General features: G+C 38.7%; 1 protein-coding gene and 2 pseudogenes across 1 annotated transcript; 2 read left to right on the plus strand and 1 right to left on the minus strand.

Moving 5' to 3' along the window:
* Positions 1-29,741: 29,741 nt before the first annotated feature.
* On the minus strand, positions 29,742-34,911 carry LOC142161834 (uncharacterized). The gene is made up of 2 exons (XM_075217545.1): positions 34,639-34,911; positions 29,742-31,867 (listed from the first exon to the last, which is right to left on the minus strand). Exon 2 carries the CDS (start codon positions 30,958-30,960, stop codon positions 29,818-29,820), a length of 1,143 nt encoding a protein of 380 aa, XP_075073646.1. The 5' UTR covers positions 30,961-31,867; positions 34,639-34,911; the 3' UTR covers positions 29,742-29,817.
* Positions 34,912-47,874: 12,963 nt separating this feature from the next.
* Positions 47,875-48,705, plus strand: LOC107759871 (germin-like protein subfamily 1 member 20; annotated as a pseudogene).
* Positions 48,706-66,415: 17,710 nt separating this feature from the next.
* The window catches only part of LOC142162254 (uncharacterized), a 16,138-nt pseudogene continuing 10,464 nt past the window's right edge, over positions 66,416-72,089 (plus strand).

The following is a 72,089-nucleotide window of genomic DNA, read 5'->3' on the forward strand; positions in this document are numbered from 1 at the left end:
CACAACAATATCTAGAGTGTACCTCCAAATCACCGGTCGCACTAACGCTGAAGAGAGATCAAGAATCATTAACCAGGATGCAAAACCCTTTTTACAGAACACCAATCTTAGGTGACGCTGAAGACAATAGCAACTTACCGTAAACATCGAAACTTATCTCGTGCTCATCCGAGCTCATGACATCTTGTCAAAATATTTCCTTCACTCGTGCCATTCTCAGCCCAATTTCCACAACCAGAACTGATTCACCAGCATGCATCAAATCGGAACTAACATAGTACATAAACGCACAATCCGCTAACCAATAGCAAGCTCCCCAACTTGACTCGAAGCCATAGATCACAACACACTATACTCATAACGCATATACTCTATTGTTGCCTCAATACCATAGTGAGGTTAAACTCAAATCCTTTGTAAGCTTGTGTAAACACATTTCATCTAGTACTTCAACTCTTTGGGAATCTCGCAATAGTTAAACTCACTCTCTTAAGTGAACCAAAAATTTCGAACTTCAACACTTACAATTCATTTGCACATGAGATCTGTCATTCACATGAGGATCACACTGCATCAGCACACTTCATGGGAGATAACCCACCTGCTTCGCCTCAATATAACATTTTCGTATACCTTCCACCGCCATAAGCATTACGCAATCAGTTGATCTTCCTTAGTCTGTACTCATACCGCAACATGAAATTTACTTCACTCCCAACTAGGAGTCATGAAAAGATTCTTCAAATGCCCATAACTCGAACTATAACTTGAATCAAGATAGACTTCAAACATCTACTAATTCTTCCATCATTCAACAGACCCCCTTCTCGTAGCTTCCAATTCATATGGATACGCCTCGTACCACTAACATACTCCTCACATAGCCACTAACCGTCATTTCCACTAACGGGGACACTACCGAACATATAAGTTTAAAATACTTACTCACACAATCAGCACCTCGGCGCTCCAGCCATAGGCAAAGATCCAACCTCAAGTCCTTCAGACTGGCCCACCATAAACTCACAGAGATTACACCTTGCCCCTCGATCGGGGAATCACAAGCAATCGAGGCACATCCGATACTGAGCGCCCATGCGCGCATACGAACGCGTGGAAGGAATTTCAAAAGTTTCTTTTCAAGATGAATCAAGGACGCACAATAAGAATTCAAGAATGTGAAGTTTTCCTAAAGGTTGTGCAGCCTCTCGAGGATAAATACAGACGTCTCTGTACCGATCCACGAGACTCTACTAAACCGTCTCATAACTCGCAAGACCAAGTAACCTAGGCTCTGATACCAACTTGTCACGACCCCAACCCCAGTCATGATGGCACCCAACACACTGCTAGGCAAGCCCGACCATTCAACAACATTATCCCAAATTTCTTATTCAGATTATAGATAAATATCACAGTGAATTTACTAAGTCATTACATTCAAGTGTATAATTAATAATAAAATCTGCGGAAGTTCAATTAAAATACCACACCATAGCCTAATAGAATCTGGTGTCACGAATATGAGCCTCTAATATACAATATCCACCTATTACAAGTCTGTCTTGGAAAAATGCGGAATAAAAGATAGAGATAGAGGGGAGAGATCAAGGTTGTGAACGCCATGCAGCTACCTCAATACTCTCAGATACTGCTGCTCAGCTAAACAAATCCTCACTCAGCATGTGGTGTATCTAGATCTGCACGCAAGGTGCAGGGAGTAATGTGAGTACTCCGACCCAGTGAGTAAAAACATAAATAAAGGCTGAGAATAAGAAATCGTGGAAAATACAAAGTAAACTATGACTGGCAGTTTAGAACAACAATTAGTGAAGCAACAAGTCAATGAAATCAAAGTACCAATTACTGAGACAGGTATAACAGATATAAACAAATGCATGAGTGCAATGCAATGCATACAAATCTAGGCCCTTGGCCTAGATTTATCGTACAACTCAACACAAGAAAATAACTCTAGAGATTGGGCTAAAGGTCCCGGTCTCCAATTTTATAATTAACATCACTTAATTCATCATTTCTCTCAATAGATTTCTTAAATACAAGCTTCTTGAACCAATAATTTAATTTACAAGTCTAAATTAGGTAAAAATCTTTTTCTTCTAGTAAATAGTGATATGCAGTTGATATCGGGCGACATCTGGTTAATGGTGGATATTTTTGCCACTCGTTTGTCCTATCTAACCGTCTTTCCCTTAACCTTGGTCCTTTACTTTGCTCGAGCTCAATTTTTCTCATGCTTGGCCGTGTCTGATTCTTGGCGCACCATTCGCCCTCCTCGAACTCTAATCTATGGGAACCTTCGGCTTTACCCGAGGCCATATCGAGTCGCGATGTCCTCTTATTTCTTTATAAAAAAATCGAGGGTAACTTCCCGATTTTACCCACACACAAATAGTCCCCTCGCTTTTCGGATAGCAGATTTATAGAAACGATGAGAAGTGATTAACTGACCCTGGTTCCTTCCTCTATACGCCACAAGCAGGTTGGCAAGTCAGCGAAACGTCCCATTAGTCGTGTCGTGCTGACTTCAAACACATGCCAGCATAAGTTGACAATCGTTGGTAATCATCGAATGAGAAATGTCACACATTAATTATTTCCCTCCTATAAAAGCCCCAGTTTCCTTTTTTTCACTTTTTTACTTTCCAATTTCGAATCTTCTTGAGTTACCCTCAAATTTTTAACTTATTCATCATTCCCTCAATGCTCCACAAATTGTTCTTCACATCTTCATTTCTTCATCTTCAATTTTCAAATCTGCATACTTTGCCTTCAAACTTTCATATCAGCAAAGATGGCCAAAACCTCAAAATGGTGCCTCAAGACACTGCTTCTACAACATCTGCCCTGGTTGCAGATACCGAGGCTACCCTTCTAGTAGTAGCCCCAGAACCTCCTCTCAAATAGTTTATCCCTGGAAGATGCTCCATAGATAACGACTTTAAGGTAAAAAAACCTCCAAACAAGGATATCGGGGTGATGAGGCCTCTATCACCAAAGAAATGCTCCAAGCGGTCCGGGACAACTGCAAGTGGAAAGGCAAGGACCTAGTCTTTCCCGTTCCTGACAAGGACATCACAACGCACATGGAGGGATACTTAAGCATTTATATGTATCCCTTCACGGTTGGTTCGATGGACACGGTGGTCCTCGACTGTAAGAGGCATATCTATCCGTCCTTTTTTAGGATCATGACCCTCTTCTGTCACATTACCAATAACACGGAGGAGCTCCTGTTCACGATTGACCATCTGCTCCGTGTTTACAACTACCGAATCTTCCGAGGGGGTTTAATCAAGCTTGCCCGATGGGCAAAGAAGACTCCCGTCTTGAGCATCGACAAGGATAGGGACCGAGGCTGACAGGGGAGATTTGTTTAGATCAAGACCAAATATCCCATTCCCTTTGAGTTCCTAATGTTTCACGAGAAGTGGAACTCAACACGAAAGTCTGTATCCTCTTATGTTGTAAAAATAACCCTTTGAATTTACTCATTACCCATCTTTCCTGATATGTAGTGGTCGCCCGAGTCTCCAATGTAGTCTCTTGTTTCAAGGAGTGGGTCAAGGGCATCTGCAAACAGTTGACATACTTCGAGTGCGAGTGGCACAAACCCATTAAAGGAAAATGGGAGGCCACTTCCCATGGTAGGTGTCCTTTTTCTCCTGATTGAATTTCCTTTTTATTTTATCGTTATTTCGACTAATTCCCTTTTTCTTTCCACAGGTTTTCCCAAGACCAGATCTTTGGGAAATTACCGAGGTTGTGGCTTCGTCCCATCTGAAAAACCCTCTGCCTCAGTACAACCTACTACCGAGGATGCTGCGAAGAAGGAGGTGAAAACGGGAGAGAAAAGAAGATCCTCTAACTCCTCGGATGCTCTCGCCGAGGCTAAGAAGAAGAGATCTCGTTTAGGGTCAGAAGGATTACCAAGAAAAGTACTTGTGCCAGGGTCCCGAACCCTGATTCTCTCTACCGGCTCAGGGACTACCCTGAGAATGATGACATGGAGTTTTTTGCCCACGAGCCAGCCGACACTGCACAAGAGCTGGCAGTATCGGAGGGGGATGATCATAAGGCTAAAGCCTACTCAACTCGGGAGCCCGAGGAAGAACCTGCGGCCACTTCCCCTCGAGAAGCTACTCCGATTCCGAGAGAGGCCACCGACGTCATTGACGTCCCGGAGTCTCCGTTTCACATGAAGCTTCTTTTTTATGAGGCTCATGCTATTACAAAAAAGTTGACTGAGGCATCACAAGCCGTAGATGAAGCCCTCAATTTGTTTTTCGAAGGCGTGGACATTGGCGTGCTAGAAGACTACTCCAATTTTATCCACCCAGATCCCGAAAAGGGATATGCTGCTGGGGCCAGGTGGCCCGAGTTTGAGCCCAAAGCTTGTGAAGAAGTTCCTCGCCCCGAGTGCGGACCCTGGCCGGAAGAATATGGTCATGTTTACAGTAATAGTGGATACCAGGATGTTATCCGGGTCGATCAGTATGGCCAGATACCTTCATTCCTTGGTAACCGAAGAGGACCAAGTGAAGATGAGCGAGGTGGAAGCACCAAGCCTCTTCAACGAGGTACAATAGGCGCTGAACATGATATATTTTCTTCCCCCATATCTTTAAAGCGTCTATTTTGCCTTAGCGGATTTTAGTGATTTTGCGTTATTTTATGCTTCTGACCTCGGTGCTTCATCATGATATCTTCTACCGATCTTGGATGGAGGTGAGTCACCTTGAGTTCGAGATCAAGGAGCAGGTCCGGCAAAAGGAATCTACAAAGCTCTTTGTGAGAAAAAAGATGAGGTTCTCAAGAACCACTTTGTCCTCCAAGCCAAGTTGGAAAAAGCACAAAAGGAGGCCTCGAATGTGAAACGGGAACATGCCCTTCTCGTTAAAACGGTAAGAGTGTTTGAGATTAATAACAAGAGGTTAATGTTTGGGATAAATAACGAGAGGTTAAGCGCAAATGCTAACGCTGCAACCTCGTAGTTCTAAGAGAAGATAGACCTGATCGACCAGCTTAGGGCCGAGATGGACAAGGTCAAAGCCTTAGTTGAGGAGTTGAGGAGCAAAATGGATCTCCTGGCCTCGGATCGGGATGCCACCAAAGAGGATTTGGTATCAACCAAAGATCAGCTCCGGTGAGGAAAAAAGCCGACAAATGATCTTGGCTATATGAGGAGCTCCGGGTGCAACTCGACTCGGCCATTACAGAATGGGATACTCTCGACCAAGAATACATCGTGTTGGGGTCTAGGTTGGAGGGGGTTTCGAACAAAGCCTTCAAAGTTTAGGACATATTGGCCCAGTACAAGAACGATGAGGAGTTAGTTGAGGTCCGTGTAATAACGAAAGCCAAGTATGTGAAGTGGATGCCTTGGAGAGAGACCCTTGAGGAGATTCATGCTCGGGGTATTGACCTAGAGGCCGAAATCGAAGAGGCAAAAAAGCTTGAAGCCGAGGCCATAGCGAGACACTAGCCGGATGGTTCAGGTAGTGAGTCGGGCTCCGATGAAGACTAGGCGGGAAATGCCTTAGTTTATTTTTTCTGTGTTTTCACGTAGCTATTTTGCATTTCGGGGCCGTTTCACAGTGCCTTTGTAAATACCTTTTGGTACATATGTTTAAAATGAATATTTCTCCGGCTATGCATTGTGTTCTTTACTTTTCTGTATTTGCTTATGTCAAAGACTTATAATATGCCATCAATGCCTTACCGTAGAATTTGACATCACTTAAATCGTTCGTTCCCCCAAAGCCTGGGTGAGGTTTGTATTAAGTAATAAATCTAAACTTCTTTGATTTTGGAGGACCCGATAAAAATAAAGTCTTTGTTCAAAATATTTTATCTGGACACAATTATTCTTTGCCAAAGATAGCTCTTTTCATGGCCGTAATTCGAGACCGAGTAACTTGACTGGGTTTGACGTAATCTTTTTAGTGTATCAAAAAATATGTAAGGACTTTACTTCTTAAGTACGTACTCAGACGTCGTTTAAATTGGTTGTGGCCTTTCGTGTTTGGGCCCTACCTAGTAGGCTCGGTGCCTCCAAAATTTAGTAGCCTAAATTTTTCAGCGTTATCGTCGGGCAGTAGTCCCTAGTTTGGGGAGGCCCGAAGGCTTAAGGGTTTTGAACCCAACATTCGTTCTAAGTAGCTTTATCGATAATATTTATTATGCAAAAGTGAACCAATGAAACATAAAAGGAAATTTTTTTTATTACTTTGAATGTCATGCAAATGATCGACGGTTCAAAAGCTATCTGTTGTGGCGAGAATGAGCTATGTGGGCACTGTTCATTTGACTTTTGGCCCTTACACTTAATCCTAATATTCAAGCCTTGGCATTAAGTATCGAATAAGAATGCCTTTTAAATTTTCAAACTTAGAACTTCGGTTCTTAACTTAGGGTGTGATGTCCCACTAGTATTTGAGATTGAATTTTGAGGGCTCAAATACTATCAATCTGATACGGACGATCTACAGTCCTCGATCTTAGACCGATCTTCAAAATTAGGGTAGCACGCTTAGTGTTGTCTCGTTAAAAACCTTGTCGTAAAATTCACTTCGGGAAAAAATCGGTCCAAGAAAAAAAGAGTGCAACACCTGCTTCCAGACTTAATCCTTAGATTTCACTCTAACTGAGTACATGTACGGGTTAGTTCAAAGCATAATAAATCACAAAGAAGATTGTGTTCATACCTTAGCAGTTTTAAGCGTGCCATAATCCAATTGTTGGATAGTCGCACACCATTTTCGGACTCGAGCTGGTATGAGCCTTTCTCAGTTATACTGGTGACTCTATATAGTCCTTCCTAGTTCGGACCTAATTTCTCGTCATTTGGGTTTTTTGTGTGCATTGTGAATTTCATTAATACTAAGTCCCCCACTTGGAAGTGTCGAAGGTTTTCCCTTCGGTTGTAGAATCTCCCGATTTGTTATTTTTGGGCCGCTAATCGGACTAGGGAGGCTTCTCGCCTTCCATCTGCTAAATTTAAGCTTGTAGACATGGCCTCATTGTTTGACGCCACCATAGCATATTGGAAGCGTAGGCTCGATTCTCCAATCTCAATCGGTATCAAAGCTTCTACGTTGAAGACTACAGAGAATGGTGTTTCACTGGTACTCGACTTTGAAGTTGTTCGATATGCCTATAGGACCTCGGGCAAATTTCTTCCCATTTTCGTTTTGAGTCGGTCAATCTCTTCTTCAGGTTCTGTAGTATAGTTTTGTTTGTTAACTCTACTTGACCGTTTGCACTTGGGTGGTAGGGTGTCGATAAAATCTTTTTGATTTTGTGATATTTAAAAAACTTATTAATCTTGCCACCGATGAACTGTCTCTCGTTGTCATATGTGATCCCACCAGTACCCCGAACCGGTATATAGTATGATCCCAGATGAAATCGATAACCTCCTTTCCCCTAACTTTCTCAAACGCATGTGCTTTGACCCACTTGGAGAAGTAATCGGTCATAAGTAAGATGTAATAGCTTTGCCAGGTGCCCACGGCAAGGGACTGGCAATGTTCATTTCTCATTTCATGAACGGCCAATGAGAAAGGACCGGGTGGAGCATCTCCCCTGGTTGGTAGATCATCGGGGTGTGCCTCTAACATTCGTTACACTTTTAAACGAAGTCTTTCGCATTCTTTTCCATCTCCTTCTAGTAATAACTGGCTCTAATCAATTTTCAGACTAAGGATTCTGCTCCCCAATGGTTTCCAAAAGTTCCTTCGTGTACTTCCCTCATCACGTAGTAGGTCTCCCCGGTACCCAAGAACCTTGCTAACGGTCCAAAAAGGTATAACTTTCCTCTAACCAAACTAAACCTGTCAGTCTTAGTTCGTAGGGCCCTCGATTCTTTTGGATCTGGCGGCAATTTTCCTTCTAAAGGTAGCCTATGTATTTGTTTCTACAATCCTAAGTCAAGCTTGTTGAGTTTACCTCGGCGTGACCTTTCTCTATCACCGAATTCATTAACTACACCACCGCTCCGGAATTGAATTCATCGGAGTTGACTGACAACCCTAGATTAGCCAATGCATCGGCATCGTTATTTTGATCTTGGGGTACATGTTGTAGTCTTCATTCTTTGAATTGATGCAATGTCACTTGCAACTTATCCAAGTATCTATGCTTCCGGTCTTTTTATTACTTTGAATGTCCCGTTCGCACTTGGCTTCGATCACCTCAGCCCCCAGGCTCCTAGCCAATTCTAGACATGCAATCATAGCCTCAAAGGGCAGGTGTAAAATAGGGTGTGTTTTGGAGATTCGTATTAATCACCACTATTATCCTTAGCCCCAAGGTGGCCGCAAAACTGTTTATCCTTAAAATGAATAACAATTAAATTTATATGCAGTTTAAAGGATATACGGTTTAATTTAGCACGAATGATCTAAGAACATCAAATAATTGAATTGAAGGAAAACAAAATGATCAAACTAAATGCGACGGATGATTAGGCTTGGCTTTATGATGAACATCGAAAGTTGGTTCAGATAAAGACCTCGCATCGGGCTCGGTTGAAGCCAAATAAATAAGCAGCTGAGAACACTTTGAACAATAATTAGAGAACAAAAATTGACTTTATAGCTTTTGTTACACCCCATGTTTTCATACGTAAGAGTACGTCGTAAGTCAATTGATATAAGATCAGAAATGAAATCATCTTTGAAAAGTTAATAAATTAATTTAATCATTAACTTGTAGGTTACAAATATTTAAGATTATGAATACCAAGTACCAAGAGGGTTTGAAGTCTTAGAAGCTAAACGAATTGAAGAAAATAAGTTTCGTCGAAAGTCGATAAGTTTCTTATGTTATAACATGCACTTTGGGGTAAGACTAGCATTATTAACATGAAAAGGAGGTTATATTATGAGTTATTTTAGGCTTATGATAGTCGTGTGTTACGTTTTGAAGTCATGCGAGTTGTGGAACAAAAGTTGGCAAAGGTCATCACAAGTTATATTGATAAATATGCTGAAAATATGGTCAAATATAGCGGAGCTTCGCTCCCAGTATACTTGGAATTACGGGATTATACACATATCAAATTTAATATCTACGAGTCTATTTTCTAACGCATTAAACAGCTCATCAATACGACTTCGGAGTAGGGAGATATTTGCAGTTTTCCGAGACTGCACAGACTGCATAGGTGACAAGTAGGTGTGTCATTGAAGCTTTTTGAGCATTACATTTTGTGTATTATATAAGATCTTATTGGGACATATTATATAAAAACTTTAAGGTCTTGAAATTTAGTTTCTAATGCTCTTAACCGTCCATTCATACGACATCCAGATAAAAAGATATAAGCGTCGGAAGATGGGCCAATGCTAGGGTGCTCAGCTAGCACCTCTTTGAATTTTCAAAAGTTGATATATATAGGTCTTAGGTTGTCTTTATCTTGATTTTTCCATACAACAGGACCAGAGAACACCCATAATTATATCCTTAAGCTCTCTTCTATGGTTTCAAAGAAGATTAACATCTCGGGTACGAAATCAAAAGGCGATAACATTAGAACGATCCCTATGACATAAGTATCGCTATATTGCCTCTCTTTTTCTTCATAGTTTGAGTTTTGGAAGGTTCTTCATAGTTAAGAAAACGTCTACTTTCTGTATTTAAGCTTTTAAATATCAAGTAAGGATGATAAATTCGTTTTCTAATAGTTAGAACTCATGGGACGGTGATCGAAAGCCGTGAGTTCGATTTATTTGACTTTTAGTGGAATGTTTTATAGTCCACTCGTGTTGGCCTATTGTGCTGCTGATTTATGGAGTATGGAAGGATGAAAGGCGTGGAGAATCACCACATATGGTAGGGTAGTAGGTCGGTCACTCGTCGTTGTAATTTCAGGCTAATTGACAATTTGTTGATCAGGTGTGTAATGATATATTTGGGTTTTTTGTTGTATTGAGAGTCCCGAATTGTAGTTGGGTTATTTTTGAGTTGCTAATTGTATTGTGTTTATATATTGCCTATAGTAAGCTTGAGGGATTAGTAAAATCAGGGGAAATGCTACCCGTTTTATTTTAGAATCGAGTTATCGTTTGAGATACGTGACATATTAGCACCATCTAAGTTGAACATGTATTTCTTTATTATAGGGTTGACGCTTAGTTATCATAAGCTTGTTATTGAGTTGCATTGACGACTTGAGGTATGTTAAGGCTATACCTTCTTTCCTTTTTGGCATGATCAATATGATACAAACGAAACGAGCAAACGCACAACTTTCACAAGTGACTCTATTCTTAGAAGTACTAGGGGTGCATATGTTCTTGATTCCCCATGTGTCCTATTGTTATATCATGTGTTCATGGGTCTCAGAAAATACATAAGTTTATAAAGTTTATCCGAAGGCATATTGATCTTATGACACTCCGAGAGATCTTATTGGCTTACTTTATTATGCATTGAATTCATTTATACATGTACATGACCTATGACCAGATGGCATTATATACGCGTATATTATATGTATATGGGGTATGGGGGAAGGTTATAGCATTATATACGCACCACCACCTGATCAGCTGGTATATGATGATGATTTCGCCCATAAAGGCCGAGATGATATGATGGGATATCCTTAGAGGCTTGATGATGTTATGTATGTATATACCTATGCATGATATGACATTTATACGCATATTCATGACATTCTAAACGTTTCATGATTCACAAAGCTATTTAGACTTATAGGTTGAGTTCTTACTACATGTTTCTTTCATGTCTTTTATATACTCTTTTCATGCCTTACATATTCGGTATTTTATTTATACTGATGTCCCTTTTACCTAGGGATGTTGTATTTCATGCCCGTAGGTCCCGATAGACAGGTTGACAATCCTCTTAGTAGGCTATCATTCATCGGAAGGTGTTGATGCACTCCACTTGCTCTGTAGTTGCCTGTTTGGTTAGTATGATTTGGACATATGTCGACTGGTATGGCGAGGCCTTGTCCTGACCTTTATGATATTTATGCACTCTTAGAGGCTTGTAGACAGATGTCAGGTATATGGATACTTGTTTGGACTTGTCGGCCTATGTTTTGAGTTTACAAATGATTGTGTCAACCTTATAGACCTGTATGTCACATGTATACATTTCTATATCATGTTGGGTCGTCCTATGTCTAATATTCCCTTATGTTTTATTTTGATTATCTCATGAGGTCCCTTTTGACTCATTTACCCATGATAATATGATAAGAAAGATATGCTACGTTGGTACTCGGTTGAGTAAGGTATCGGGTGCCCGTTGTGGCCTTTCGATTTGGGTCGTGACAGCTTTGGTATGCATGTCAATGGTGGCCTTAAAAATAAAAGGTTCTCCCCTTTATATAATATAGGAGTTTCAATCATATTACAAGTCTAAATAAGGTAAAAATATTTCTCTTCTAGTAAATAGTGATACGCAGTTGATATGAACGATATTTGCGTCATAATATTCGGCTAATGGCGGATATTTTGGCCCCTTGTTTGTCCTGTCTAACCGTCTTTCCCTTAACCTTGGTCTTTTAATTTGCTCGAGCTCAATACTTCTCATGCTTGGCCGTGTCCGATTCTTGGCGCACCATTCGTCCTCCTCGGGTTCCGATCTGTGAGAGCCCTTGGTTTTACCCGAGGCCATATCGGGTTGCGCTGTCCTCTCGTTTCTTTATTGAGAAATTGGGGATAACTTTACCCCCGATTTTACCCGTACACAATTTAAATAGGAATAACATAACTAATAAGTGAAAATAAATATTCACAGAAGACAGAATAATACAAAAGTTGTTTCTTTGTATGGTGTAGAACAAAATTACCCTTGTCAGAGCATGCAGTTTTTGAGTCCTATATAACGCAAAAAAAAAAAAAAAAAAAAAAAGGGTAGAAGAAGAAAGATACAGTAGTAATTAAACCAACAGAGAAGTCTTCCTCCTTTTTCTTCACCTGCTAATGTTTTAGTATTCAAAATATAACATCTACTTTGATGACTTTGAGGTGGAGGCTTCTAATAACACACACGGCAACACGCAAATGTGTGTGTATATGTACATCTAAATTATTAAATCCAAAGGTCTTCTATTGTTTGGTTGTGATTGCGTGTACAATCACAAGTGTTTCAGAAAATAATGATATACAACAAAGAACAAAAAAGGTTAGTTTCTGTCATCTCGGTGTACCGGAAAATTTTATTTTGTGTCTCAAACAACTGACACAAGTTGTATGAAACAACTTTTTTGTCTCACATTTTTGTGGACCCAAATTTCTGTGGACCCAGAAGTGTAAGATTGGGGTCTACAAATTTGTGAGACAAAAAGGAGCTTCATACAACTAATGTAAGTTGTATGAGACATAAAATAAAATTTTTTAGTAATGAGAGGTGATGTTCGGCCAAAAAATGAGTATATTTAATCATTGTTATCTCATATTATAGTATTTTTAATCATTTTTTAGTATCAATTATATTACTTTATACTTAATATTATATTTTAACTATGCATAAAGCAGTGTGAAAATCAAGAGATTTGGAGCAAAATTAATAAAACGCGGAATAAAAAAGAAAAGGAAAATAAAACAATTAAATAAGAAGGAGAAAAAGGGGGACATCCTTTGGTGTTTGTTCCACCGAGTGCAAAACCAAAAAAAAAAAAACAGGAAATACAATTCTTGAATTGAAATTGAAAAATGCTATTGCCTCCAGCGTACTCCCTTTCTTCGCTCGGAACAAGATTATTTCGGCCCTACACGGTCTCAACTTGTATAAAAGGAGTCATAAACCTAATCTGGAGGGGATATAATATATTATTGGGAGGAGAACACGCCACTTTGAAGGGGAGAATATAAACCACGTTTGGAGGAGGCTTTCAACTAGTTTTTCTTCTCTTTTCTTCTCTTCTTTTAATCTCATAGTTTATTAGTTCTAGAGTTGTAGGTGTTACATGAACGTTGTAGTTTGAAGTTTGAATTGTTCTTATTATTTTATCGTATAGATTATCACCAATTAAATACTATCTACGAATCTAGGTTTGAACTCGGGAGAAGAAATTCTAGATTGCATATAAGATTGAGTAGAGCGAGATCTTGAACCTGAATTACGGGGAACGAATTTGCGGTTAGACTAGGAATATACCTGTCACACCTCCTTTTTCCGGCACCGCGAGGTGGGTAGGGAGTTTTTTCCAATTAAAGGACAGTCGAAACGGGATTGGTTTAATTATTTCAGAGTCGCCACTTGGGAGATTTAGGGTGTCCCAAGTCACCAATTTTAATCCCGAATCGAGGAAAAGAATGACTCTATATTACAGTCTGCGTACCAGAAATCCGGATAAGGAATTCTGTTAACCCGGGAGAAGGTGTTAGGCATTCCCGAGTTCCGTGGTTCTAGCACGGTCGCTCAACTGTTATATTCGGCTTATTTATCTGATTTTTAATACAATTATGAACCATGTGCAAATTTTATCTTTTTACCGCTTTATTATTATAATTATTATTTTTTAGGAATGTGAACATCGCTTAAAACATATCTTTGGATTGTGTCACATGAAATGCACCCACAATACGAAACATATTTTATTTGATGTTTTAGGATTTAGATTTGGGTCGCATGAAATGCGCATCCGAGTTTAAGAAGGTAAAATTAATTAAATCGCGCCTAAAGAGTCTAACGCGTCATCATCTTTGGGGAAGGAAGTGAAATTCACTAAACAATCCATCCCTAATTCTAAGTAATTTTTTTTAATAATTAAATAAATAAATGAGAATGGAGAATCCTATACATTTGTATTATTTACATCTATTTATTTTTAGCGAACTCCTTTAATAGTATCCCTAAATGACTACCTTTTTATTATTACTAAGTTTTTTTTATAAATATAAAATCAATATCTACATTCTTGAAAATGACATATTAAATAGAAGGGAAAAACAAATATTAGCAGAAAATAATAAAATTATAATCATAGATACAACATGGAATTATCGGAAAGTAAAAAAATAAAAAAAAAAAAACTAATTATCCCATAGTTGGATTAAAATTCAAATTATTAGTAAGACTTAAGCTTATTGAAACTAATTATTTGCAAATACTGAAAATTGAAAGAAATAAAAATAAAAACTTGAGTACTAAATCATATTTCTAAAAATTTAAACAATTTAACATTAACTAACTTTGTTTTAATTCATCATGTCCTAATACTTGTTTGCAAACTAATTCATGTTATAACTGAAATTAACTACATGATTCGGATTAACTTATCGTTGATGAAAAACCTTCTGAATAAGGAACTTAGTTAATTTTTGCCAAACTGATTCAATAACGCCATTTTTACGTTATTTCTTCTATTTTTTTTATTAAACAGTTTTAATTAATAATCAGGCTTAAATATATTTCCTAATAATCTGGTAAAGGCGTTATTTAATATGTCGCTATAATATGCCTAGTTATGCCGATGACAGTGATTTACAGAATAATAATACATGAATAACCTAAATACAATACAAAAATTAAATTAAACTAAATTAAAAATTTAACACTCCATTCTTCATTTCAGCTTACAAAATGCCAAAATTACAGTTGTGTACCTGATATTGTCAATATAAGAAGAAGAAAGTCAGCAACGTAATACGTAACACAGCAACAGCAACAATCACCAGCAATAACCAGTCAACGAAAATCCCAGTGACAGCTTTGAAAAATTCAAAATAAAATCCAGGAATGCCGAAAATAATGGACAGAAACCAAAGGAAATTTTCAGATTTTTGAAAGGCTAGTTAATCTTCAACCCTTAATTTCTACACCTGTATACCAGAATATTTCTCAGGTGTGTACTACTTTCTCTTCTAATTTTCAAAATTTTTTTTTCTTTGTATGTTTTTTCTTTTCTTGAGAGTTTCAATGTTTTTTTTTCGGAATAAATGTTCAGCTTTTTTTTTCAATCTCTTTTTTTCTGTCTGTATTTTTTTTTTCTTATGTTCAAGACTTCACATATATATATCACATCCCATAAATCAATTCAAATCAATCCCTTTCTCTACCAAACCCATTATCTTCCCACTCATCCCCATTACATTAAATAAATATATCACACCACCCCATTATATTTTGTCCCCCATGCTTTATTTAAAATAATGCAAGATTCCCCTTTAATTTAAATCTTGTCCCCCCTTTATATTAAATAATCATATCACAACCCACCCCATTTCATTTTGTCCCCCATGCTTCAAATAAACAATTTCAAAATGTACAATTCCTAAACTACCCCTTCCAACCTTACTGAAATTACCAAACTACCCCTGATCGTATTACAAATTTACCAAACTACCCATCAGCTATAACACATCATTTAATCAAACATAACCAAAATATAGTCAATATGATCAATTTCTAACAATGTTCAAACAACAATATGAACATGGATGAACATCATAACAACAATATCACATGAACATGATTTTAACAACATTTCAACAACAAATCATATGAACATAAATTGAACAACCAAGAACAACCAAAATTTGATTGAACAATATTTTTGGCAACAACAAACCTATTTTCGGATTTAAACAACAACAACAATCAAACAAGTATATTCAGATTCTTAAATTCAATAATATTGAACTTAACATCAACTCTAACAACATTACAACAAACAATTCTTATATTAAACTTTAAACAAGATTATGAGAACAATTCAAGCAATAATCATAAATGGTAAACAAGAAATCAAACTATATAAAATTCGGATTCAAGATCATCCAAACAAAGTAGGAACATGAATGAATCTACTTTAACAACAATAACAAACAAGCTTTATTCAACTTCGAATTAAACTTAAACAAAACAAATAAACATATTCAAATTACAAATCTTCAAATAATCAATTAATCTTTTTTTAAATTAAATCCAACAAAATTATAACAAATATGCATGATCCAAAAATTAAAACCAAAACATAATTTCACATTAAATCACTGAATTAAAAACGAACTTCAAACAAGATGAAACACGAATTAAATCTATATTAACAACAATCAACGGATTTAAACGATTTAAGCTAACACTTTTCTATATTAAAACTAAATCTTCTCAAACTGAAAAAATAATTTAATTGAATCTTCAATTCAAATCTATCAACAATATAATTAAACTAACCATTTTTATCTAAAAATAAATATGAAAAATGAAACAAACTTATACTAATTTCAAATCTGAAAATATCAAACAAATTATGGATGAAAATAAACTTAGAACAACTAACCGTAAATGACCAATGACGAACATCGAACGAACTCTAAACGAAACCAACGAAACTTGGACATAAACGGACTTGAAGACGACGAAGCAACAAGCATCAGTGAAAGATGAAGAAAACGCAGCAGCGACGAGCAAGCTCGTCCATGGTCAGCCGCGATGGAGCAGCTGCGAAGAAGAAAACGGGCAGCAGTGGCAGCAGCAGCGGCAACACGGCATCGGCAGCAGCAATCCGGCAGCGAAGGCAGCAACACGTCGCGGACAGCCATGGACGACGACATGGTCGACGTCGAAGCTCGTCCATGGCTGTGTTCGTTTGGTCATTTGATTGAAACAGAAGCAGCAGCATCGGCAGCAGCACGATGGAGGGAGTAGCTGCGACAACCGGCGACGAAGAGAAGACGCAGTCGCGACAGCAGCCATGGCAACGAGCGGAGCTGTAGCGGCGACAAGGCATCGACTGCGTAGTTGTCCAGGAACTAAAGCACGGCCATGGCAATCACTGAAGCAGCAGATGTGTCGAGAAAAGGGTGCAGCAACAGTAAAAAAACGACGCGACACGGCGAGAAGGATGAAGTCGCGTTGGTGGTTTTTGAGGTCGTTCATGGTTTCTGAGGTTGTTCATGGGAGGGCAGCTTGGAGACGACATGTGTGTGTGTGCAGTGAGGAGGATGGAAGGGAAGCCATTGATGCTAGGGAGAAACTTGGAGAAGAAGAAGCAAAGGTGGGGGGGGGGCGGATGACTTAGGTCTTTTAGGGTTTTTTCTTTCTTTTTTTTTTGTTTTGTTTTTGTTTTGTAAAAATGAAAGACAAATGGGGTTTGAGTCTTTTGGGTTATGGACTGGGTCGACCCAGTTCGAAATGGACTGGGTCGTAGGGAAGATTGGGCCATTTTTTGGGCTTGTGGCTTGAAATTGAAGAAGAGGCCTAATTCCGACTTTCTTTATATTTTTGCTTTCTTTTCTTCTTTTATTTCTCTAAAACTAAATTATAAAAATACTTAAACTATTATTAAGAATTAAATTAAGTTATAAAAGCGCAAATTAACTCCCAATAACAATTAACGCACAATTAAGTATTAATTAAGCATAAAATTGTATATTTGGACATTAAATGCTAAAAATGCAAACGATGCTTATTTTTGTAATTTTTAAATTTTTGTAAAACAAATTTAATTACTAACAACTATAGAATTAAATCCTACATGCAAAATGCGACATATTTTTGTATTTTTTATTAATTTATCAAATAAACACGCACAGACAAATACAAATAATTATTCAAAATGTCACAAAATATCACAAAATGGCACACCAAGAAAAATCATTTTATTTTTGAATTTTTTGGGAGTAATTCTCATATAGGGCAAAAATCACGTGCTTACAGCTGCCCCTCTTTGCCCGGATACACGAAGGGTTTTCGTGCAAAGATAAAGCGAGCGATTTTTGCCCATTCGCGTACTCCGTTGAAGCATTTTTTTTGAAAAAGATTTGACCGAACCTTTGCTTCAAAGGTTTCCTACATATCCTGGGCTAAACAGGAATCAGGTCAATGTAGTTCGGGAAATTTTGGTAGCTGGGACTACCGTTGGACTGCAATGTTACTGTTGTTGCATGCTATTATTATTGCTTACCGATCTCCTTGTTACACCGTGCTTAAAAAAACAAGAAGCTAGGCTAGAGTACAATTTATTTTTGTTGCCTTTCTTCCTTGTCTGCTTGCATTTCTTTCGGTGCTTTTCTTCCGATGCTTTTCTTCCTTTTGACACATGGACTTGAGTTTATGCTGGGACCCCTTGTTGCAACCTTCTGCTTCCCGGTGCTGGGGAATTTTATTGTTTATTGCTGGGGATTCCTGTTGTAACCTTCCGCCTTCTGGTGGGGTTACTGATTCCAAATTCTGTAATACAAGACTAAAAAGTTGCTTCAATGCAAAATTATGAAATGTATGCCCGCATTATACTGGTGGACGACCTAGAACTGAAATGTATTCCCGCATTTTACTGGTGGGCGACCTAGAACAGAAAAGTATTCCCGCATTATACTGGTGGGTGACCTAGAACTTAAAAGTATTCCCGCATTATACTGGTGGGCGACCTAGAACCTAAATGTATTCCCGCATTATACTTGTGGGCGACCTAGAACATGAAATGAAAACATAAATGTATACCCGCATTATACTGGTGGGTGACCTAGAAATGGAAAACTGAAATGTATGCCCGCATTATACTGGTGGGCGACCTAGAATATGGAATGAAAACATAAATGTATACCCGCATTATACTGGTGGGTGACCTAGAACAGAAAAGTATTCCCGCATTATACTGGTGGGTGACCTAGAACTTAAAAGTATTCCCGCATTATACTGGTGGGCGACCTAGAACCTAAATGTATTCCCGCATTATACTTGTGGGCGACCTAGAACATGAAATGAAAACATAAATGTATACCCGCATTATACTGGTGGGTGACCTAGAAATGGAAAACTGAAATGTATGCCCGCATTATACTGGTGGGCGACCTAGAACATGAAATGAAAACATAAATGTATACCCGCATTATACTGGTGGGTGACCTAGAAATGGAAAACTGAAATGTATGCCCGCATTATACTGGTGGGCGACCTAGAATATGGAATGAAAACATAAATGTATACCCGCATTATACTGGTGGGTGACCTAGAACAGAAAAGTATTCCCGCATTATACTGGTGGGTGACCTAGAACTTAAAAGTATTCCCGCATTATACTGGTGGGCGACCTAGAACCTAAATGTATTCCCGCATTATACTTGTGGGCGACCTAGAACATGAAATGAAAACATAAATGTATACCCGCATTATACTGGTGGGTGACCTAGAAATGGAAAACTGAAATGTATGCCCGCATTATACTGGTGGGCGACCTAGAATATGGAATGAAAACATAAATGTATACCCGCATTATACTGGTGGGTGACCTAGAACCTTAAATGTATTCCCGCATTTTACTGGTGGGCGACCTAGAACTTAAATGTATTCCCGCATTTTACTGGTGGGCGACCTAGAACTTAAATGTATTCCCGCATTTTACTGGTGGGCGACCTAGAACTGAAATGTATTCCCGCATTTTACTGGTGGGCGACCTAGAACTGAAATATATTCCCGCATTTTACTGGTGGGCGACCTAGAACTTAAATGTATTCCCGCATTTTACTGGTGGGCGACCTAGAACTTAAATGTATTCCCGCATTTTACTGGTGGGCGACCTAGAACTTAAATGTATTCCCGCATTTTACTGGTGGGCGACCTAGAACTTAAATGTATTCCCGCATTTTACTGGTGGGCGACCTAGAACTTAAATGTATTCCCGCATTTTACTGGTGGGCGACCTAGAACTTAAATGTATTCCCGCATTATACTGGTGGGCAACCTAGAACTGAAATGTATTCCCACATTATACTGGTGGGCGACCTAGAACATGAAATGAAAACATAAATGTATACCCGCATTATACTGGTGGGTGACCTAGAAATGGAAAACTGAAATGTATGCCCGCATTATACTGGTGGGCGACCTAGAATATGGAATGAAAACATAAATGTATACCCGCATTATACTGGTGGGTGACCTAGAAATGGAAAACTGAAATGTATGCCCGCATTATACTGGTGGGCGACCTAGAACTGAAATGTATTCCCGCATTATACTGGTGGGCGACCTAGAACTGAAATGTATTCCCGCATTTTACTGGTGGGCGACCTAGAACTTAAATGTATTCCCGCATTTTACTGGTGGGCGACCTAGAACTTAAATGTATTCCCGCATTTTACTGGTGGGCGACCTAGAACTTAAATGTATTCCCGCATTTTACTGGTGGGCGACCTAGAACTGAAATGTATTCCCGCATTTTACTGGTGGGCGACCTAGAACTGAAATATATTCCCGCATTCTACTGGTGGGCGACCTAGAACTTAAATGTATTCCCGCATTTTACTGGTGGGTGACCTAGAACATGAAATGAAAAGACAGAAATGTATTCCCGCATTATACTGGTGGGTGCCTAATTGGTAAAGAATAATTTGAATTTGTTTCCTCTATTCTCCGAGAAAATTTCCACTTGTGGCAGAAAATTTTATGCCCCAATTCTGGCGATCTCTCTTATGGCGTATTTTTAGGCCATCATCAACACTTTATTTTCCTGTTCAAATCAAAGAAAATTTAGTTAGTTTTTTTTTTTTTTTTTTTTTTTTGAAATATGGCGAATGGTCATGTCACTCCTGATGGGGATGATTGTTCCCTTTCCCTTATTCTTGTTCGGCGTTCTCAAAACTTGTTGGGGATGATGTTATTTGCTGGGGATAACATTCTGCTGGGGATGGTTTTTCCATTTATCCCTTCACCATTTTGTATCTCAAAAATTTCTGGAGGTTATTTTGCCGAAGATGAATTTTCCCTTCTTCCCTTCCCCTTCTGTGTTGTCCGACCACCTCGTAGCTTGGTCGATATTCGGTCGGAGTACTCTGGGGATCGTCTTGGAACTAGGCTTACAATTTCCTCAACATTTTTTTTTCCGGCTCTTCCCCGTACTTTCCTTGCCATTTTAGGACAGTATTATTCGGCCTAGCAACCCACGTCTTTTGCCTTATTGCCTTGTCTCTTGCCTGACCTTTTCACTTTTTATGTTGTACCATTTTGGCAACTGGTAGTAAGCTCTGAAAGACCTTCCTTAAAACATAAATTTCTAGAAAAATTCTTTTAAACAACGAAATGAAAAGATAGAAAAATGAGAAAATCTTTCTGAACAAAAAAATGAACTTATCTGGGTGATACAACCGATTCCAATGATCATGTTGTGCATTCCGGATTAATCAACCCAGTCTATTTGTGTCGATCAAACTTTCTGATGTCTTCACTTGCTGGGGATAAATAGGTGCCCAATTCTTCGCAAAATACGGATCTTTTCCGTCAATCTATCTTGTCGCCTTATAGTGCCATTCGCGGGGTTTTCACTAACAAGGCTCTCTCATTTCTCACAACTCCCGTCGCCTTATGGTGCCTGTGAAGGTTTTCACCGATAAGACTCTCTCATTTTGTATTTCTCAGCTTACGTCGCCTTATGGCGCCTGTGAAGGTTTTCGCCGATAAGACTCTCTCATCTTATTTTCTCAGCTTGGGATTGGAGTGTTGCCGATAAGATTTATCTCTACCGGGAATTCTTTTGGCTATAAATTCTTTCAATTCATGATCCTCATTCAGTCAGGGACCGATGTTTTATTCTTGGTTTTCATTTGCCTATCTTAACACCTCTCGGATACTGATCGGGAGGTCTTTTTTTTTTTTGGATATCAATATAGGTTTTAGAAGAAAAGGATATAAAATTCAAAATAACTTTGATGGGTAAAGTATTACAACTCTTGGAATCAAACTTTTTTTTTTTCAAAATTTAGAAACATAATTTCTGCCCCAGTTTTCTTACTTGGGGATTTTTCTTTTGATTTTTTTTTTTTTTTTTTTATTTTATTACCTTATGACCGAGCCGTGAGGCGCCTACGTATCCTCTTTGAGGAATCAGGTCGAACGTAGTTCACTGACTCCTTTGTTTTCTTGCGACCTTCAAAAAGTTTTTTTTTCATACATTTTTTCATTAATGATTCCAAGAGAGGGGTATAAAAAGATAAGTATGGCTCAAAGGGGTAAAGCAAAGGTTAAAAGTGTTTGGATAGAAGAAAGAATTGCCTCCGTCATTTCATTATCCGATAAGCACTAAGTACAAACAAACAAATAAACAACAAAAGAAATTACACATAATATCTTTTGACTGCATCAGAATTGATAGCCATGTCGACGCATCTTCCTTCAACATCCATCAGACGTAAAGCGCCATTGGATAATACTCTGGTCACAATATACGGCCCTTGCCAATTCGGGGCGAACTTGCCTTTTGCCTCAATCTGATGTGGGAGGATCCGTTTCAATACTTGTTGCCCTACTTCAAATTTTCTGGGGCGCACCTTCTTATTGTATGCTCTTGCCATTCTCTTTTGATACAACTGGCCATGACATACTGCTGCCAATCTTTTTTCATCCATTAAACTCAGCTGCTCTAGTCGGGTTTTGACCCATTCATCATCGTCAATCCCGGCCTCAGCGATAATTCGAAGGGAAGGAATTTCAACTTCTGCTGGTATTACTGCTTCGGTTCCGTATACCAACAAATAAGGAGTCGCACCTATTGAAGTACGAACAGTAGTGCGGTATCCTAACAACGCAAATGGTAGCTTTTCATGCCATTGTCTGGATCCTTCAATCATTTTCCTCAATATCTTTTTTATATTTTTGTTGGCTGCCTCAACTGCTCCATTCGCCTTGGGCCGATACGGAGTGGAATTACGGTGTGTAATCTTAAACTGTTCACATACTTCTCTCATCAAGTTGCTGTTAAGATTAGCACCATTGTCCGTGATTATTATATTTGGGATCCCAAATCTACAAATGATATGGGAATGGACGAAATCCACCACTGCCTTCTTGGTTACAGACTTAAAAGTTTTGGCTTCAACCCACTTAGTGAAATAATCGATGGCTACCAGAATGAACCTGTGACCGTTCGAAGCTGCCGGCTCGATAGGCCCAATGACATCCATGCCCCATGCTACAAATGGCCATGGTGCGGACATTGTATGCAATTCCGTTGGTGGAGAATGAATCAGATCTCCGTGTATCTGACACTGATGGCATTTTCGTACGAAACTGATACAATCATGCTCCATAGTGAGCCAATAATATCCCGCTCGCAGAATCTTCTTTGCCAACACATATCCGCTTATATGGGGCCCACAGACTCCAGCATGTACCTCTGTCATCACTATCGTGGCTTGACCTGCATCAATACATCTCAGCAATCCCAGATCTGGGGTTCTTTTGTACAACATTCCTCCACTGAGGAAAAATCCATTTGCCAGTCGTCGAATGGCTCTCTTTTGATCTCCGGTTGCCTGCTCCGGGTATATTCCTATCCTGAGGTATTCCTTGATATCATAAAACCATGGCTCGCCATCCATTTCTTCTTCTATTATGTTGCAGTAGGCATGCTGATCACGAACCTGAATATACAATGGGTCAACATGGATTTTGTCTGGATGGTGCAACATCGATGCTAAAGTGGCCAAAGCATCGGCAACCTCATTGTGAACTCTCGGGATGTGTCTGAACTCCACTGATCGAAATCGCTTGCTTAAATCGTGCAAACATTGTCGGTATGGTATAAGCTTCAAATCCCGTGTTTCCCATTCACCCTGGATCTGATGTACTAGGAGGTCCGAGTCTCCCAAGACCAAGACGTCCTGAACATCCATGTCTGCAGCCAATCGTAGGCCCAAAATACATGCCTCATATTCAGCCATGTTGTTAGTACAATAGAAACGTAGCTGAGCTGTAACAGGATAGTGATGTCCTGTTTCTGAAATAAGTACTGCTCCTACTCCAACTCCTTTCGCATTAGCAGCCCCATCAAAGAAAAGCTTCCACCCTGGCTCCTCATTCAGTTCTAACTCCTCTATATGTATCACTTCTTCATCAGGAAAATACGTCCTCAAAGGCTCGTATTCTTCATCAATAGGATTCTCAGCTAAGTGATCGGCCAATGCTTGAGCTTTCATGGCCGTCCTCGTCACATAGACAATGTCGAACTCTGTGAGTAATATCTGCCATTTTGCCAATCTTCCTGTGGGCATAGGCTTCTGGAAAATATACTTTAATGGATCCAGACGTGAAATAAGGTATGTAGTATGTGACGACAGATAATGCTTAAACTTCTGTGCTACCCAAGTTAGAGCACAACATGTTTTCTCAAGTTGAGTGTACTTATTCTCATAGACTGTAAACTTCTTGCTGAGATAATAGATGGCTTGCTCTTTTCTTCCTGTGATGTCGTGTTGACCCAACACGCAACCAAACGAATGATCCAGGACCGTTAGATAAAGGATTAATGGCCTCCCCGACTCAGGTGGAACCAATACAGGTGGATTAGATAAATAACCTTTGATCTGGTCAAATGCCTTCTGACATTCTGCCGTCCATTCTATCGCGGCATCTTTCCTCAACAATCGAAAGATGGGTTCACAAGTTGTTGTGAGCTGAGCGATGAATCTGCTGATATAGTTCAACCTTCCCAACAGACTCATTACTTCTGTTTTGTTCCTCGGTGGCGGCAATTCCTGGATGGATTTGATCTTTGACGGATCCAACTCAATGCCTCGCCGACTGACGATAAATCCTAACAGCTTTCCAGATGGAACACCAAATGCACATTTGGCTGGGTTGAGCTTAATGTCGTACCTTCGAAGTCTTTGGAAAAACTTCCTAAGGTCTGCTACGTGGTCTTCCTGACGCTTGGATTTGATGATCACATCATCTACGTACACTTCGATCTCTTTATGTATCATATCATGGAACACAGTAGTCATTGCTCTCATGTACGTTGCCCCAACGTTCTTCAAACCGAATGGCATTACCCGATAACAATAAGTCCCCCATGGCGTAATGAAAGCTGTTTTCTCTGCATCTTCTTCATCCATCAAAATCTGATGATACCCAGCGTAGCAATCCACAAAGGAGCCGATTTCTTTCCCGGCGCAATTGTCGATCAAGATATGGATATTGGGCAATGGAAAGTTATCCTTTGGGCTTGCCCTGTTCAGATTACGGTAGTCGACGCATACCCTGATCTTCCCATCTTTCTTTGGTACTGGCACTACATTAGCCAACCAATCAGGATATCGAGAGACCCGAATAACCTTTGCTTGCAGCTGCTTGGTTACTTCTTCTTTAATCTTCACACTCATATCTGTTTTGAACTTCCTCAGTTTCTGCTTGACAGGAAGACAGGCCGGGTCAATGGGCAATTTGTGAACCACTAGCTTGGTGCTTAAACCCGGCATGTCGTCATATGACCATGCAAAAATATCTTTAAACTCAATGAGTGCTTTGATTAATTCTTCCCTGATGCCAGGCTCAATGTGGATGCTGATTTTGGTTTCTCGGACATTATCCGCATCCCCTAGATTTACAGCCTCGGTGTCATTCAGATTAGGCTTGGGTTTCTCTTCAAATTGGCATAGTTCTCGGTTTATTTCCTCGAAGGCTTTATCCTCATCATATTCAGACTCATAATCGATCTCTTGTATCATTAAATCAGAGTCAGATTGATTTATTAGACTAGGTCGAAGATCCGTCGTGCATGCCATGTCATTAGAACCAGTAAAAAGAGAACTGTTCAGAAAGAGAAAAGAATAAAACAAAATTAAAATGAGACAAGAAAAGAGTTTTATTAAAATGCGGGATAACAGGGTTCACACTTTTACAAGATAAAATGAGATTTGGATTACACCCTAAATAATCCGAAAAATAAAAAAGCAAAAATCAAAGCCTACTACCAGGACTCTCCCCGAGTAGGAAGAGGAGTAACCGTCCAATTGTTGGTTTTGGCTTCAGGCCCCATAAACTGTATGTCTGTTCCACTGGAACCCTCTCCGACTTCTACCATATTGACATTAGTGAACAATCTTTCGAAACTCTGATTCAGATCCCCGTCAATCCCAATCAATCGCCCGAGAACTTTCGGGACTGGTGACCCCTTGGCGCTTGCTCTAACAAAAGATCTTGAGAGACGTGGCACAGGTTTGGGAAGAAACCAAACTTTCTTCTTCATTTTCCGAGCTCGTTTTACATCTGCCGCAGTCGGTTTGAACCCCAACCCAAAGGTCTCCAAATTCTTGGGCAAGGAAACAGGTTGAACAATTCCCTGAAGTTCAGCTCCCAAGCCTTTTCCTGGCATAAACCCATTACCTAGCATTTCTGAAACCATCATAACCGTTGCGGAAGCTATCCTAGGATGCTGAATGATTTCACCCTCGGGGATCTTGTTTGCCGACACTGCATCAAAAATCTGGTAGACCCAGGGACCTTTGTCATCATTAGTCTCTATGAAGGGTACAATGGCGCCTCCTACGGTGCACGCAGTGTCCTCGCCATGCAATACGACCTCTTGTCTATCCCACTCGAACTTGACCATCTGATGCAAGGTGGATGGCACTGCTTTGGCTGCATGGATCCACGGACGTCCCAACAGAAAGTTATAAGATACCGTAGCATCTAATACCTGGAATTCCATGGTAAACTGGACTGGACCGATGGTCAACTCAAGTATAATATCCCCCACGGTGGCTGTTCCATTTCCGTCAAATCCTCGGACGCAAATGCTATTCTTTTGGATTCTTCCGTGGTCGATCTTCAATTGGTTCAGGGTGGATAATGGACAAATATTGGCACTTGAGCCGTTATCCACTAATGCCCGAGTAACTGCCGAATCTTCACATTTGACAGTTAGGTAGAGAGCTTTATTATGCTCCGTGCCCTCCACTGGCAGATCATCATCTGAAAATGTTACCCTGTTCACCTCGAAAATTTTGTTGGCAATCGTTTCCAGGTGATTTACAGAAATTTCATTGGGCACATGAGCTTCATTCAGTATCTTCATCAGGGCCCGACGATGTTCATCCGAATGGATTAATAATGATAGCAGTGAGATCTGGGCTGGTGTTTTCTTCAACTGTTCGACCACGGAGTAATCCTGCACTTTCATCTTCTTTAAGAAATCCTCAGCTTCTTCTTCTGACACAGGTTTCTTTATTGCAGCTGGATTGGGTCTTCTCAACTCCGCCGGAGCAAAACACCGTCCTGATCGAGTCAGTCCCTGCGCCTCACAACTATTCTCCTCCACTTGTTGTCCCTTGTACATCACCACTGCCTTCTCATACTTCCAAGGCACAGCCTTGCTATCAATCATTGGTGTTTGGACTACTGGTTTTATGATGACCAGTTCCCTGCAGACCCCTTTCACAACAACCACGGGTGTAGATGATGCTCCCGTTATTACCAACTTGGCTGGTTCTGGTTTCCTTGTAGCGGCAGATGGATTCTTCCCCAATATCACCACTGGCTTGACATCTTCCCCCTTCAACTGTACCCCTGCTTCCTCATTGATCGATTTTTCTTTTGGAGTGGCACGGATCATCATCACTGTCTGTGGGGGTTTCTTCGGCTCCCCTACTTCGTGCACAAGCTCGATCATGTGGGCTTCAGGGTGCTTTGGCAATGGGTTCTGGTTAATGTTAGGTGCCTCCGGTGCCTGTACCTCGATCTTGTTGGTATCAATAAGATCTTGTATTGCATGTTTCAGCCTCCAACATTTCTCGGTATCATGTCCGGGAGCTCCCGAACAATATTCACATCTTACCGAGTGATCCATATTTTGGGGTAAGGGATTTGGTAATCTAGGCTCAACAGGATTTAATAAACCCAACTGCCTCAATTTGTGGAACAAGGCAATATAAGTTTCCCCCAACTCAGTAAAAGTTCTTTGCCTCTGCAATCTTTCATTTCTGGCGGCCGGATTTCCCCTGAAACCCATCCCTGGAGGGTTCCTGTAGGCTCTTGGTGGTGGATAGGTGTTTTGTGGTGGTGGGTATGTGTTATGTGGAGGTGGGTATGTGTTATGTGGAGGTGGGTATGTATTGTGGGGAACCGGCGTGCGCCATTGTGGGCGAACCGGAGGTTGGGTGTATGTCTGGGCTTGATGGACGGTGAAATGTTGTTCTTGTGGTTGGTAGTAGGGTTGTGGAGGGTAATTTGGAATGTGTGGGTAGTTTAGACGATGGGGTCTGGGTTGGTAATGAGGGGAAGGACCTCTAGATCTGGACCAATTGTCGGCCTCTAATGTCGTGACCTCCTCTCTCCTTTTCTTCCCTAGCGCACCTCCCGTGCCGCTCTGAATGGCCTGAGTTGTTGCCTTAATTGCCGAATAACTCAGGATTTTATTAGACTTAAGTCCCTCTTCTATCATACCTCCCATTTTCACAACTTCATTAAATGATTTGCCAACTGACGTCACCAAGTGACCAAAGTAAGTTGGCTCGAGAGTTTGTAAGAAGTAATCCACCATTTCTCCTTCTCTCATTGGGGGATCAACTCTGGCTGCCTGTTCTTTCCATCGGAACCCAAATTCTCGGAAGCTCTCTCCGGGTTTCTTCTCGAGCTTTAGCAATGTGAGACGGTCTGGGACTATCTCAAGGTTGTATTGGAAATGTCCTGCGAAAGCCTGTGCCAAGTCATCCCAGGTGTACCACCTGCTCGGATCTTGTCTTGTATACCACTCTAACGCCGACCCGCTCAAACTCTGGCCAAAGTAAGCTATTAATAGCTCATCTTTGCCCCCTGCTCCCCTCATTTTGCTACAAAAACCTCGTAGATGTGCCATAGGATCACCATGCCCTTCGTATAAATCGAACTTGGGCATTTTGAACCCTGCTGGTAATTGAACGTCAGGGAAAGGGCATAGATCCTTGTAAGCCACGCTGACTTGGTTACCTAACCCGTGTATGTTCCTGAAGGATTGCTCCAGGCTTTTAAATTTCCGCATCACCTCGTCCTGCTCTGGGCTCTTAGCCGGCTTTTCAATCTCCGCCGGGACCTCAAAGTGGGGATTATAGGTATGTGGCTCGGGTGCTTTGAATGTGAGTTCAGGGGGTAGTATTGTGTATCGTGAGCCTGAAACAATGGCTCACTAGATGATCTGTGCAATGGGGCTGGGGGAGGTGCCACAAAGACGGGAACATTTGGTGGAGGAGGGTTTTGAGTGGGTGGTGGAGCTTGGGAATCATAAGCCTCTCTTCCCTGATAATAATGATGGCTTGGGAAACTTGTTGAAGGACCGGGAGAAGGGTATTCCGGCGTGTGTGTTGGTTGGAGGGTAGGAGTAACGGGTAATTCTTGCCCCTTCTGGGCTCTAGCTAAGGCTATCTGCATTTCATTCATTTCTAGCCTCATTTTTTCCATTTTCTCCAGGGCTTCTTTCAGCATCTGATTGGCCGTTTTTTCTGACTCAACGCTGTTGTCTGACCCAGTCATACTTTCTGGTATAGGACCTTTTGATCTTGTCTGATAATGGTACGGTGCCAGTACGCTCTAACAACTAACTGATATTGGTATGAAAAAACAACAAACTTGTCAGTGGTAGAGTCTTAACAGATATTGTAATTGCACGTTAGGGGGATGCAATGCTCCTAGGCAGTTAATCATTTCTAACATGCTTTTGCTCCGATCCGCATGCATCATCCCGGCTTATTTTTGCTCTGACAAATATATATTCTTCCTCTTTTTTTTTTTTTTCTTCTTTTTTTTCTTTTTAATTACGGTCGAATCCTATAGAGATTGCCTACGTATCGTGACCCCGCACGAATCAGACCAAGCGTAGTTCGTGCCATAAGACCAAATATATTTTTTTTTTATATTACTCAAAAATAATGCTATTACAAGCCATCACAGAAAAAACAAAAAATACAGACTTTATATATATATATATATATATATATATATATATATATATATATATATATATATATATTTTTTTTTTTTTTTTTTTTTTGAGAATGTTTGAAGAAAAGGAAAAAACATATGGGTAGACAACAGACTCGAAAAACAAACAAGTGCAAGATTGAACTAGGGATACATTAAAGCTTTGAATTTTGGTGCCCGCGAGGCATCATTCGGCCTTTCCGCGGGCTTGGGGGCCAGGCTTCTTTGCAAGCTTTTTAGTTCCTCCATGATCTGATGGACATAACCCATGATTGAGGCAAATAGGACATCACGAGGCATCTCTTCACATGTTAGGCACTTTGTGGTGATATAGCGCCCTATATCATTGATCCTACCCCTGATTCTATCCCTCTCTATGCACAGCTGTTCTATCCGTTGATTCTTTAGTCCCAATATTCGAGTATTGTCAATGAGCTGCTCTTGGAACCTCTCCATTTGTTCTTCCATCCGGGCTATCGACTCATGGTAGTGTTCTCTATATGTTCTAGCATCCTGGGCTTGTTTGAGGACCCGATTATTGAGAATGGAGTTTATCTCTCTCAATGTCGCGACACTCATTTCATAGTCCCTTTTTACTTTCCATAGGTGCTCTCTCCGTGATGTTGTAACTGTAGCCCACCTGACCCGCATTCTTGTTATACAAGCCTGGGATCTCTCCAAGTCTTCTCGGCTTTGGCTGACTTGATTTCTCAATTCCGCTATCAACCTTTCATCAGATCGACGTTTCTGTCGGTCGCTATCACTCTTACTGACTTGGCGAATTCGGGCTTTCAGTGCCTGGTTTTCTTTGGCTAATTTGTTCTTCTCACCCTGCTCTGAGGCTACCTGAACGTTGTTTTCAAACATAAGTCTTTCAATTTGTCGCTTCAGCTTCCCGATTTCAACCCGGTAGCCTTCCTCTCTCTCTAACCAGCCCCACTGTTCCTGCGAATCATCCGTAAATTGTTGGACGTGAGCTCTTTTGGCAGGCCTCTGACGAATCTGGAACCTTTTCCCGAACCAAACATCGTATTTTGGGTCTACCTCACCCTTAGCCAGCTCTCGAACCATAGTCTTGGGTTCAAGGAATCTACATTCGTGCCACAACTTTCTAATTTTTCCTTCGGGGAACACGACTCCTGGACTCAACTCAATGGCGTGCTTGCTTAGATCCTCATCAGTGGGAATTACCTGAAATCTTCCTAGTTGGCGCAGTACCCGATGAGGAGCATATGGTTGGATGCTACGAAGTCCCATCAAAAGAACATGACATTCCTCGGCCGCCATGTATATTACCTCAGTATCATTCAACTACCCAAATGCCCATTCAACTTGGTCGGCTGTTGTTGACCTCAATTGTGCAAGCCATGCTTCGACGCCTTCGGGAAATATGACGCCTGTCATTCGTTTCTCAAAGCCGCTAATGCAGTTTTTCTCAGTCAACCCGTGGTTCATGTATCCCACTCGGTGATGGAGGTGTTCTTGCATCCACAACTGGAGTAACAGATTGCATCCCTGAAAGAACTTGCCTCCTTCTCGGCATATAGTTAAAGCTCGGTAGATTTCAGACAAAATCAAAGGAACCACAGTACTGTCGGTTCTTTTGATTGCAACATCGGCCATCCCTACAAGGCCTATCTCTATTTTTTTATCTTTGCGGGGACAGACCACAATTCCCAGAAATGCTGTGATAAATGCCAAAGTACGTCTTGCTTCCCACCTGATTCTGTTCCCAGTGTGAATTAATCCGAGGTTTGGTTCTTCCAAACCCTGAGGAATTCCGTACCGTTGATACAAGAATTGGAGAGTACAACATCCCTTCGACAAATCATCATTCTGTACCTTCCGACTAATGCTTAGTAAATCCAAGAACGCGTGCGGAGATACTGGTCTTGGTGAAAGTAAATACTGCCCTCTTAGTTTCCCATTCAACCCCGCATATCCGGCGACTTCCTCTAGTGTAGGTGAAAGTTCAAAGTCAGCAAAACGAAACACGTTGCGTGTTGGGTCCCAGAACGGTATTAGAGCCTCGATGATATCTGTCCTTGGCTTGATATTCAACAGATCGACAAAACCTCCCAAAACTCTTTCCACTATCTTTATACTATCCTTTCCCATATCATTCCACCACATGTGGAGTTGCGAAGGGACCTCGCTACACACTGAGAATGGTTCATTTTGACTTGTGCTCATCCTGCACATTTATTATAGTGATTAAAGAAGGAAAAACTTTTATTTGACTTAAAAACTATCTATATTCTAAAGAAATATTTTTTTGGATTTTAATAATTTTTTTTTTTTGAAAAAAAACTTTTAAGGAGAAAGGAAATATTTTTGAACCAATATTCTGAATTTATGAAAGAAATACTACAGAAAAAATATTTTTGAATTTTATTTTGAATATCTTTTAAACAAATAATTGGGATTTTGAGATTAAAAGGAAATATATATTTTTTTTAAAAAAAAAATTGAGGTCTAAAAGAAAAACTTTCTAAAGAAGTGAGTAATGTTAAATATTTTTGGATTTTTTTTTTTGAATATGGTGAGCCGAAACCAAAGAGGTTTGCCTCTGATCTCACATCCGGTGAGAATCATACCCGCGTAGTTCAGGCTATAAACTAACTAATTTTTTTTTTTTTTTTTTTTTGAAAACAAACAAATTTTTCCACTTCCTTTTATAAAAAAAAACTATTTTCATTTTTCATTTTTTTTTTAAATAAAGCAAATTAAAATAGAAGACTTATTCCTACACACTTTCTGCTTTCTAGGCAAACCAACAATTCTAAAAGTAAAAATATATATATGTTTTTTTTTTTTTTAAAAAAAAATTCGGCAGTACTTCGACAGTACTTGGACACTGATTTTTTCTAAATTAATCAAATAACTTTTACTTGCTATTTTTATTTTATTTTACTTTTTACACTCCCGAGACTCAGAAGCCGGTCAACATGCAAGACCGAGCAAATAAATGCACATAAAACAAATAATATGCATCAGGATGGTCATTTTCATTTTTGGTGCACCTGTCCTAGACAGACTCAACCCCTGTGTTGAGCCTCCAAAGTCAGATGCACGTGATGCAAACAAACGTTCCTACTAGGGATCCGACATGTGGCTTTGTTATACTAGGTTCAGAACCTGGGTGTTTGTTCTAGACCTGGCTTACCCGAGCGGACAGCTCGAGCCGAGGGGGTAGCGTACCGGGAATACAGAAGCTTCACCGGCTTAGCAACTTGTCCGAACCTCGTTCTAAATTGGGATTTGACACTATACAGAAAAGAAGTCGTACGAAGTACACCCTTCTTCATGATTTAGAAGACTCAGAGAGGAGATGGGTTTCGGCACAGTTTATACACAGTTCACGTAATATCAAAGCGGTAAAAGCAGCATTTAGCACATTAGGCTCAATCATGTAAAAATCAGATAAAACCAAATATAACAATTTATATGAGCTCGAATTTCTAACCCTGAACCACTGGTTCTGGGTTAAGTCCCCAGCAGAGTCGCCAGAGCTGTCACACCTCCTTTTTCCGGCACCGCGAGGTGGGTAGGGAGTTTTTTCCAATTAAAGGACAGTCGAAACGGGATTGGTTTAATTATTTCAGAGTCGCCACTTGGGAGATTTAGGGTGTCCCAAGTCACCAATTTTAATCCCGAATCGAGGAAAAGAATGACTCTATATTACAGTCTGCGTACCAGAAATCCGGATAAGGAATTCTGTTAACCCGGGAGAAGGTGTTAGGCATTCCCGAGTTCCGTGGTTCTAGCACGGTCGCTCAACTGTTATATTCGGCTTATTTATCTGATTTTTAATACAATTATGAACCATGTGCAAATTTTATCTTTTTACCGCTTTATTATTATAATTATTATTTTTTAGGAATGTGAACATCGCTTAAAACATATCTTTGGATTGTGTCACATGAAATGCACCCACAATACGAAACATATTTTATTTGATGTTTTAGGATTTAGATTTGGGTCGCATGAAATGCGCATCCGAGTTTAAGAAGGTAAAATTAATTAAATCGCGCCTAAAGAGTCTAACGCGTCATCATCTTTGGGGAAGGAAGTGAAATTCACTAAACAATCCATCCCTAATTCTAAGTAATTTTTTTTTAATAATTAAATAAATAAATGAGAATGGAGAATCCTATACATTTGTATTATTTACATCTATTTATTTTTAGCGAACTCCTTTAATAGTATCCCTAATGACTACCTTTTTATTATTACTAAGTTTTTTTATAAATATAAAATCAATATCTACATTCTTGAAAATGACATATTAAATAGAAGGGAAAAACAAATATTAGCAGAAAATAATAAAATTATAATCATAGATACAACATGGAATTATCGGAAAGTAAAAAAATAAAAAAAAATAAAAAACTAATTATCCCATAGTTGGATTAAAATTCAAATTATTAGTAAGACTTAAGCTTATTGAAACTAATTATTTGCAAATACTGAAAATTGAAAGAAATAAAAATAAAAACTTGAGTACTAAATCATATTTCTAAAAATTTAAACAATTTAACATTAACTAACTTTGTTTTAATTCATCATGTCCTAATACTTGTTTGCAAACTAATTCATGTTATAACTGAAATTAACTACATGATTCGGATTAACTTATCGTTGATGAAAAACCTTCTGAATAAGGAACTTAGTTAATTTTTGCCAAACTGATTCAATAACGCCATTTTTACGTTATTTCTTCTATTTTTTTTATTAAACAGTTTTAATTAATAATCAGGCTTAAATATATTTCCTAATAATCTGGTAAAGGCGTTATTTAATATGTCGCTATAATATGCCTAGTTATGCCGATGACAGTGATTTACAGAATAATAATACATGAATAACCTAAATACAATACAAAAATTAAATTAAACTAAATTAAAAATTTAACACTCCATTCTTCATTTCAGCTTACAAAATGCCAAAATTACAGTTGTGTACCTGATATTGTCAATATAAGAAGAAGAAAGTCAGCAACGTAATACGTAACACAGCAACAGCAACAATCACCAGCAATAACCAGTCAACGAAAATCCCAGTGACAGCTTTGAAAAATTCAAAATAAAATCCAGGAATGCCGAAAATAATGGACAGAAACCAAAGGAAATTTTCAGATTTTTGAAAGGCTAGTTAATCTTCAACCCTTAATTTCTACACCTGTATACCAGAATATTTCTCAGGTGTGTACTACTTTCTCTTCTAATTTTCAAAATTTTTTTTCTTTGTATGTTTTTTCTTTTCTTGAGAGTTTCAATGTTTTTTTTCGGAATAAATGTTCAGCTTTTTTTTTCAATCTCTTTTTTTCTGTCTGTATTTTTTTTTCTTATGTTCAAGACTTCACATATATATATCCCATCCCATAAATCAATTCAAATCAATCCCTTTCTCTACCAAACCCATTATCTTCCCACTCATCCCCATTACATTAAATAAATATATCACACCACCCCATTATATTTTGTCCCCCATGCTTTATTTAAAATAATGCAAGATTCCCCTTTAATTTAAATCTTGTCCCCCCTTTATATTAAATAATCATATCACAACCCACCCCATTTCATTTTGTCCCCCATGCTTCAAATAAACAATTTCAAAATGTACAATTCCTAAACTACCCCTTCCAACCTTACTGAAATTACCAAACTACCCCTGATCGTATTACAAATTTACCAAACTACCCATCAGCTATAACACATCATTTAATCAAACATAACCAAAATATAGTCAATATGATCAATTTCTAACAATGTTCAAACAACAATATGAACATGGATGAACATCATAACAACAATATCACATGAACATGATTTTAACAACATTTCAACAACAAATCATATGAACATAAATTGAACAACCAAGAACAACCAAAATTTGATTGAACAATATTTTTGGCAACAACAAACCTATTTTCGGATTTAAACAACAACAACAATCAAACAAGTATATTCAGATTCTTAAATTCAATAATATTGAACTTAACATCAACTCTAACAACATTACAACAAACAATTCTTATATTAAACTTTAAACAAGATTATGAGAACAATTCAAGCAATAATCATAAATGGTAAACAAGAAATCAAACTATATAAAATTCGGATTCAAGATCATCCAAACAAAGTAGGAACATGAATGAATCTACTTTAACAACAATAACAAACAAGCTTTATTCAACTTCGAATTAAACTTAAACAAAACAAATAAACATATTCAAATTATTAATCTTCAAATAATCAATTAATCTTTTTTTAAATTAAATCCAACAAAATTATAACAAATATGCATGATCCAAAAATTAAAACCAAAACATAACTTCACATTAAATCACTGAATTAAAAACGAACTTCAAACAAGATGAAACACGAATTAAATCTATATTAACAACAATCAACGGATTTAAACGATTTAAGCTAACACTTTTCTATATTAAAACTAAATCTTCTCAAACTGAAAAAATAATTTAATTGAATCTTCAATTCAAATCTATCAACAATATAATTAAACTAACCATTTTTATCTAAAAATAAATATGAAAAATGAAACAAACTTATACTAATTTCAAATCTGAAAATATCAAACAAATTATGGATGAAAATAAACTTAGAACAACTAACCGTAAATGACCAATGACGAACATCGAACGAACTCTAAACGAAACCAACGAAACTTGGACATAAACGGACTTGAAGACGACGAAGCAACAAGCATCAGTGAAAGATGAAGAAAACGCAGCAGCGACGAGCAAGCTCGTCCATGGTCAGCCGCGATGGAGCAGCTGCGAAGAAGAAAACGGGCAGCAGTGGCAGCAGTAGCGGCAACACGGCATCGGCAGCAGCAATCCGGCAGCGAAGGCAGCAACACGTCGCGGACAGCCATGGACGACGACATGGTCGACGTCGAAGCTCGTCCATGGCTGTGTTCGTTTGGTCATTTGATTGAAACAGAAGCAGCAGCATCGGCAGCAGCACGATGGAGGGAGTAGCTGCGACAACCGGCGACGAAGAGAAGACGCAGTCGCGACAGCAGCCATGGCAACGAGCGGAGCTGTAGCGGCGACAAGGCATCGACTGCGTAGTTGTCCAGGAACTAAAGCACGGCCATGGAAATCACTGAAGCAGCAGATGTGTCGAGAAAAGGGTGCAGCAACAGTAAAAAAAACGACGCGACACGGCGAGAAGGATGAAGTCGCGTTGGTGGTTTTTGAGGTCGTTCATGGTTTCTGAGGTTGTTCATGGGAGGGCAGCTTGGAGACGACATGTGTGTGTGTGCAGTGAGGAGGATGGAAGGGAAGCCATTGATGCTAGGGAGAAACTTGGAGAAGAAGAAGCAAAGGTGGGGGGGGGGGCGGATGACTTAGGTCTTTTAGGGTTTTTTCTTTCTTTTTTTTTTTGTTTTGTTTTTGTTTTGTAAAAATGAAAGACAAATGGGGTTTGAGTCTTTTGGGTTATGGACTGGGTCGACCCAGTTCGAAATGGACTGGGTCGTAGGGAAGATTGGGCCATTTTTTGGGCTTGTGGCTTGAAATTGAAGAAGAGGCCTAATTCCGACTTTCTTTATATTTTTGCTTTCTTTTCTTCTTTTATTTCTCTAAAACTAAATTATAAAAATACTTAAACTATTATTAAGAATTAAATTAAGTTATAAAAGCGCAAATTAACTCCCAATAACAATTAACGCACAATTAAGTATTAATTAAGCATAAAATTGTATATTTGGACATTAAATGCTAAAAATGCAAACGATGCTTATTTTTGTAATTTTTAAATTTTTGTAAAACAAATTTAATTACTAACAACTATAGAATTAAATCCTACATGCAAAATGCGACATATTTTTGTATTTTTTATTAATTTATCAAATAAACACGCACAGACAAATACAAATAATTATTCAAAATGTCACAAAATATCACAAAATGGCACACCAAGAAAAATCATTTTATTTTTTGAATTTTTTGGGAGTAATTCTCATATAGGGCAAAAATCACGTGCTTACAATACCTAATCGCCTTGCTTGGTTATTATACATGAATTATTAATGTGTTCTTGTTAATCCTAATTTCATAGGAGTATAGGCATTAGGTTAGCTTGAATATGCGAGTAGTACTTCGGAAGAATACAACGAGTAATATTAACCTTATCAATCAATAAATCAGATAAATTAATTCGACAATCTAAGTGAAAAACTCAACGGAATTGTTAGCTAACCCATAGCTCTGGAATATTTTTTCCATTGAATTCGTCTCTAAGATTGCCGATGTATTTTCTTTAATTTCTTAGTTTTCGACTATAGACTAGTTGTACTGAATAATCTTTAGAAAATCGTTTGAATTGATTAATTGTCTTAATTTAATTTAGTAAATAGTTAATCACAAGTCACTAATAGTATAATTTCTGGACATATAATCCTATATTACTTGTACGACCACGTATACTTGCGTGTGCATTTGGGAGCAACAAATTTTTGGCGCCGTTGCCGGAGACTTTGAAATTGACTGTTTTGCTAGATTAGACTTTTATTTTTATCTATTCAAGTTTTTAAATTTTAGTTTAGCGTAGTACTTTTTTAATTGTTTTTTTACATGGCATCTTAGAATGAGAATTTGTCGAATATTGGTTATTTTTATTATGGTGATCCATTCCATATTGTGGAGGAAAATTGTGAATTTTAATTTTATGAGTGAAATTTCTGTAATGTGTGTGTGTTTCAAGGTGGCCATTGGGATGGTTGTCCTAATTGTTTTTACCCTTCTCTGATCCCTTATTATGATTTTTCTAATAATATTTATGAGTTTGATTGGAGTAATAAAGTGGAGGATATGGAATGTGATGCCCGTATTATGGACATGGTGAGGCAAATAATTGAGCAAAATGAAAAGATTGCCTTAGAAAACAAAGTACTGTATGTTAGAATGGAAGAATTAATGGTCAATTTTCAAGAAGAACCTCAACTAGACGAAGAGACTGAGTTCTTAGAAGAAGATAACTTTGAAGAAGCAGATATAGTAAGCCAATCTTGGTTAGAGGAACAAGCTCAACTAATAAAATTTTAAGGATTTCTCCGTGATGGTCTTTTAAATATGGCAGAACAGCTGATAGAAAGAAGAATTGAGATCAAGCAAGAGATAGACCAATTTGGCTCAAATATTCATGACTTGCAGGCTCAATTGAATAAAAAGGTTGAGGCGTCTGATACGCACTACTAGAATTCCAGAAAAAAGCGACCAAACTTTAGCGACCAAAGTTGGTCTGTCAAGAAAAGTGACCAAAGTCGAAAATAATAAAATAATTATTTGATATACATTAGCGATCAAGGTTGGTCGCTACTTGGTCGCTACTTTTGTCAAAATATTGACTGGACTGGTCAGACTTGCTTGGTCAAAGGTATACTGAGATTAGCGACCAACGTTGGTCGCTACAGGGGGACCCACTTATATAATTATAATAATTATAATATTATTTTTAAAAAATTATAAAATATAAATAAATATAACTTAAATTAGCGACCAAAGTTGGTCGCTAATTAAGGGGTAAGCAGATAGCGACCAACTTTGGTCGCTAAAATGGGACCCAATTATAAAATTTTAATAATTATATTTTTATTTAAAAAAAATTATAAAATATAAAAAAATATAATTCAAATTTAGCGACCAAAGTTGGTCGCTTACGAAAATAGAGACCAATTTTGGTCGCTAATCTGGGACCAAGTTCTAACGTTTAACAATTATATTATTATTTTAAATATTATATAAAATATAAATAAATCTAATTTAAATTTAGCGACCAACTTTGATCGCTAATTTAAATTTTTGTATATTTAGCGATCAAAGTTGGTCTCTTTTCAGGTCAACAATGGTCAAAATTAAAAATCACTTTTGTATTTACTATCTAAATAATATAAATGTAACCCGCTAACACTTTTATAATACAAAGGATTAATAGACTAAAATATACTCTAACATGTTATATGCAGTTAAGCAGTACTACGAAGTGTGCGTGTGTATATATATATATATATATATATATATATATATATATATATATATATATATATATATATATATATATAAAAGAACATGAAACGCTCGGAACACAGGGACAGGTTCTTTTAGGTATTGATACACTTGTAATTTGATTCATCGACTTATAACCTATATATATATTAACAATAAATTAAAATGTCTCGACTTATATCAATTAATATATGTATATATATAAGCTATATTCGATATAATATTAGCTAATGCACTAAGCAATTTTCGGGAGATTTTCAGAGAAAACAACGAGGTAATTGTTCTTAACTTAATTTTGGTTAGATTACCCAAATCTATTACTAGTTTTGATATTAAATCTATGAATTTAGTTGGAAAAGTTTGAAAACTCTCTCGGATAGATTTGAGGATTTGAGGGTCGAAATGTTATCGAAATTTAGTAATTTTGGTATGGTTAGACTCGTGGTTGGATGAGGTTTCATATTCCATAATTTTTGTCGCGTTCCGAGTTGTGGGTCCCACGGGAGAATATTTAGTGCAATTTCGGATTTTTAATGGAAAATGTAGAATTTCATATGGAATTAATTCCTATAATTTTTATTGACTGAATCGAATTGTTTATGACTAGATTTGAGAATTTCGGGCACGAATTTGCTAGGCAATGGCTTGTTGGAATTTTGAATGAGTTTCAAAGCGAGGTAAGTGTTTAGTCTAACCTTAGCTTCAGGGATTATGAGTTGTGTCTTATTTGTTACATGTTAATTGTGGAGTACGATGTATATGCATGATGACGAGTATCTATACGTTGGTGTCAAGCATGCCCGTGAGTCTTGTATTATAATTGTTATGACTCTGTTGTAGTTTATTGCGCTTCATATGTTATTATCACCATTGTTCCCTTGCCGGGATGTTTGTTTGATATTATTGTTCCCTTGCCGGGATGTTTGTTTTGATAGTATTATTCCCTTGCCGGGATGTTGTTGAAATATCATTGTTCCCTTGCCGGGAAGTTGTTATATTGCTTTTTTCCCTTGCCGGGATTCCTTGTGATTATTGTTGGCTTGTAACTGGGAGCGGGTGGTACGCCTACCACAAGATATAATGAAATGGGAGCAGGTGGTACGCCTACCACAAGATATAATGAAATGGGAGCGGGTGGTACGCCTACCACGAGATACATGAAATAGGAGCGGGTGGCACGCCTGCCACGAGATATAGGAAATGGGATCGGGTTGCACGCCTGCAACAAGATGTGAAAAGAAAGTGAAATCTGCCATTGTTTTTCTTATTCTTGTTAGTGGTTGGATTTTGATCCCTTTATAATTCTCTTAATATTCTGCTTTTACCTTTTTTTTATATGGTCAATACTCCAAATTTCAACAATTGTTACATTTTTAACTCAATTAATTTCTCAACTAAATTTTCCTTAAACCGTTTTAGGTTGTACTTTACCTAAAAAGGATTTTCTGCTATGTTTTGATTTATTGATTTCTCATATTAAAAGTAATGATTCATTGGATATTGTACTTTAATTGAAAAGGGTATCTTCTTTATCAAATTATTTCTAAAAAATAACTTTATCTTTTCTTGTTGATTTCCTATTGGGTTGGAAGTTGTACTCTGCTTTATGTTAAGTGAATGAGGCGTCACAAAGTGACCTTTACTCGAAAGAATTATATTCGAAAGATGCTTATTTGAAAGATATTTATTTAAAGGAAATATATTCGAAATATATTCATTGAAAAGCATATTTTCTTAGAGATTATTACTTGAAGGATTTATTGGCGAAAGATTTATATTTGAAGGGCTTGATAAATTGATTGCACTTATCTATTATTTGTTAAGAAACATTCATGGTGTTCTTGTTGCATGATATTTATATCACTGGTTGATCATTGTTGCCATCATTGTTATCTGTTTCCTATTATTTTTGTATGCTATATTGCACAGGTTTATTTGGTAGTCTAGTCTTAGCCTCGTCACTACTTCGCCGAGGTTAGGCTAGGCAATTACCGGCACATGAGGTCGGTTGTGCTGATATTACACTCTGCACTGTGTGCAGATGCTAATACCGGAGTGCTTGGACCGCAATGAGGGTGTTGCCTTCAGCCAACACAGGCGACACGAGGTAGTCCTGCAGATGTCCGCGGGTCTTGGCGTACCTCCTATTCTTTCCTTTATCCTGTTTCCTTTATTCATTTCAGAAACAGTGTTCATTTTATCTTTCAGACTTTGTATGTAGTATTCTTAGACCGTCTGTGAAGCTGTGACACCAAATTCTGGGTAGAGTTGTATTTAGACTTCCGCAGTTTTGTATTAAGATAAGTTGTCAGATTTTGTCTTCCGCTTAATTATTTTTGCTATTTGCATGATATCTACTCATCACTGATAATAGTTTAAACTGGAAAAGGTTAAGTAATTAGGATAATTTGGCTTGCCTAGCTTTCACCAGTAGGCGCCATCACGGCTCTCGAGGGTGTGAAATCCGGGTCGTGACAGCCCTGTTGCTGGCAGTGGATAGAAAAATCCCCAAAATCTCTCTTTTCTCTCTCACACTCAAACCCACCCCTCCCCCTCCGACTCCCAGCAGCAGCGACGCCACCCGCCACCGACGACCACCGACGGTAGCAGCTCCACCGCCGGCAACCTCTACTCCCAAGGTAGGTTTCTTTGTTTTTTTCGAAATACAGTGATTTTGTTTAATTTTTTCATGTTAGGGTTCAAAGTTATATATATTATTTATTCAACCATGTTAGGGTTCAAAGTTAATTTCTCCATGTTAGGGTTTAATTTCTCCATGTTAGGGTTCAAAGTTAGCTCAACCATGTTAGGGTTCAAAGTTATATATTATTTACAATTTTTAGGGTTCTTATTAATACATTTAGTCCAAAATATTTAGTTTTACCTACTAATTTGGGGAAGAAATTGTTTGAAGAGAAGAAACCCTAAGAGTTGCACCTTTAGGATTATGTATTGGAATTTTAGTTTATAAATTAAAATTTTAGGATATGACTTGAACTTTTGTGGATATGAGTTGAACATTTAGGATATGAATTGAACATTTAGGATATGAATTGGACTTTTAGTTTATGTATTTGAATTTTAGTTTATAAATTAAAATTTTAGGATATGACTTGAACTTTTGTGGATATGAATTGAACCTTTAGGATATGAATTAGACTTTTAGTTTATGTATTGGAATTTTAGTTTATAAATTGAAATTTTAGGATATGACTTGAACTTTTGTGGATATGAGTTGAACCTTTAGGATATGAATTGAACATTTAGGATATGAATTGGACTTTTAGTTTATGTATTGGAATTTTAGTTTATAAATTGAAATTTTAGGATATGACTTGAACTTTTGTGGATATGAGTTGAACCTTTAGGATATGAATTGAACCTTTAGGATATGAATTGGACTTTTAGTTTATGTATTGGAATTTTAGTTTATAAATTGAAATTTTAGGATATGACTTGAACTTTTGTGGATATGAGTTGAACCTTTAGGATATGAATTGAACCTTTAGGATATTAGTTTATGTATTGGAATTTAGTTTATAAATTGAAATTTTAGGATATGACTTGAATTTTTGTGGATATGAGTTGAACCTTTAGGATATGAATTGAACCTTCAGGATATTAGTTTATGTATTGGAATTTTAGTTTATAAATTAAAATTTTAGGATATGACTTGAACTTTTGTGGATATGAGTTGAATCTTTTGGATATGAATTGAACCTTTAGGATATTAGTTTATGTATTGGAATTTTAGTTTATAAATTGAAATTTTAGGATATGACTTGAACTTTTGTGGATATGAGTTGAACCTTTAGGATATGAATTGAACCTTTAGGATATGAATTGAAATTTTTGGTTTATGTATTGGAATTTTAGTTTATAAATTGAAATTTTAGGATATGACTTGAACTTTTGTGGATATGAGTTGAACCTTTAGAATACGAATTGAAATTTTTGTGTATGAATTGAACTTTTAGGATATGAATTGAAATTTTTGTGTATGAATTGAGCCTTTAGGATATGAATTAAACTTTTGTGGATATGAATTGAAATTTAGGATTGCGGGAGGATTTTGTATAAGGGGTTGATGACTTTTTTAGACATGCAATGGAACTTCCACCAAGAATAACTTAGACACAGTATCTGGCATAGTGTGCCTTTAATTGTTGTTCTCATTAGCGACAATGATGATGAGAAGGCAATGACATGTGTTTCAAACAGTGATGGTATAGGTAGGAATTTAACATTTCCTAAGTAGATAAAAGAAAAGGTTATAGAGGAATTCTCTAGGAAGTAGAGAATTCCTCTATAACCTTTTCTTTTATCTACTTAGGAAATGTTAAATTCCTACCTACACCATCACTGTTTGAAACACATGTCATTGCCTTCTCATCATCATTGTCGCTAATGAGAACAACAATTGATCAAAGACACACCCTGTCGGGTAGTGTATCCAAGTTACTCTCTGTATCTAAGTTCATCCCGAGTAATAGTACCACGAGGATAATCATCAAAGCCACCAGACAACTTTATGATGTCAATGAAGTAAGATGAGTTATTCAATGAGACTCGTATTGTAAAGAAGAAGAAAGAGATTGATCCAGAAAGGTGGGTCGAGGGTCGAGCCTCGACTATACATGTAAGTTTTTTACTTTTCATTACGTATTTTGATTTACTTTTATATAAATTTTGAAATACTAATTCAATATAATTTTTCTTATAGGTTCGCTTCACAGCTGATGTGGGGGAATGCATACGCAGTCAGCCACCTAATGAGTCGGGCGAGGCAATCCAACTTTCGGACGAGGATGCTGAAAGAACACTCCTTGAGTACTTTATATACTTTGAACTAGACAATAGAACCAGTTTTCGAATGGGCTTGTAATAAGCGTTAACTTAGTTTTGTTAGCTTAATGTGTTAGTTCTATTGAACTTTATACTTTGTTGCTTTTTATTGTTGTTGTTGTTGTTGTTGTTGTTGTTGTTGTTGTTGTTGTTGTTTATTGTAGTTGTTGTTGTTGGCATAAAATGCCTGTTTAGGATTTTTGGTAAGCTGGCAGGTGGTGTAGCTGCCAAAACAGGCAGTTTCTGCCAAAAATATACCAAGAAAAGCGATCAACTTTGGTCGCTAGTTGGTCGCTTTTCCCTTAAAAAAAAAATTTTCTAGGCAATAGCGACCAACCTTGGTCGCTATTTAACCCAGATTTCTCAAAAGCGACCAACTTTGGTCGTTATTCTATTTAAAAAATAATAATTTCTGAAAATATAGCGACCAAAGTTGGTCGCTTATAATTAAAAAAAAAATTATTTTTTGAAGTTAGCGACCATCTATGGTCGCTTATTTTTAAAAAAAAAATTAAAAAATTAATAAAAAGCGACCAATCTTGGTCTCTATTTTCCAGATTTTAAAATAAAATATTTGGATTAGAGACCAAAGTTGGTCGTTTTTTTATGATTAATAATAAATAAATAAATAACGTATTTTACATTTATAGACCAACTTTGGTCGCCAAAATTATATTATTAAAATAATAAAGCGACCAAAGTTTGTCGCGATAGTCTTTACCCGAATATTTGGTCCTTTTACCTTAGAGACCAAAGTTGGTCGCTAATTAGCAACCAACTTTGGTCCCTAAAATAAAGAGACTAGCAATATTGCGATCAGACACGTTTGGTCGCTTTTAGGCCTAAAAGCAACTAATTTTGGTCGCTTTTTGTGATCGTTTTTTACCGGATTTCTAGTAGTGACCCTACAACCAATTGTTCGAAATGGATGCTGCTTTTATTTAATTTCTTGGAAGCTGGAAGGAGGTCATGACAGACTTTGCACGGGAATGTTGGCTATCTATAGATGTTTTTTTTTTTTTTTTTTTTGAATTAGTCCTCAAAACTCCCCCAAATAAACAATGAATTAAGCTCCTTAATTACCAAGTCTAAATCTTACAATCCCTAGACTTCCACCCAGCTAATCCCCAGGGCCAATGGAAATGGTGAGTATTAGAAGAGTAACAAAGTAAAACTTCGAAATGAGAAAATTAGGTGTTAGAGACGGTAAGTTAAGGGAAGGGCGTTACTGTTGCTTGTTGGCGGAGCCATACTAGTCTGTGAGGAAGAAAAATATTTTACCAATTCAAATAATTCACATTTATTTACCTTGACCAATTTCTTATTACTACTTATATAATATGCAAGTATATAATCAATTTCTAATTCTCCAAAAGTAATAACCAGCATATGTTGCTCTATATTATATATGCAAGTATTTATAATCAATTTCTAATTCTCCAAAAGTAATAACCAGCCTACTTTACTCAGGGGTGGATGCAATGTGGTAGATGCGGGTTCAATTGAACCCATAACTTTCGATGCAGAGTTGAAATTTATATGTATAAATTCATTAAAATTGCTAAAATAATGGATTTGAACTCATAACTTTAAAAATATAATGGGTTCAATGTTAAATATATTAAAAGTTGAACCCATAGAGTTTAAATCCTGGATCCGCCTCTGACTTTACTCTATTTATTGTGCCACATTAATGTAATAATTTCCTCTATGTATTGAGCAAATTTGTAATTCTACGTTACTATTACATAAAATGATATGGAAGTAAAGTTTGATTTCTATCCGTATTCGAGTATTGGTAATTTCTTGTAGGAATAACTCCGTTACTTATAGTACCAATTTCTCCGAAACCGCCACTTCAGAAAATATGGTAAACATTTTTCCTCCAAAAAAAATTGAAAAGAAATTTAACTCTTCATTAATTATCATTAGTTTTAATGAAAGTTGCATGAAAGCGGATTTGCAAACCGCGGCCTGAAAGGCTTTTGTTCAGAACATTACGTTATAGACTCACAACAGACAATATTAGGTGGTCTGGATCATCTTCAGTAAATCAACCTTGCGGTTGGAAAGAAAAAAAAAATTAACCTTGCAGTAAAAAATCACTACAACCCCGATGCTTACAACTTTACATCAAAGAAAAAAATGTATGACATTTGTTTGCCCGTTTATCGGTCATTGTTTGTAATCTTGAAAATACGATAAATTACCTGCTAGGTGACTTGATAGTGTAAAAGTTTATAAACTCATTGTTTAATTATAACATCTACATATTGTGGCGATTCAATTCTAACTATTGTTAGGTGTTTGCCATAATTTTCTTACCATATTTGGTTTTCCTATTTGTTGAAGGAAAGGGCAATATAATTACCTTAATTGGGTTTTCCTTTTTGTAGAAGGAAATAATAATTCTCCTATATTTGGCTAGTCTTTTTTTCTTGTAGGAAAAAAGTTTGGACTTCTATAAATTGAGGATCCTTCCTTCTCATTCAGCAGCATCCACAATGTAGCCATAGGGGCTTGAGAGTAGTGTTTAGGGAGAGAACTTTACGGGACAAGTGTTAGTGTGTCACTTGTGTTTGCTTCTTCGTGAAGTTGTTCTCTCGATATTTTGTACTCTTTTTATATAGTGGATTGCTCATCTCCGCGGTGGACGTAGCTCAGTTGACCGAACCACGTTAAATGTTTGTGTCTTTTTTGGTATATTTCTCCTTTATTGTATAATTTATCGTCGCTCAAGGTTTGTTTTGCCAGCTTCCGCATAACACCTGATTTTTTACGGTCCCGACAACTATTTCTATAGTTAGAAAGTTTCTGTCATATCTCAACTACTCTTCCAATTATTGTTTTTTTTCCTTCATCATTGTCATGACCATTACTCCCAAAATGGTCGAGGATTTAATGTTTAATTAAGTCATCGAAAAATATGATTAAGCCTTTGATAGTAGTTGCTAACTGTTTGTACATTCTAAGAAAAATTAAGATTTAGTCGTTATGGTTGTTGAAGGAACATCACGACACAAATGTTTAAAACTTCACCATTGATGACTTGGTAATGCACACTTTGTTTAGGGAAAGTTTGAAGAGTACTGATTCAAAGAAATTTTTATCTACAAATAGGAACACCTCTTTTATCATATTTCTCACAGATTAAACAAAGTGTTTCTAATTTGCAATGGCTCTCAACAGCCGCGAATCTAGGATTTTAATTATATGGGTTCAATATTTAAAAATTTTGGTATTGAACCGATTATATTTTTAAAGTTATAAGTTCATATCTAATATTTATTGCAATTTTAGTGGTTTATACATGTAAATGTATGCCCGCATTAAAAGTGTTGGGTTTAGTTGAACCCAGTAACTTTATGTTGCATCCGCCCCTGGCTCTCAAGTCCTTTGTATTAACCATTGCCATTTTGGCTATTGTCTCTTCAATAAGCCATGCATCTGATCCTAGTCCTTTACAAGATTTTTGTGTTGCTGTTAACGACTCTATGGCTGCCGGTAAATTATCGAACTACGAATTTGATTATTTGTTTTTCACTGTACTTGTTATTTTCACTTTCTAATAGTGATTTCTATGCAGTTTTCATGAATGGAAAAATATGCAAGGATCCAAAGGTTGTCAATGCTGATGACTTCTTCAAATCAGGCCTAAACATACCTGGAAATACTTCAAATCAAGTTGGATCATCTGTAACTGTTGTGAACGTCGGCAACTTACCTGGACTCAATACTCTGGGCATTTCGTAGTTCGTATTGATTATGCACCATATGGTCTCAACCCACCTCATACTCACCCTAGAGCAACTGAGGTTCTTGTTGTACTTGAGGGTACTCTCTATGTCGGTTTTGTCCTTTCAAATCCCGGACCAAATATGAAGAACAAACTCTTTACAAAGATTCTAAAACCTGGAGATGTGTTTGCTTTCCCAATAGGTCTCATTCATTTCCAATTTAATGTGGGAAAGACTAAGGCCGTTGTATTTGTTGGACTCAGTAGCCAAAATCCAGGAGTTATCATTATTGCTAATGCAATTTTTAGCTCAGATCCACCAATTAATAATGATGTTCTCGCCAAAGCATTCCAAGTTAATAAGAAAGTGATCGATTATCTTCAATCACAATTCTGGTGGGACAACAACAACTAAATTTAGTATAAGCCAAATAATACTATGATGTTTGTAACGACCCAAATTTTCGTTTTAAGAATTTTTACGTCTCGTTCAACCGCTTAAGACCTCGAGAAGCTTCGTAATACACATTATGACCCGCATGTACGGTCAAGTTTGGTTTTTGTAAGATTCGGAATTAAATTTAAAGAAAAATCAAAATCTTATTTTTGAAGCTCAAATGGAAAGAGTTGACCGGAGAGTTGACTTTTGAGCAAACGACCCCAAATTGGAATTCTAATGATGTCAATAGCTTCGTATGGTGATTTCGGACTTAGACGTGTGTCCAAAATTGGATTTGGAAGTCCATAGGACAATTCGGCGGGTTTTGTGTAAGAAAGCTGACGTGTTCTAATTATATTATTTTATATGTGGAAAGGTATATTACTATGATGGATACCAATTGGATATGATAGCAAGTGTACAAAACATACTATAAGTGATATGAGGTCTAAGGAAGGTTCTAAGTTTAAGCCAAAGTTGGAAAATTACATAATAGACTAAAGTTGCAAATAAGTACGCGCAAGACCTCACTTTGGATGAGCATATCTACATGCATATAACGAGTTGTGTGATGCACAACCTATCAAATTAAATCTCTTTAAGTCTAGTTTCCAGAGCATCAAACCGTTCATCATTTAGAGGTGTATACAGAAAGTTATGACCATTGTACTGGACCTATATCATATGCACGACCAGGTGTGCGACCGCACATATTCAGAAGTTTCTGTCTCGCGAGCAAAGCCTTAGTGTGTCCTTAGCGCAACCGCGCTAGTAGCAGGCCTCTAAATACACCTAAGGACGGGAAAGGAGAGGATTTAAGTCATTTTTCAAGACTAGGGCATCCTCTCCATCCCCAATCCGGCCAAGGCATCCAAATGCACACCTAAGGTGAGTTTTTAAGTGTGTTTTCATGATGATTTCACTTCTCAATCACTAGTTACAACATGGTTTTGATTGGATTTCATAGGGTTTCTTCAAAATCTCAAGAACACCCCAAAGTTGTCTTTCAAGATTTGGTCTACAAGAGGTAATCTTTTACCATTAGACTTACATATATGAAGTTATTATGGAATTATGAGTATGAATCAAGTATTACAACTTATGGTATGGTGATTGGAAGCCATAAATTCCCAATTTAAATACATGATCATGGTAGGGATTTAAAGGTGATTACTTGATGGAATTTGGTTGGTTGGGTGTGAATGGTTGATCACACATATGATGTTAGGAGTATAAATTGTTAAAGAATAATGGTGGGATGAATTGTTGGTAAATTGTAGTAGTTGGATGAACTAATTCTATGGTTATGAGATGTAGTCAAATGTGCACACATAGTGTTTGATGAAATGCCTAAATGAGGTAAACCCACGAATGTCCTCCAAATTATGGTTCACTTTTGTATGATTCTAAATAGATTGAAGTTGCTAGAATTTCCGAAATATTGTAGTAAGGTAAGGAAAGCTCAAGAAAGATTGGAGTCGTCCGGAGGCCAATTCGTGCAAGAATGCTATTTTGGAATATCGGACTAACTCCGTTAAGGTAAGTATCTTGTCTAACCTTGTGTGGGGGACTACCCCTTAGGATTTGAGTCCTCTATGCTAATTGTAGTTCGTGCACGCAAGGTTACGAGAGTGTGCTCGGTCTTATTTGTGGGAGAATTGTACTTTAAGATTCTTAGGTTCTTATGTTCATTATGTGAGAAGTATGTAGTTATGATTGAGTTACCTAATTGCATAATTTACCTCTATATGCTCCATACAATGTTGTTAGCCTTCCTATATTCTTACCTGTTACTTGGCCTTATTTGCCTTAATTGAAGTAAATGCTCTCGTTATTGTTTTGTTATCTCTTAATTGGAAATTTCTCTATGACCCCGTGTATAGATGCTATGTATCGAAAATGTTGTGATTGTCGGTGTGGTTATCATGTGCTTATGTCTTGTTGTTTTGTAAGGTTATTGCACTTCTTTGTTTCTCCGTGAGTCTTATATTGTGATTAATGTGACTCTGTTTCATATTGTTCATGCTTTATATGATGATTTCTATTGTTGAACAAGGCTTGTGAATGCATTAATGGTAAATGAACATTTTAGAGCATTGGCTCAAGTTGAGAATTGGGTTGTTGAATATTGTGGAGCATTGGCTCAAGTTGAGAATTGAGTTGTGAAGTAAATGTGAAAAAAAGAATAGGTTGATGATATTATCTCCCTTGTCGGGATGTTGTTGCTTTGATATTCTCTCCCTTTCCAGTATGTTATTATTCATGATATTGTTTCCCTTGTCGGGGTTTTATTGTGATATTATTGATCTTCCCTTGCCCAAATTGTTTTGTGATTGTTACTTGGGTGATGAAGAGTGATAAAGCACGAAGGGTGATTGTCGCGCCCCATTTTTTCTTGAAAAAATTGGGTTTGCGACATTTGGGAGACAACTCATTCCCTTTTGGGGAATTGGGTTTGAATTGAAGAGTCGCCACCTAATGATTTAAGTGCACTAGGATATTAAGAAAGGTTTGGTTTGAACAACCAGAGATTGGGTAAGGGCTTGAAATTATCTTAAGGGGAAGGTGTTAGGCACCCCTCAAGATTCACTAGTGTGGTTCCCGGCCAAGCTATTGTTGTGACTTAAGTGCAAATAACACATAGGCAAATAAAAACTTCAAATAAGAGGAGATTTTCACATAATGGTTACAAATAAACAAAAGTAAGAAAAAGGAACTAAAAGGAGTTGATTTTCTTTAAAAAATGGTTTAAAAAGAGATTTAAAAGAAACAAAGAAAACAAAGGAAAGGGGGGTCCTAGGTTTATTAATAATGTGGATCACTCCACACAACATCCGGTAATCACTCCTCAGTGAGGGGCTACACGTGATGTTATTGCGTGGTTATCATATCCATATCTACCCTTTCCCATCCCGTTAAGGTATTAACGCGTGGAATGGTCTCGTTTACTTATTGCATGCTATTACCCGCCCCAATCCTATTAGCCCCGGAGGCACTTGGGACTACAAATCCTAGAGGGATGAGGTATTGGGCTTATTTGTGGTTTCAAAAGGTAAAATACTAAGGCGACAAACAAAACACATATAACAAGCTTGGGGAAGCATATGAACAAATAAAAGGGCTCAAACAGACCTCCTTTAAACCAAAGAAAGCACGTAATGTAGCATGACTTGCATGTACTGTTTAGGGTCTGATTAAAACTTAAACGGTGGAGGCAGATTGATTTATTACATAGTTCAGATAAGAAGCCCGAATCAGGCCTGCCTGCTGGTTGTAGTTAATAAAATTTGATTCAGTTTATAAATTGTCCTATGGCTTGCCTGAGTGTTAGACGAAAACCCCTATAGGCATGATATCTACTGATTCCAGAAAAGGTAAAATATACTTATTTTAGAAAAGGTTGTTAGTTATTCAGGAAAGACGAGTTTTGACAAAAGATCATAAATTCTGCTGATGTTAGACAATGATTTTAGATTTGTAGGCAAGTGAGACGTTTCACACTTGGTTATTAATTCCTATAGACATGCTTTCTAAGCGTTGTTGATTTTAAATACTTTTACAGATATAGCAAGAGTGCAGAAATTCTATAGGCATGGCATATAAATGTTGTACTTCGTTTAAGCCTATGAACATGATATCTAAATGCAGTTAGTTATTTAAGCCCTATAAACAGGTTTGCCTAGTGACAGATGCATATGCATGATTCGAATTTCCATTTAACTATAAGCATGGTATCTATATGAGAGATGCAAAAATTTAACTATAGACAGGATATCCATATGAATACAGAATTTCAGAAACCTATAGGCAGGATATCTATATGGGTGCAGAATTCCTTATAGGCATAGTATCTACATATGAAAGTGTAGAATTCCTATAGGCAGGATATCCATGTGATATGCAGAGATCAGAAATTCCCTATGATCAGGATATCTACCCTTTTACATACATGGTTACCCTTCCCTTTTAACTAACCATCCCCAAAAGTTAATACAAGTTATTACAGTCCAAATAAAATAAAGAAAAATATATCAGAAATTGAAAATTACAACCAAGGAGAGACTGATTCAGACTTCTTGTCTGAAGTATGAAGTAAACCAACTCCAAAGATCATGTTTCAAAGCCTTTCTCCTACTTGGGTGTGTCAGACTTCCCTAAGAGTTTCATAAGAACTCCGGGCAGTTCTTACACCCAAATGTGTCACCATATTAAGCCAAAGTGTAGTGTGAAAGGGCCAGCCCTCAAGTGTCCAAGTTCAGTGGGAACTCAAGGTCCTAAGGCAAGGCTCACAGGAGGGGGGCAGAACTTAGGAACTAAGAGAGAGTGCAAGTGCAGAATTCTGAGAGGGGGAAAGGGAAAGGGAAACAATACACATAGCGATATAGGGAATGGGGAGTTGCAAGAGGTAAAATGCAGGCTAGTTGGCATAACCCAACAATGGGAGATGCTGGCACACCCATAAGCCTACTGGAATACATTGTTTAGAGGTTAGGATCCCCTAAGAGATCAAGTTAAATTCATAGACGATAACTTATATATTGCCATGTTTTAAACTGTAACTCAAAGCACATAAAGAGAAATAGGGAATAGGGATTCATAGTAGAAACAAGCAAAAGGGAATCAACGTGCTAGTTTAAGTATTTAACTCTGCAGAAGTAGTAAAGTAGACATAAATGCAGAAAGATGTAAGTAAACACATTGTGGGGATGCTGAAATTTGAAATTAGGACATACCAGTTTCAAAGAAACAAGTAGAATAAAATGCGGTAGTCTGGTAAAAACCTCAGTGCAGACAAGAAGAGAGAGTTCTATTATGTGAGAGTGAGAATTCAGAAGAGATTCTGATGTTGTGAAGTTTGAAGTGTGTGTTTGTGAAAAGGGTCGTGCCCTTTATAGTGTAGAAAGCAGGTAGAAATAAGGTAAGAAAATAGTTTAAAAACTGATTGTCAATCAATTACACAAGGCTTCCCTTAATTAAGGGATTCAGATTCAAAACAATTAAAACCATTTAAGGAAAGGAATTGAATAAATACTTTGTGTAAAGCATGCAATTGAGGGCAAATACATAAAGGTTATTGAAGGACAGGGTTTTATCAGTACACGGTTTGTGCAAATAAGGTAAGGGAGTCAATTAACGGCCAGTAAATCACAAGGTCTGAGATTTGGTGTGAATGAACCAAGTCAGAAAAGATGAAGAAGGTTTTTACTGAAGTCGAGTAATAGAGGAAATCATTAAAAGATGGAAAGAAATCAATCAAGCTATATTCAAAAAGAAGTTTGCACTAATTGCAAATTTGAAACCATTTAGAGGAAAATTCATCATATATAAGGAGCATGTGAACATGAAAGAAAATTGTCGTGTAAATCAACAGAAAAAATCCAGTGTAGAAGAGTTTAGCAAAAAGTTCAGCATTATATGAAAACAAAGATGTACAAACTCAGTTCAGAGACTCAAAGTTCTGAAAGAGTTAAGGGTTCTAAAATAAAACCCTAGTTCAATCAAACCTCGACAGAACCCTAAATTCTAGGGTTTCCACCTTGAATCAAGTACAGAGATGAGGAGGCAAGTAGTTGAAACAGGCTCAGAGGTTTCAGAGTTGAAATCTCTTGCATGCTTCTTTCATCAACAGAAACTCATGAGAAAAATATGATAGCAAAGTAACATGTGGAACATAGTAGAAGCACTCAAAAAAAAATACTTATAGGAATAGTAAAAGAAACATGCTAAGGAGATTTTTCAGAAGAAACTTAAACAGGGCTTAATAGAAGGAAAATAAGGCAACTTAAGAACTTAGCAGGAAAATACAGTAGGAGAAACATGCGGGAACATAATAGAATACAAAAAATATAAGAACACAGTAGGAAAGCATATGAGAGCATAGTATGGAAAACATGGTAGAAGAACATACAAGCATAGAGTATATAAAACTCAGTAAAAGAACATACAAGAACGAGGTGTAAAAACTTAGTAGAAGAACATACAAGGTAGAAGGAAAACATAGAACAAAGTAGAGGCAAATACACACAAAAGAAAAGGAAAAGAAAGTCAGAGAAACACTTGAGCATTTTAAGAAAACCCTAGCTCGGAAACGAAGCGGTTTTGAAAGTAATTTTTTAAAGAAAAGTTAGGGAAATCATTTGAAAACTTAAGGAGAGCATAGATACACAACAGATCTAAGGAAATTGAAAAAAACCTCGAAGGTTTATGGTTTCAAAAGAACCCTAGAAGTGACATAGGCTTTGAAAGGTCACCGATCTGAGTCGGAGAGGTCGGAATCAGGCTCAAACCACCATGGTACGCCGGAGTAAAGCCGGAGATGGCCATAGAACTTTGAATCGGCAGAGGTCTGGGTGCAAACCTTCGAGGCCAGACCTTGAATCTTCAGAGATCAGGCGCGTGGGGGCAAAAGAAGGTGAGTATAAAACTCCCATAGCCTGAGAAGCCATGGATTCCAGTGGGTTTCAAGGTGGAAGTGGTGGTAAGAGGCGGTTAGGGTTTGGGAATGTTTGAGAGAGTTTGAGAGTTCAAAGGCGGCTGGTTAGGTGAACTGATTTAGGGTTAAGGGGTGTTGGTAGATTAAAAAAGGAAAGGAGGGTTTGTGGCCGTTGATCAAAATGATCAATGGCCTGGATCAAAAGGGGAGTCGGGCGGGTTGAATTAAACGGGCCAGGGGTTGGGTAATTTAGAAATAGGGCCGGGTAATTTGAAATTGCAATTGGGTTCAATTGAGGGGTTGATTTGGGCTACAATTGAAATGAAATAAGGCTTGTATTTAAATAGCCACTTTTCAATTATTTATTTTATAAAAATATTAAAATAATTTTTGGAAATAAATTAAAGGTACTAAAATGATTAATAATACGTAATTAAAAAATTAAAAATACTGGAGTCAATTTTATAATTATGAAAATAATTAAATCTTAAATTAGGCTAAAATTGCAATTATATGCAATTTAACTTTAAAAATACTAAAAAAATTTGTAAAAATATGCAAAATTTATTATAGCTATATTTTAATATAAATATGAGAATCCAATAAGTGAATCACCCAAAATGATAATTTTGGGGATAATTATTGGGGGTTTCTTGATAAAATAGGGCAATAAATAGATTTAAAAATCTATAAAAATTAAGAGAAAATTAGTAAAATCTTGGGACATACTTATATATGCATATACCTACTATTGTGAAAATATTTTGCATATGAAAAATATATAGTAAAAATTGGGTATCAACAGTTGTCCCTCTTTACCCGGGAAGGATGAAAAAGTTGTCGGGTAAAGATATGATGGCCAATTTTGACCGAACAAAATGGTTTGAAAAGGTTGACCACGCCCTAGTTCCTGAGCTGCCTTCATATCCCTGGTCTTACAGGAATCATGCCATATGTAGTTCAGGATCCGTCGATGGAGTATGCCGATGGATTTTCCAAGAACGGACGCAATATTTGGGTTAGGATGGATGGTTAAAGTATAATAGGGCTGCGGGAACTAGAGCGGGATTGCTCCTGCTGAGATGGTCGTTGCTCGCCGGTTTACCTGCAAATGAACCATATGTTGTGCGGAAATTTAAACATGATTCAAGTTCCCGTCGGACCATGAAATGTTGTCTTTGGACTGTTAGGATGATGTCCTCAGACCATGATGTTCTGGGCCATGAAGTGTATAACAAGGATTCACAGGCCATGAAATGGTGCTCTCGGGATATGAGAATGATGCCTCCGAACTATGACGCCTTTGAATAATGATATGCAAAAGATAAAAGGGGTCCTCAGGCCATGGCATGGCGTTCTCGGGCTATGAAAATGGTGCCTCCGAACAATGACGCCTTCGGACAATTTGGCGATATTTCAACCCATGCAGAAGGTGGCGATCTTTCAGCCGATGCAGATGTGAATAAGGTGGCAATCTTTCAGCCAATGCAAGACGTAAATGAAATGGCAATCTTTCGGCCATGCAAGATGTAAATAAAGTGGCGATCTTTCAGCCGATGCAAGATGTAAATGAAGTGGCGATCTTTCAGCCGATGCAAGATGTAAATGAAGTGGCGATCTTTCAGCCATGCAAGATGGAGGTAGAGCTTAACCTCGGAAGGCAGAATAGTAGCCTTATGCAATGCAGAGAATGCAGATGGAGGTAGAGCTTAACCTCGGAAGGCAGAATGGTAGCCTTATGCAATGCAGAGAAATGTAGATAGAGGTAGAGCTTAACCTCGGAAGGCAGAATCGTAGCCTTATGCAATGTAGAGAATGCAGATAGAGACAGAGCTTAGTCTCGGAAGGCAGAATGGTAGCCTTATGAAATGCAGAGAATGCAGATAGAGGTAGAGCTTAACCTCGGAAGGCAGAATGGTAGACTTATGCAGGAAGTAAAAATGGCAAATGGCAATAGAGTTTTCTTAGGTGATAGCGGATTGCAGTACCGTGATTGCTGGGAATATTGTTCCTGCTGGGACATTGTTGTGCGGATAGCAGTTGCGAGCAAGTGCAATGGTTATAAGAGTTGTATTCCTGAACTTTGTGAGTGAGCGTATAGTATATTTGATGATTTTGCAACTCAAGTGCCTGTATCCAAAGAAAAATCGTGAGTTTGTAAAAGGGGGAAAGGTTAGTTTGCATCCCCGCTGGCTATGATTGACCTGCTCGGCTTTGATCCGGTTATGTCGTATATATCACTGGGGTGGCATTGCTAAACAAGGAAATTTTGGTAATAAACATGCATGATTTAGTAAAAGCATAACATAAGTACATAATTAAGAATAATTTTCTTTAGATGAACCAACGACTGTGACATGGTTCAAGACATTGCGACTTCTCTTGCTCCGGAATTTTGAGGGTCCTCCTTAAAGTTCTGCCCAGTTTACTGGGTTGTTGCTTCTGACGAGTGTTAATGATAAATGGCTGGAATCGACTTCGGAATTTTGAGGGTCCTCCTCAAAATTCTGCCCCAGTTTCCAATAGCGGGGGAGATGGAAATTTTATTGAATTGTGACCGAACCCATAGGGCTGCCTACGTATTCCCTCTTAAACGGGAATTAGGTCAGGCGTAGTTCAAATTTTATCAGATAAGGAAAGCATAAAGATTACACATAGTATCGCTTGACTGCATTTGAATTGATCAGCTTTGTCCAGACTTCTCTGTCCAGTTTTGTGAGTATGAGGGCTCCTCTTGTTAGAACCCGGTGAACTATGTACGGACCCTGCCAGTTGGGGAGAGAATTTCCCTTTGGCTTCATCTTGATGTGGAAAGATTTTCTTTAACACCAGCTTCTCCAGTGTGAACTGTCTCAGCTTGACTCTTTTGTTGAAGGCTCTGGACATCCTGTTCTGATAAAGTTGACCATGGCAAACTGCATTCATTCTCTTACCATCTATAAGAGCTAGCTGCTCGTAACGATTCTTCACCCATTCTGCATCATCTAGCTTTGCTTCCTGTATGATTCTTAATGAGGTAATTTCTACCTTGGCGGGAATGACTGCCTCTTTACCGTAAACTAGCATATAGGGGGTTGCTCCTGTCGATGTGCGGACTGTGGTGCGGTATCCCAATAAAGCAAATGATAGCTTCTCATGCCACTGCTTATGCTTCTCTATCATTTTCCTTAGTATCTTCTTGATATTCTTGTTGGTGGCCTCTACGGCTCCGTTCATCTGACATTTGTAAGCTGTAGAATTCTTGTGTTTGATCTTGAAGGTTTCACACATGGATTTCATCAAATCACTATTGAGGTTGGAGCCATTATTAGTAATGATTGAATCTGCAATTCCGAACCGGCACATGATACGGTCACAGATGAAATCTGCCACGACTTTCTTGGTCACTGCTTTGTAAGATGTTGCTTCAACCCATTTGGTGAAATAATCAATTGCCACTAGGATAAACCTGTGCTCGTTTGATGCGGCGGGTTCGATTGGTCTGATAACATCCATTCCCCAGGCGGATAACGACCACGGCGAGCTTGTTGCATTAAGATCATTTGGAGGCACCTTTATCATGTCTGCATGTATCTAGCAGTGGTGGCACTTTCAGACATACTGGATATAGTCTGTTTCCATATTTATCCAAAAGTAACCAGCTCGGAGTATTTTCTTTACTAAAACAAAGCCATTCATATGTGGATCGCAGGTCCCTGCATGAATTTCCTCTAATAGCCTGGATGCTTCCTTTACGTCGACACACCTTAATAATCCCAAATTAGGAGTTCTCCTATACAGGATTCCTCTGCTATGAAAGAAATTGTTGGATAACCTCCGAAGTGTGCACTTCTGAATAGCTTTTGCGAGCTCTGGGTATTCTCCTTTTGCCAAGTATTCCTTGATATCATGAAACCAAGGCTTCCGTCTGCGTTTTCGTTGACATGAGTACAGTAAGCGGGCTGATCATGGATCTTTACCGGAATGGGATCAATGAAATTCTTGTCTGGATGTTGTATCATGGATGATAGGGTAGCCAGTGCATCGGCGAATCCATTCTGGACCCTAGGAACATTCTTGAATTCTGTCTTTGTGAACTTCTTTCTCTACTCCTGCACATGATGTAGATAAGGGAGTATCTTGGAGTTTTTGGTCGCCCATTCTTCTCAGACCTGATGTATGAGCAAGTCTGAATCCCCAATTACTAGCAACTCTTGGATGTTCATGTCAATGGCCATCTTGATCCCTAAGATGCAGGCTTCGTACTTGGCCATGTTGTTGGTGCACGGAACCTGAGCTTGGCAAACACCGGATAATGCTGACCGGTTTCTGATACTAGGACTGCTCCTATGCCAACTCCTTTGAAATTTGCTGCTCCATCGAAAAACATTCTCCAACCGTCATAGGATTCTGCAATGTCTTCTCCTATGAATGATACCTCTTCATCAGGAAAATATGTTTTTAGGGGTTTGTATTCTTCATCCACGGGATTTTCAGCAAGGTGATCTGCTAGTGCCTATCCTTTGATTGCTTTCTGTGTCACGTAGACAATGTCAAATTCACTCAACAGGATTTTCCACTTGGCCAGCTTACCAATGGGCATGGGCTTCTGAATAATGTATTTCATGGGATCTATTCTTGATATGAGATATGTAGTATAGGCACAAAAGTAGTGCCTCAACTTCTGAGCTACCCAAGTCAAAGCACAACATGTGTGATCTAATAGAGAATACCGAGCCTCGTACAGGGTGAACTTCTTACTGAGGTAATTGATGGCTTGCTCCTTCCTCCCCGTTTCATCATGCTGCCCCAGAACACAACCGAACGCCCATCCAATACTGCGAGGTAGAGTAATAGAGGTCTACTTGGCTCGGGTGGGACCAAAACTGGTGGTGTTGACAGGTACTCCTTGATTCGGGCGAAGGCCTTTTAGCAGTCATCAGTCCATTTAATAGCGACATCCTTCTTCAACATCTTAAAGATTGGCTCACAGATAACTGTAGATTGTGCTATGAACTGGCTGATATAATTAAGTCTCCCCAAGAAACTCATTACGTCCTTTTTGTTCTTTGGCAGTGGTAGTTCTTGAATAGCTTTGACCTTTGATGGATCCAGTTCTATTCCTCGGCGACTTACAATGAACCCAAGTAGTTTTCCGGCAGGAACCCCAAATGCGCACTTCGCGGGATTTAGTTTTAGGTTGTACCTTCTCAGTCTATTGAATAACTTCCTCAAATCTTCCATGTTATCAGTGGCTTTCTTGGACTGGATGATAACATCGTCTACATATGCTTCGATCTCCTTGTGTATCATATCGTGGAAAATGGTGGTCATGGCCCTCATGTAGGTGGCACCTGCATTTTTAACCCAAACGACATCATTTTGTAGCAGTACATTCCCCACGGCATAATGAAAGCCGTTTTCTCAGCATCTTCTTCATCCATCCATATTTGATGATAACCAATGAAACAATCTACAAATGATTGCAACTCGTGCTTGGCGCAGTTGTCAATCCGGATGTGTATGTTCGGCAAGGGGAAGTCGTCCTTTGGACTGGCTATCCCGGTAGTCAACACTGACTCTGACCTTCCCATCCTTCTTCGGCACCGACACAATATTGGCTAACCATGTCGGATATTTTACTACCCTGAGGACCTTAGCTTTGACCTGCTTAGTGACTTCTTCCTTGATTTTCAGACTCATGTCGAGTTTAAACTTTCGGAGCTTTTGTTTTACCGGTGGACATGTCGAATCAGTTGGCAGTTTGTGGGCCACAATAGATATGCTCAAACCATTCATGTCATCATATGACCAGGCGAATATGTCCTCATATTCCTTCAGAAATTTTGTGTATTCTTCCTTTTCTGACGGTGACAAATGAACGCTGATCCGAGTTTCTTTGATATTTTCTGCATCTCCCAGGTTAACAATCTCGGTCTCGTCCAAGTTGGACTTAGGTCTGTTCTCAAAATTTTCAACCTCTTTAACAATCTCTTCTAGTATATCATCTTCTTCTGAATTTATGTCCATTTGTTGCGTTGTCTCGTTGCATGTCACAACTATTGGTTCATAAAGATAGGTAATAGTAATGTTGTATAAGTAAAGTAATCAAAGAAAATAATAAGAGTAAGATTTGTAAGGAAACCGAAATGCTTTGATAAATTTCATAACTATTTTTGAACATTGGAAGATCTTATTGCGAAAATTCAAAAATGCGAAAGGAAAATCAACTAGTAAAAATAAAAGATAGTGCATGATGCTTTGTTCAGCATTGCTACCCCGAGGCTTTCCGAGCTCGGGTAGTTCTGATGGTCCAATTGTTGAGGCATGCTCCTCGGCTTACGGTCTGTATGTAAGGGCCTTCCTCCCCCTCCTCCTCGAAAATGACACAACAATCCATGTCATCTTCTTCTAGGAACAAATTCCTCACTGCTGCCAGTGCTTCCTCTTCTTCCGAACCATAGATAACATCGGTCGGCTGGAAAGTCTGCTCCAAATATGGTATTGGCTGCTCCAGCGGGTAGTATGGGCCACGCCATGGTGGCAACCAGTTGTTGAATTCCTCCCAAGTATACTCGTATCCTAGACCAAAAGTGGTGCCATGTTTCTTCAGTTTGATCGACTTGGCGATTCCTTGGAGGTTCTTACCAAGTCCCTTGCCAGGCTCATATCCGCTGCAGTTCAATATGCTTTCAATTTTTTTGTCCCACCATTTGTCTTTGTCAATGGCGTTGACTCACTCGATATGGTGATAGGTTTCCCTACATATCCTTCTCCTTCCTCCAATCGCTGGGATGGTTTGGCGACTATATATGGGATTGCTACCGTCGCCGTGAATGATTACCTCTTAGTGGTTCCACTCAAATTTCACCGTATGATGAAGTGTTGATGCTACGGCCCCAGCGGCATGAATCCACGGCCGTCCCAATAGCAAGTTGTAAGATGTCGGCATGTTTATAACTTGAAAATCAATCTCAAACCAAGTAGTCCCCATTTACAAACACAAGCTGATTTCCCCAATGGTGGATCTTTTGAACCGTTGAAAGCTTTGACGTTGATGGCCCCGTACTTGATCTCATGCAGCCCCTTTCCCAATGTTCTGAGTGTTACCAAGGGACAAATATTGAGGCTAGACCCTCCATCAATCAGGAACCTAGTGATAAAATAATCTTTGCATTGCATAGTGATGTGCAACGCTTTATTGTGATTCAACCCTTCTGGTGGCAGCTCATCTTCATGAAAAGTGATCTTGTGATTTTCCAATACCTGCCCTACCATGTTTGCCATTTCTCCTCCGGCGATGTTGCTTGGTACATATGCCTCACTCAGCACTTTCAACAAGGCATTCTTATGTACGTCGGAACTTTGCAGCAAAGCTAGGATAGAAATTTGTGTCGGTGCTTTGTTCAGCTGATCAATGACTGAGTATTCCTTGGCTTGTATCTTTCTCCAGAGATCATCGTGTCCGGTTTCAGTGATGGGCGGCCGATCAGAAGCCTGCTTACTCGACTCAGCTAAATGCTCCGGAGTATAAACCCTCCTGGTTCTTGTCATACGCTGTGTTGCAACTGTTTCCCCGAATTTAGCTTTCCCTTTCCTTCTCACCTCGGCTGTGTAATCCCAAGGTATGGCATTTGTATGGAATGGTGTTATGGCCGACATTGTTACTGGGATGGGCACCTTTACTCCGAATGGAGCATATATTTTAGAGGGTAAAACCGCAACTTCAAACGGTGTGTGTACATTTGCTGGAGACCCAAACTCGACTTCAATTGGTGTTGGCGTCTTTGTAGGAGGTGGTGCTTTAAATTCAAGTGGTACAGACATGTTTACCTCGGCATCCCCAGAAGGCTGAGTCTGGACTACAATCGGATCGAGGGTGACTATCGACTTCTTTGGTTCGTCACCTTCTGTGATTAAGCCGATCGATCCTTTGGGATCCCAATCATCCTCTATTTCAATCATGTGAACACCTCCACCCTTATGGTCCGGCAGAGGGTTGTTGCGGACATTCAGAGTAGGCTCATTTGCTATAATGATCTTGTAATCAATCAGAGTCTGGATCTTATCTTTTAGAGAGCGACATTCATCAATGGTATGTCCCTTCATGCCGGAATGGTATGCACAGGATTTATTTGGATTAACCCACGGAGAAGGGTTTTCAGGGGTTATAGCATAGGGGTAACATAACCAGCAGCTTTGAGCCTTTCTTACAGCTGGTCAATCGGTTCAGCAATAGCGGTATACTGTTTGGGGGGTCTGTGGTCGAAATTTGGTCAAGGTCTAGCAAAGTTTTGACGTGTGGGAGGTAATTGATGATGGGATGGCTGAGCCTTGTAGGCTTGGTAGACATGTGCAGGATGGGAATATCTGGGTGAAGTAGGTTTATATGTAGGAGGTGGGGGTGATTGGTAAGTAGGTGATGGAGCTTGGTAAGAGTTTGAAGGTGCTTGGTAATTCTGGGTAGGCTGATAGGTGAGTGGAGGTATCAGATAGGCTTGGTATTTGATAGGGGATTTGACTCTTTGTGCAACCATTATGACAACTACGTCCCTTTTCTTGGACGTACCACCAGACTGTAAAGCTTTATTGGTAGCTTGCAAAGCTTTAAAGTTCGTAACCATACCACTTTTGATGCCTTCCTCGATCCTTTCCCCTAGCTTGATGATGTCAAAAAATTTCTGGATCTCAATCAACATCATCCTTTCATAGTACTGTGGGTCTTGAGCCCAGTCAAAAAACTTGTTCATTTGTTCTTCTTCTAAAGCAGGTCTGACCTTAGCAGCTTCTGATCTCCAGCGAGTGACATACTCGCAGAATGTTTCCGTGGGCTTTTTCTTTAAGTTCTGAATGTAGAACACATCTGGTGCATTTTCTGTGTTTAACCTGAACTTGTCCATAAAGTTGGACACCATACTCACCCAGTTTGACCATTTCTTCGGGTCTTGGCTAATGTACCAAGACAGACCATCTCCCTTCAGACTCCTCATGAAAAGCTTTATGCAAATCCTTTCATCTTTCACTACTCCGACCAGCTTGTCGCAGTATGTTCTCAAGTGGACTCTCGGATCCCATGTACCATCAAACATCTCGAACTTAGGAGGTTTGTACCCCTCGGGCAGTTCGATATCCGGTTGTATGCAAAGATTTTCGTACTTCAACCCTTCAATCCCCTTACTTCATTCGGCACCATGAATTCGACTAGTCAATCTCTCGAGTTCCGCAGCCAGGTTCCTGATGAGTGAGTCTTTATCATCAGACTCGGGTGTGCTTGAGACAAGTTGGGTAGAGGGTGGCATGGTGTCCACATAGATGGGGGTGTTATGGTAGAAATGGTCATTTGTGGAATTCAGAGGTTCTGGGATGAGTAATGGAGTGTGGCAAGTATTGCAGTGGTGGTGAGGAGTGGGATGGTTTTGTGGTTTTGGGATATTTTGTGGAGGCATGGGGTTTTTAGCATTTGGAAAATTGATATCTGGAGTGGTGAGGGAAAATGACAACTTTGCTAGATTCCGAACCTGATCAAGTTCCTCCTAAAATTTCACTAGTTTCTGCTCGAGTTGGGATGCACTTTCTTTGGAGACCTGAGCACCATGAGTGATCTCTACCTATTCAGTTGAGTTTTCCTTTCTGATGTTTAAATCTTCCATCTTTCCTTTGTTCCTGCTTCTAATAGGACTAGGAGGAGGAGTGGGTGGAGGGCCCTTTGATCTTGTAGAATATGATGACGATGCTAGAGTGCACAAACTAACCTTTGGGGAGGGGAGTAGATAAACAAAAAGTAAAAACAAAATGGTAACAAGTCAGTGAGGATTATAAGAAAGTGTTGCGGTTTTTAAACACATAGTGCAAGAATGTAAATCGCGTCCTAATTTGGGAGCCTCGTTGTGCCCGAGGTAGGCCTAGCGACAAATTGATTTGGAGAACTTAGAATGCTAAATGCCTCATTTTATTGATAAAAGTAGATGAATCCCAAAACGATACTAAATAACAATGAATAAAATGTAACTAGTGGCCATTGGCCTTATTACATTTCATAAAGTAAAAGAAAACTCCTATCTATTTGGTCCCAGAAGAACCTTCCCCAGACTCGGCATCTTTGGCTCCATCGAATAGCTTCACCAGCTCGCAAAGTCCCAACAACAGGTAGGCTCTGGCCAAGTGTCCACCCTCGTTTCCTTCAGCATCCTGGCAGTCCTCGATCCTCTTGAGAAACTTCCTTTCCAGGTCCACTAAACCTCGTTCCAGGTATCCTAGTCGCTTGTTGGCACTAATAGCCATGTCTTTCCACTCTTTAATCAGTTTTTGGTGGGCTTCTTGAATCTCATAGTGCTCGCTTTCACGTTACTGTCCCATCCGAGATCAAATACACATAAGTCAAATTTTGGTCAAACCTTTCAAATTTAAGGCTTCAAACTGAGAACTGTTCTTCCAAATTCATTCTGATTACTCTGAAAACTAAAACCAACAATTTACATAAGGCATAATGTATATGCGGGGCAAGTCATGCCCGAAGACTGGCGATCAAAGCGCAAAAGTTCAAAACGACCGGTCGGGTCGTTACACATGCCCAACATGTTTGTGGGTCGGTAGGGAGATGAAGTTCTCATGTTATACTAGGATGGTATGGTATGTGCGATATGTAGTGGAGGATCGAGATTAGTATGTGTAAGGTTCAGTTCAGTTCTGGAAGGGAGTTCATAAAACTCTTAAGTAACGGGTAGTTTCAGATACTTAGAGAAATGAACGTCAGAAGGTTTGAGAAGGAATCTTCAAATGATTAAGGAAATGATTTGACGAGATTATATGTTTCAGAAAAATAAAAGCAACGTGATTAAGTTGGTGATACTTTGGTAGTATTGCAACATTTTCTGGTTAGAACGACTGCTGATACTCGTGTTTGCTTGGTGGCACAGAAGAATTCTAGATTATCTCTCGTGGAATGATAGAGTATTCGAGGTATGGTATGCATTCTGATGGCGGAATTGGAACCAGATATGTGGATTCATGGGCCATATGGAGTTGGAGATGGGAAGTTCTCATATTCAGGCTATGTGGAGGTTGTGAGTCATGTGTATCAGCACTGTTTAGTGACTATCGAGGTTTGGAGACCGGAACAGATCTTTTGGTACTTGGTAGATTTGATCTTAGATGTGATATGAGGTTCAGACTGGTTGTCTCCGTGTTGTGTTATGCCAAAAAATACCACGAATTGAGTGGCGATGTTCGATGGATCATGTCCTATTAGAGAGATTTTTACATTTCGAAGGCCCAATGGAAGACTGGGAAGGATTTGCCTTTCTTAATTGGGCTCTTGTAATGGGAGCCAGTGCTGAGGCTCCTCATATTGATGCAGTTCCGATGGTGAGGGACATTTCGGGTGTGTTTCTTGTGGCCGGGCATATCGCCAGGAAAGGTTGTTGATTTCGGTATTGATTCGATGCCGAGTATCGTATCGTATGGCACCGACAGAGTTAAGGGAGTTGTAGAGCAGCTCCAGGATTTTCGTGATAAGGAGTTCGTTGGCAGGCCAACACAGATGCGTGTTCTAATTTGAGTCGTCGTGGTTGGCTCCGAATTGTATTGCTGAGTGATGTGTTGATTAGATTGTTATTGAGCTTATTAGTAATCTGGGGAGATCAATGAGTTACCTTTCTGTGTTGCGAGGTGTTGTGATTCGTTGACTATAGGCACTTATGGTACGGTTCGATTGGGATTTCATAGTGGAAGTCGAGCGGGAAGAGAAATTTGGTGTTGCTCGGTGAATGGTGTATTGGTTATGTCCTGTCGGGTTTGTGTGATGTAAGTTATTTGCTATACCGTGGGTATGATGATTTTCTTTGGTTCTAGACATCAAATTGTACGTGGTTATCGATTTCGAGCATAGTGACTTAAGGTAGTCCATATAGAGCAGTGTTGGATAGGATCGCACATCGCAGAGAAGTTATGTAGAGGTATGACCTTGCGGGTTAGACTCGTGTGTTTTGTTCCTATGATGTGAGACAGGTTCTCAACCTTGTGTTGTGGTGGTACCGGTGATCTTGAGGTACAGCTCTTTCATTTGAGTCATTTTCATGATTTGAGTATGTTCGGATTGTTACGTATTGATGTGTGTATTATGCAAGTTGTGTCTTAGGCCTATATTAAGGTGCCATGTCACCAGAGTGGTGTGTTGGATTAGAGGAGATCGTTGGGACATTAATGAATACGAACGGGTTCGATTTCAGCATATTGGAAGGATAATATCGAGCTTCAGCTCAGAAATTTGTTGTGGTATTTTCCAAAGGAAGAGTGTCCTCTTGAATGGTTACTCTGGGAAATGGTTATGGCTTACCGCGTGATTTAGTGATTATTGGCAGTATATGAAGGTGTTGGGGTGAGACTCTAGTTGATAAGAGTTTTTCTATCGATATTCCGGTGTTGTGTGCAGCTGCTATAATTAGAAGTTATCACTACGAGTGTTTGAGTTATGTGCCATATCAAGTGATTGCACCTGAGATTGCAAGTATGGGTGATTACAGCTTGTTCGGGCTAATTATGAAAATAGATGTGAGATTCTGATCGTATCGATAACTTTAGAAGTAGAAATGTGGTTCTATGGTTTATGGGATTTGGACTGTAAAAATTTTAGTTACAATGTGTTATCAGACCTATATAAGATAGAGTGACGTGAGATCACCCCCACGCATATGCATGGTAAAGATATCCAACTATTGGTTGGCTTCTAGCACAACTCTGGGCACATTCGAGGACGAACGTGCATTTAAGTGGGGGAGGATGTAACAACCCGACCGGTCGTTTTGAACTTTTGCACTTTGATCGCCAGTCTTCGGGCATGACTTGCCCCGCATATACATTAGTAAATTGTTTGGTTTTCAGGGTAATCGGAATGAATTTGGAAGAACAGTTCTCAGTTTGAAGCCTTAAATTTGAAAGGTTTGACCAAAATTTGACTTATGTGTATTTGATCTCGGATGGGAATTTTTATGATTTGGTTAGCTCTGTTAGGCGATTTGTGACTTAGGAGCGCGATCAGAATGAATTTTGGAGTTGTAGAAAAGATTTAGGCTTGAATTGGCAAAATTGATATCTTGACAAATTCCGGTTGATTGGCGAAATTTTGTTATAGGGGTCGGAATGGAATTCTGAGAGTTGTAGTAGCTTCGTTGTGTCATTTGGGATGTGTGTGCAAAATTTCAGGTCATTCGGACGAGATTTAATAGACCTTTTGATCGAAAGCATAATTTAAGAGTTCTTGGAGTTCTTAGGCCTGAATCCTATGTTAAATTGGTGATTTGATGTTGTTAGAAGCGTTCCGAAGTGTTGAACAAGTTTGAACGATGTCATGGGATGTGTTGGTACAATTAGTTTGAAGTTTCAGAGGTCCCGGGTAGGTTCCGGGATGTTTTATGCCAAATATCATAGTTGTAGCAGGTCCAGGAGGGTTGCAGGCCCCGGAACTCACCCACACGGTCCGCACAAAAGCGGTCACGGCCGCGATGAAGAACCTTCCCGCTGTTCCAACTTCGGATGCTCATATATTTTGATCTACAAGGAATTTTAGGTGATTCAAAAACGAAAGTTGTAGCTCTTCGTGTCTAGTTTCCAGAAAGGTAAATATATTGCAATTTGGATATCTGTAGAAACAGTTATGGCCAAAATACTAAAGCTTGTCACTGCAGAGGAAGGCATGTGCGGCCGCGGTCGTTTTTGCGCGGACTGCACTGGCTTGTGCGGCCCGCGGTCGATTTGGTGCGGCTCGGGGTAGCTGAAATCTAAGGGGTTACCTATAAATACGAGGTTTTGGGTTTTATTTAATATTTTGACCTAGAGAGCTCGGATTTTGGCGATTTTTTGAAGGTTTTTCAAGAAATTCATCGGGACAAGTGATTTTAACTCAGATTTGGCTAGAATACATGAATCTATCACTGAATTCATCATTTAATTCGTGATTTGGGATGGAATTTGGGAAGAAAATTGTGAAACCTTTCAAAAATGTAAAATGATGATTTGAAGGACCAATTGGTATCGGAATTGGATAATTTTGGTATGGTTAGACTCGTAAGGGTATGAGGATTCTGAAAATGTAAATTTTACCCGATTCCGAGACGTGGGCCCGGGGCTCGGGTTTTGCTAATCTCGAGATTTTTGATATTTTTCGAATGTTTTCCCTTGGGCTATGTTCCCTTAGCATATTGTGACCTATTCGTTCTGATTTTGGATAGATTTGACGTGCGTGGAGGCCAATTTGAGAGGCAAGGGCATAGCGAGCTAGAGTTTTGGCCAGTTTGAGGTGAGTAATGATTTTAAATGATGTCCTGAGGGTTTGAAACCCCGGATTTGCACAACGTAGTGCTATACTAAGTTGAGATACACGTTGTGTGACGAGCGTGATGTTTAATGCTATGGGGATTGTGACTTGGTCCATCCTGAATGATATTTTACTACATTTTTGATTTAGACATATACTTTATTATTGTGAATTGGGCTCGTTGCCATGCTTGGGGCCTTGTGCCGACCTGTAGAACCCTTAGGGGATTTTTGACTGGTTTTCCTCACTTATTTTGTTAAAGAATTTATATCCTCAGTCATGTTTCTAATTGTTTAAGAATGATATGAACCAAATTTTTGAAATGTTAATCATAAATAGGAAGAGATATGAGGGTTGAGATCCCGACCGTACATTATGCCCGAGAGGCTGTGATTTTTAAATGATTAAGAGGGGTCGAGGACCCAATAGTGAGGATATTTTATATGATATAGATCGGGTTGCGCGCCGTAGAAGATATATATATATATAATACATATTATGGATCGGGCTGCACGCCGCAGCAATTATAAAGCGCTTGGGCTGAAGGAGCCCCTCCGGAGTCTGCACACCCCCAGTGAGCGCAGTCGACTATTATTATTATGGATTTGGCTGTATGCCACAACAATATACAGATCGGGCTGCACGCCGCTGCGGTGTATATAGCTGCATTCCACAACGGTATATATATTTATTGATTCAGTTATCGTGAGAAGTATATGAATTGAGAACTGAGGATAAGAACGAATAAATGAACTGAAATGCTTGAGGAGATGATTTATACTGATTATATCTGTTTTACCTGGTTTAAAGAATTTCACATGATTTCCTCATTCACTGCTGCTTAAATGACTTTACTGTTTTGATATTGAACTGCTTAGTGCCTTTACGTGATTTTATTCTATCAGCCATTACTTATTGTTATTACTCGCTGGGTCGGTGTACTCACATTACTTCCTGCACCATGTGTGCAGGTACAAGTATTCCTGAGGCATGGAGCGAGCTTTCCTGCCATTCTGTTTTCATCGGAGTTATCGAGGTAGTTGTATGGCATTTGCAGACCCGATTTCTCCTTCTATCTCCACTTATTATTCCGAGTCTCGATATATCTCTGCGATGATCATGGGTACTATGCTAAATGATTGTCCACCAATTCCCTCCATCAAAGTTTTGGTAACCATGGCTAGCCTGGTGTGAATCCTTGCTTTCTTCATTGGAAACACTATCATCCCCAAGAAGCAGAACATGAAGACAAAGACCCTTCGGTGAATATGCTCCAACGATGTAAGGGCGAACTCATCCGGATATGTACGGTAGGATTTGTTGTGACCGTACATCTTGTACAAATAATCAAAGGTAATGTAGGGCTCCTTCAAACATGTCAAGTCTGGATTCTTCTTTAGGCCCATCATTTTGACAAAACCTCTACCCTTGCGATTTTCCGGCATTAACAAACCCGGGGTCTCCCATGGTATTCCAGTCAATCCTCATATTTCCTCTAGCAGGGGTGTCATCTCAATCTCTCTGAAGCGAAACACAGACCTATCACAATCCCAGAACAGAGTAGCAACTTCTATGATTTTGTTGTTGGGTTGGACCTCTAGGAGGGAAGGTAGATTTCCCAGGTATTTCCGGACAAGAGTATAATTACAAGAATGAAGATCCTCCCACCAGCTTAACAACCTTGGGTGGATGTTTGTGACCATGATGAATCTAGGGACTTCGTGCCTCATGTTTCTGCAAGACAAAAGGGTTAGGCCCTTACCCCCACCAGACTCGACTATTAAATACCAATAATTGGCATAAAAGCATTTAGTTCTCCAAATAAATGCACAAAACGTGATAGTGTCCATTTGGGTTTTTGGGAAACCCGGTGGACTTTGGATAAGGCTATCTTAAAGAGCCATTATACGGACAACATAACTGACGTGTCTAGGTTTGACCATAATGCATGCACAATTAAATAGAGTAAGGTTTCTATGGAGGTTTTAGACTGGTACCCTTGAGCGGACAACTCAAAAGGAAAAGTCACAGAACCGTCGACTACACCGTTGATTAACTGGTTTTACCGCAAATACGCCTTTGCCGGATTTAAAGGGTGATAATATCGAAAGAGCGCAACCACTCATTATAAGCGTTGCTATGGTATTTTGTTTGGCACGAGTGGAATATAATGTTGAATATGCAGTTGCAATAATTAAACAAGTTGTCCCGTATTTGCACGTTAATAATTACAACAATTCCTCAGAATTTAAAACGATAATAAAGGAAAGCAATAAAGGAAGGCAGTAAAAGAAATAAAATAAAGAAACAAAGAGCCAAGTCAGTTTCGTAGTTGAAGAGGGAAATAAATATTTAAAGGCATTAAATAAAGACATGTAAAGAAGTGTAAAGTCACAAATAGCATCAAATGGAAAAAGCCTAAAAGCTATCACCAGCAGAGTCGCCACGCTGTCGCGCCTCCTTTTTTCTCGCAAAAATCGAGTTTGCGACATTTGAGAGACAACTCGTTCCCTTTTGGGGAATTGGGTTTGAATTGAAAAGTCGCCACCTAATGATTTAAGTGCACTAGGACACTAAAAAGGTTTGGTTTGAACAACCAGAGATTGGGTAAGGGCTTAAAATTATCTTAAGGGGAAG

The sequence above is a fragment of the Nicotiana tabacum genome, chromosome 7 (assembly GCF_000715075.1).
Source record: "Nicotiana tabacum cultivar K326 chromosome 7, ASM71507v2, whole genome shotgun sequence".
Taxonomy (NCBI): Eukaryota; Viridiplantae; Streptophyta; class Magnoliopsida; order Solanales; family Solanaceae; genus Nicotiana; species Nicotiana tabacum.

What these genes read in the sequence shown, in the direction of transcription:
- LOC142161834 (XM_075217545.1), bottom strand. Translation starts at nt 30,960, where the DNA reads ATGGCGGCCGAGGAATGTCATGTTCTTTTGATGGGACTTCGTAGCATC.